General features: G+C 38.3%; 3 protein-coding genes across 5 annotated transcripts; 2 read left to right on the top strand and 1 right to left on the bottom strand.

The window, feature by feature from the left end:
• The first annotated feature begins 9,139 nt into the window (after window positions 1-9,139).
• LOC148583840 (uncharacterized) lies at window positions 9,140-11,925 on the top strand. Its single transcript, XM_088510787.1, has 5 exons — window positions 9,140-9,451; window positions 9,537-10,529; window positions 11,065-11,460; window positions 11,545-11,830; window positions 11,888-11,925. Exons 1-5 carry the CDS (start codon window positions 9,140-9,142, stop codon window positions 11,923-11,925), a joined length of 2,025 nt encoding a protein of 674 aa, XP_088366913.1.
• Window positions 11,926-19,614: 7,689 nt separating this feature from the next.
• Window positions 19,615-20,428, bottom strand: LOC148583839 (protein NRT1/ PTR FAMILY 5.10-like). The gene is made up of 4 exons (XM_088510786.1): window positions 20,358-20,428; window positions 20,054-20,231; window positions 19,867-19,962; window positions 19,615-19,815 (listed from the first exon to the last, which is right to left on the bottom strand). Exons 1-4 carry the CDS (start codon window positions 20,426-20,428, stop codon window positions 19,615-19,617), a joined length of 546 nt encoding a protein of 181 aa, XP_088366912.1.
• Window positions 20,429-20,628: 200 nt separating this feature from the next.
• Window positions 20,629-54,463, top strand: EMB2191 (Cytidine/deoxycytidylate deaminase family protein). Of its 3 annotated transcripts, none has more exons than XR_015909099.1 (8): window positions 20,629-20,969; window positions 21,647-21,724; window positions 24,443-24,480; window positions 25,543-25,609; window positions 48,207-48,366; window positions 48,469-48,565; window positions 50,341-50,522; window positions 53,132-53,223. XR_015909099.1 is itself a non-coding variant. In XM_059603976.2 (8 exons), the coding sequence occupies exons 2-8, from the start codon at window positions 21,659-21,661 to the stop codon at window positions 54,044-54,046; spliced, it is 576 nt and encodes a 191-aa protein (XP_059459959.1). In that variant the 5' UTR covers window positions 20,629-20,969; the 3' UTR covers window positions 54,047-54,463. The 3 variants fall into 3 exon arrangements, 2 of the variants coding, with proteins under 2 accessions (XP_059459959.1, XP_059459957.1); XM_059603976.2 differs by lacking the exon at window positions 50,341-50,522 and adding an exon at window positions 54,003-54,463 and having other exon boundaries at window positions 21,659-21,724; window positions 53,132-53,235; XM_059603974.2 differs by lacking the exon at window positions 50,341-50,522 and adding an exon at window positions 54,003-54,463 and having other exon boundaries at window positions 53,132-53,235.
• The last annotated feature ends 17,626 nt before the right edge of the window (window positions 54,464-72,089 follow it).

Genomic DNA, 72,089 nt, shown 5'->3' with positions numbered 1-72,089 from the left:
AACTCGACATGGGACTTCTCACATCAGCTTCATAATTGGGAGAATCGTATTATCTCTCTTAATTAAATCCTTGATATTTTTAGAGAGCATTCTGGTCTCTCTAGTGTTTCTCCTGTACCATATTCTACTTTTGATTTCTCCTTGTTCTTAATGACTTTTTTGTTTGATATGTCTACACAAGAGGAAGAGAGGTATTTGAACTAGTGACCTCCACTTCATTAGGCGTGGTCCTAGCCGATTGAGCTACCTATTGAGAACCCTTGTTCTTAATAACTTGGAGAGAGGTTCCATCTCACATTTCTCATTTCATTTTTAAGAAGTGTTATACTTATTAATTTTTTTAAAAGTTAGTTCCCAAATTATGTGTCATCATAAATAAGCTAAGTCGAGTTGAGTTGAGCCGTACTCAACTAATCAAGCTCGAGCTAGGCTATTAAATTCTTTAATGTAGGATCCGAGCAGAGTTCAAACTCGAATTTTAAAACAACCTCTAGACATCTATTGTATAAATATATAAGTAACTATATAAGACATTATACAATATAACCTATAACTATAATCTATAGGTAGCAAATTAATAATATATTATTATATATAACTAGATAATGGAAACTATAGTATATGATAATGTGAGCAATTTATAAATATAGTAAACTATGTATCACTAATTAACTATAGTACAAGTATAATATATAATTATACTTGAAGAAAAAAGAAGAAGCTAGTTTGGTTATTCAGTTGGAGATGAAAAATGGCTCATAATAGTCAAATTTGACTATTGGAGATGCTCTACTAATTAGTATGTTAATATTAATATATAACACACACGCATATAATATAAATAACATACATAGAAATATTGAGTAACCTATAGTTAATTATATTTACTAAGTTACTTATTTACTTGGTATATATTAATTAACTAGATAATATGTTAGTTTATGAAGTAACTAGTTAATATGTTAACTAATACACACACATATAAATAGTAAGTAACCTATATACCATATATTACTTAATTACTAATATACATACTTAAATTTATATAACTAGTATTTAGTAATATATATATAAATGAGCTAACGAGTTGGGCAAACGAGCTCGCAAGCTCTTTATCAAGTTTTTTCGAGCGATCGAGTCAGGTATGTATCATTTACTAATCGAGTAAATTTTTACAATAACAAGCGGGTTTGCACAGTATGGAGCTCAAGTTTAGGTTGAGCTAAATCGAGCGAGTTGTTGAACGAACTAGTTTATTTACAGCCCCATCTAGACGCGTTTCTCTCTCTCAAACCATCTCTCTCGCGTCCCTCTCTCTCAGCTCTCCACCGACGTTGGGCTCCTTCACCTCTCTCTTTCTCTCTGACATCTCCACTGGCACTTCAATTATGCCACTACTCCAACTCAGACAGCCGCCACTTCAATTCACTCTGTCTCTCTCCCCAGATGACTCTCTCTTTTGATTCCCATTTTCCCCAAATGCCCCCCTCTCTCTCCCTCTCTCCTTTTCAGAGGTTAAAGACAAACAAAAATCATAATGATTTTAGGTGCTCTGTCTCTTTCCAATTTGTGGTATATGTTTGTTTCGCTTGTGAGTGGTATGAAGTTTAATTCCTGTGCTGAGAATGGTGCATTTTGTGTAATTTGAGGCATTCTTCAACATGTGTTCAACCCAAAAGAGGGATGATTTTTTATAATGTTCTCAGTTTACAGCTTGTTGAACCTGCAAGCTTTCATTTCTACTATGACTTTTACCTTAGGGAAAGCATTAAAATGGCTAACATATATATCGTTATAAACATTCTTAGCATCTGTTTGCATATGACACATAAATGACTAATATCTTTAACAGGAAAAAAAAAAAAGTCATTTTAATGATGCCAAATTTTTTATTTTAATTACAATTAAACAACATTTGGAGGCGATCAATTTCTACACAAGTTTGGAACCCCAAGTGGTCCCAGTAACTGGAGGCTTATGTAAAATATATAACGTATTAGACCATGCATGATGCATGCTTATGCACTGATAATGATTTTGACAGCAAGAAAAACATAAATTTACAGAATTACCAAAGTAATATAAAATGACGATGTTGAATGATGTTGAATCTTTGTATACACGTATTCAAAATGATGATGCTTTAACCCACTAAGATTGCTCTCAAATTGGTTAGATTTTTTATCTTATTGCTTCAAATAATATTGCTTTGACCCACCAAGTGGGATGGTAATACTTCACTTAAAAACTAACTTTTTGGAGAAAATAAATTGTGAAGTGAAGCATTTCTCTTCCTTCTTTAGACTTTTTTTTTTTTTTTTTTGGTCTGCAACTTGAAGGCCATATCTGCTACATTTCCCCATCATTCTCCACCCACGCGCCACCCATCTTCCCTCATCTGCCTCCTTCACTTCCCACGACAGTCTCTACCCCCGTGCGTACACGTTACTTTGCTCCCAGGCGCGTGTATGTTGCACGCGTAGCCACATAAGTTGCACCGTTGTTGACCATGAGTTAGATCAATGACCTACTCTTTATTTTGTCTATGGATCTCCATAGGTGATACCCTCTTTTTGTCTATAGAGACTCCTAGATTCAATTGTAGACCTAGATGCAGTATCCCTTATGCTTCATTGTTGGGTACCTCTCTCTCTCCGAGTATTACAGTGGTGCTCCGCTCAAGCAACTCTGATCTAATCAGTTCTAGTATTATTTCCTCTACTACGGTTTTCAAGCTCTCTTGTTGTTGTAGTTGGTGTTTTTATAGGCAAATTCGCCTTTGGTCTGCTGATTCCACCCGTTGTTCATGGCGGCCTAGTTCTTGGTTGATGAGCCAACTGTCAAATGGGCCAGGCCAACCTTTTAGCCCATTCCCAATAGTCTTCAGGTTGTGGTTGCACTGTGTTAGTTGTTTTTAACGCTCTTATTTTATGTTGTGATTGATAATGTATCTCTCCCCCTCCCCCTTGTACCTTTGTAATTGCTTTAAAAAAAAAAAACATTCTTGAGATTTTAATCAAGGTTCACTTTAGGTTAAACTTGGATTTATTTGTTATGATTCAAGAAAGTGTTAGCCATCCATATTTACAGTGTAGCGCCCTCGACCCCTTAGAACTAGTTATGTTAACTCCATAGTCTCAAAGGCACATATAATTACAAGAAATCCAGAGCAAGGCTTAAATAAGACAAATAGCTCATTAATGAAAATAGAAGCAGAAAGTCTTAACATGTAATAAACATTATTCAATAGCACTAAGGTTTGTTTGCAATAAATGATTTTTCTAAGAACTTGAAACATTTTATGGACTTTAATACCTTGAAGATTTATCTTCCACTTGTTACTATGTAGTCTCGCATACAATTACACCTCTCATTCTAGGGTTGTGCATAATCCTGAAGGACCCGTTCTCAATCCGTGGCCGATGGGTTGAGTCATTTATGAGTCACCTAATTAACTTTGGGCGCAATCAGTCTGCAAAACCTTTAGAAATGGACCACACATAGTAGTTGCACTCCATCACAACACACTAACAAATGTTTTATCTTTTAGGCCAAAACAACCTTAAAACATTTCATTCACTTAAAACACATACTAGATTACTTTCTTCATAAGCTTTTATTCTAGAATTTCATCATAACTTTTATTCTTTCACATATCTCTACTAGCATGTTTAAAGCATAATCTTTCTTACTTTTAGAACAGTTTCCTTATCTCAGAGAAAATATTTTCTCATAACATCTTCATTCGACATTTTTTTTTTTTTTTCTCATTAAATAAGAAGAAAAAACAATCTTAGTAATAGACATCATAACATTATCATTTTCTAGAGATAAAAACATTGAATATCGTAACTTTTAAATAAGCATTAAACATGCAACAACATTTAATAAAACAAGCAAAACACTATGGTGTTTAATTAATCAAAATAAATATTTATTTGAAAGGGGTAAAGTATATCATTTACCTCGATTTAAGTAAAATTGACCAGCAGCTAGACACCTAAACCAATAATTTTCAATAGGTAGTAGTCTCAAGGTTAACTACAACTATCCTAATTAGGAGTGTCTTAGAGTTGTGTCCCTCTACGCTTTATTAATGATATGAAACTACTTACAAAAATAAAAGTGTCAATTTATTTTTTTGAACGAATTATCTCTTCATTGATATAATAATCAAATGGGAAAAATGCTTTGTACAATGCCAAATATACAATTTGGAATCTTTGAAACCCAAATATTATCTATGATAAACACAATAGCCACTTGAGCTATTACAAAACAATATTTATGAAATATCACCGTCCCAATTAGTTTTAGATCTAGAGCAAATTTTGATGAATCATGTCTCTATCCTTTACCAAGTCATTGATTTCCTGGCTTTTTCATTTCCGATCCGCTACTAGTGCTTTACCAAACTCAATCCCCTTTGTTGCTTCTATCATAGTGACAATTTTTCTTTAAGCCTGATAACTCTCCTGTCATCGGTTTATGGTTTGCTTCAAAAAATGAACCATAACGAATACAAAAGACTGACCGGAAACCAATTATGCTATTCTTAAGAATTCGTAGAAATAAAACCTAAGAAAACAACTAAAGCTTCACCTCATAGATCACTGTTGAAAGTAGATCTATAGAGAAAACAATTTTATTTAAAAAATAGCAAAAATACAATAACAACAAAAAAAAGTAACAAAAATCTAACACACCCTCATGCGTTACACCTGCTACCACCAGCCAGCTTAGGACTATTGACACACGCGCCCCAATCGATTTACGGTGGAGGCGAGAAGAAGAGGGGGAAGGAGGAAAGGGGGTGGGAGGCGGGGATGAGGGAGTCGTAACTCCCTCCCACACTCTACTATGTTCTCTCTCTAGGGTTTAGAGCGGGACATTATACACAAGGGCAAGAGTGTCCTAACTTAAGTTGACATTCCGGAACATTTCTCTCTTTTTTTGATCCATTGGGTTTCTTAATTAAGCCTAGAGTACCCCTATGGTTCTTTAGCTATTCTTAATTTACTTTTCTTTTTCTTTTTTTTTTTTAATTTTTTAATTTTTTATTTTTTAAATTCGCTTGGGCTGACCTCGATCGCTCTTTGAGCCTCGTCCATCCTCTTTTGGGATGTCCAATCTTTCTTACCCCAGGTTGAGGTTGCTTTTGTTTTTATTTTTTAATCAAATATACTTTTTTTTAAAAATAAAATTTTGGATTAAATATCTTTTTGCCCTTCTAGTTCAACAACTTTATTTTTGCCCCGATTTAGATTTTATCGTATGAGTTATCTTGGGTTTATATAAACATTAATCTAAATTTTGTCTAAAATTTAACGAAAAGTCATATCGACTCTATTAAAAATTTAAGGGGAAACTTCACTTAGGACCCCCAAACTTCCACCCGTTTTGAAATACCCCCCCTGAACTTCAAAATCTCTCAATTTAGTCCCCTGAACTTTCAATTGCTATCAATTTGGACCCCTCCGTCTAAATCAATCGTTAACCCCAAACGGAAAACGAAACACGTGACCTGCACGTGACTTTTTTCACCTAAACTACCCATTATACCCTCATTTTAACTAAGTTAAATGTCGAGATTACCCTCTTTGAAAAATCCCAAATTAAACCTACAACTGAGATCTCATTCGATATTTCCAACGTGAAGGAAAAGTCATCTTTCGAACCCATCCACCTCCGTGTCGGCGAACCAGTAGACCCTCGAGCTTTTGGTGTCGATTTGGTGTCGATTTAGTCAGAAATCGTGTCAAACTCAGTTCGTTTCCGTTCGTTACTGCTATAATCAAGTACGATTTACGTTTTGTGTATCTTGACTTTTCGTTACTGTTTTTTAGGGTTTGTAGTTGACGTTTATTGTTTTTGATCATTAATTTGTATTTGATATTTGGGGTTTTTGCATGTAACACTTTTAGAATGCATTTTGTTGAGGTTTTAGTGTGGCTATTTTTGTCGATTTGCGATGGGCCATCCGTGGGATTCGTCCTTGTCGTTTTTTTTCGCATTGACTTGTTGTTGGTTGCTGATTCGTCCTTGTCATTTTTTTGGTGTGGAAAGTTATTGGTTTCTGATAATGTTGGGGGAAAGTTGTCATATTGTTTGGTAATATTGTCTTCTGAGACTGAAGTGTGGCCCCCAAATACCATTTTCTTTTTTGTCTGATCTAAAGCGTGGTCCCCTAGTTGGTGCTTATGTTGGACACGTGATTGGCACTACGAATGTAATACATTAAATATAAGCGTGGTCCCCTTCCATTACTTTTGCATGATTTGGTTGCTGAGTTTAGGCAAATGCTATTGTCATTCAATTAAATGTACTATTATAAACTTTAATTAAAATTTATTTAACCTTAAATCTCGACCACTTGTTCAAATTAAATGGTTGGATTTTATACACATTAAAATTATATTGTTGGATTTGAAAATAATTGGTATGGTTAGAGGATGTTGATCCAATTGGAGCCAATGGACGGTTGTCTTGACTACAATGATTGTTGTACCAGAAATTGATAATTTTCCTTGATTTTATCTTATAGAAAGATTATACTGACATTAAGAAACATCTAAATTGGTACAGTCATTTGAACATTCTATGCCGCTTTGAGATAGCTTCTTAGATGTTTACCGTAGAAATCAATAAAGAAATCTTGCTTGCTATAAATTATTCAATGCTTTGGAGTCATTGTTATATGAGAAATGATCAAAAATCATTCTCCATAATTTTTAATTGGCTTATTTTGCATTTATTGGTTTTTTTTTTTTTTTGGGGGGGGGGGGGTTTGTAATCACCATAATTTTCTCTTCAAAGTAGGTGAGATTTAGAAAGCAAATTGGTTAATGTTTTTTCCATTCCTTGTTTTCCTTCCATTTTCTCCACATAACTAAGCAAGAGAAAAGAATATAACTTTCTAGTACTCTTTGTTTGGGATAATGACGTTCCAGTTGTTCCTTACCATAAAAACAAAACCATTGAAAATAACATGTTCGTAAGTTTTCCTTTTATTCTCTAAAATCAGTTTTCAGAAAATACAACCAGACATGCCCTAATCTCCTTCACTACCTTTCTGGTGTTCTCAAACTTTCTTCTACCTCTTAGCATCATCTAGAATGCAGGTTAATAGGGGGATATAAAAACTAATAGGCAAATGCTATTGTCATTCAATTAAATGTACTTGTGTCCCCAACATCCTCATCGCCATCTCCTCTCAGTTTTTTTTTTTTTTTTTCCTTGTCCAACTATAATTGAATGTAGTAAGCGGTTTATATTATGCATGACTTTGTGAAAAAAATGTTTCATGTGATTAAGCAAAAAAGTTTAAGAAATAAGAATAAGTTATTTAATAAGTGACATTATAAAGACCAACCAAACTACCATATTAGATTATGAAAAAGGAGTTGGTTTGGTCATTCTTTTTGAATGGTTCTTTTTGCTTTAGGTTGTGATGTGAGCTAAACAATTGAAAGTTGCTTTACATTTTTTCCTTGTCCAACTATACTTGCATGTACTAAGCGGTTTATATTATGAATGACTTTGTGAAAAAAATGTTTCATGTGATTAAGCAAAAAAGTTTAAGAAATAAGAATAAGTTATTTAATAAGTGACATTATAAAGACCAACCAAACTACCATATTAGATTATGAAAAAGGAGTTGGTTTGGTCATTCTTTTTGAATGGTTCTTTTTGCTTTAGGTTGTGATGTGAGCTAAACAATTGAAAGTTGCTTTACATTTTTTCCTTGTCCAACTATACTTGCATGTACTATCCGGTTTATATTACGAATGACTTTGTGTTGTAAATTCAGTTGTATATTTACAACTTTGTCCTTGTATTAGTGTTTACTGTTGGCACATTTAAACTTGTCAATGTAATGAATGTGGCAGGACACATGATGGGGCCACACACTATGATGTTTGAGGTGCACCATGGGGGTACTTTTAACAGGCAACATAGGGTTCATTATGTTGGGGTCGATGTTAGTAATCACCCAGAGCCATATGATAGTTCTAAATTGAAATTTTTTGACATAGAGGATATATGTAAGACATATGGGTATAGGTCTGGGGACCTTGTGTATTACTGTGTACCAGGATATCCTTTAGAACAAGGGTTGAGACTTATGTCATCTGACCACGATGTAATTGAAATGGTGGCAAACTATGTAGGTCATGATCTTGTTGTGTTGTATACAGTAATGTATGGTGTAGTAGATGTTGTTGTAGAAGGCGATGATGACGAGGATTCGGAGTATGAGAGGACAGTCATGCTTAGGAAGGATGCTTTCTGGGATTCAGTCCTTAGTGATGATACTGACTGTCTTGACTCGGATGAGGATAGTGCTCCTGCTTATAGGAACATTGATGAGGGGGTTGGAAATGATGAAGGTGCAGAGGTTGATGGGGGTGACAATGATGAGGAGGATGATGATCAAGATCATGATGAGGATGATGATGCTGGAGAAAGTGATGCAGGTGGAAGTGATGGACAACATATAGGTGGAGAAGAGATGGAAGAGAGGGAAGAGAGTGATGATAGTGACCAGCTTAGGTCACCACATGATAGTGGTGATGATAGTGCAGTGCCCTCCCGGAGGGATGTAACCAAAAGGGTGCAGTTTGATTCTAGTGATTTAAATAATCCTACATTGATTAAAGGGAATACATTTCACAATGCTTCTGAATTTAGAAAAGCAGTGAAACAGTAGAATATTATAAGAGGGAATGATTTGAGATTCAAGAGAAATGAGCTGAAAAGGATTGTCATAGTTTGCAAAGACCCAAGGTGCAGGTATAGGGTGTATGGGAGGCAGTTGAAAAATGAGATGACATTTCTTTTAGTGTCCATAAGACCCAAACACACTTGCACTAGGAAGTACCAAAATCATATGGTAACTTCAACTTGGATTGCTGAGTGGTGTATGGATTCTTTTAGGGAGCAGCCAAACATGCCCATAGATGTGTTGCATAAAAAGGTGAAAAACAAATGGAATGTGGATGTCCATGTGAGTTCCCTGTATAGGGCAAGGAAAAAAGCAAGAGAAGCAATATATGGGAGATTGGATCAGCAGTACCATCGTTTGTGGGATTATTGCTCCATGGTTAGGAGCACTAATGTGGGCAGTTGTATGATTCTAATGGTTGAGAGACCAATGGCTGAGGTACCTTGCAGATTTCAAAGGCTTTATGTTTCATTGGCAGCCATGAAGAATGGCTTTAAGGAAGGGTGTAGGCCTATTATTGGTGTTGATGCATGTTTTTTAACGGGTATGTATAAGGGGCAGCTAATGGCTGCTGTTGGCAGGGATGCCAACAACAATATGTACCCAATTGCAATGGCTGTGGTAGAGGCTGAGACAAGAGATAGCTGGACATGGTTCTTGGAGGCGCTTGTTACAGATCTTGGTCCAACTCTACATGGATGGACTTTTATTTCAGATCGACAGAAGGTAAATTTAGAATAAGTTATTATTCATATAAATTCAGAGTTTGGTGTAGTGCATGCAACTAATTCTGTTTTCAAATATTGTGCAGAGCCTTGTTCAACGCCTAGAGCATGTATGTCCGCAGTCCGAGCATCGTACATGTGTTAGGCACTTGTACGCGAATTTCAGAAGTGAAGGTCATCGGGGGTTGCTACTGAAAGACCTTCTATGGCAAGCTGCTGCAGCATACACAAAGCCAGAGTTCTACAGAGTGATGGATGAGATAAAGAGAACTAGCAAGGATGCCCATGCATACTTGGAGAAAGTTGACCCCAACACATGGTGTAGGGGTTGGTTCAATACAAATGTGAAGTCTGGCCTCTTACACAATAATACATGTGAGAGCTTCAATTCTTGGATCAAAAAGTTCCGTGACCAGACAATCTTGTCCATGTTGGAAGGAATTAGATGTAAGTTAATGAGAAGGTACGTGAGGAAGAAGGAGATGATCAATTCGATGGAGGAGGCCATAGGGCCAAAGATTAGAAAAAAACTTGAAAAGGAAGAGGATGAAGCCAGTTCTTGTTGCTGTACATATGCTGGACAGGGTATGTTTGAAGTTGAGTGCCTCGGGAGGAGGTTTGTTGTAAATGTGGATGGTAGCACTTGTGGCTGCAGGAAATGGGATGTAACTGGTATCCCATGTTCTCATGCCATTTCACCCATTTTACACCAAGGTGGAGACCCTAATGATTATCTAAGTCCATACTACAGCAAGGAGATGTACTTGAAGAGCTATGACTACATTATCTACCCTGTGCCAAGTGAAGAGCAATGGCCTAGAAGTGACCAACCTAACATTGAGCCACCCAAGTCGAGAGTAACTCCTGGCAGACCAAAAAAACTCAGAAATAGGGGTGTTGAAGAACCAAGAAACCCTAGTGCAATCAGGAAGGGGGGAAATAAGAATCAATGTGGGCACTGTCGAAAGTTTGGTCACAATAAGAGATCATGCGAAGCTAGGCTGCGACATGAGGAAAGAAGGCACCGCACGAGACAATTTTACAGAGAGAATGCATCAATTGACTGGAGTTTGGACATGGTAAGTCACTTATTTAGCTTGCTGTATTTACTCTTTGTTGATTAGTGTTGAATTGACTATATTTGTCAATAATTGTGTTGGGCTTAGTTTGCTGTTTTTTTGTCCATGTTGATTAATGTATTATTGACTATATTTGTCAACAATTGTGTTGGGCTTAGTTTGCTGTATTTACTATTTGTTGATTAGTGTTGAATTGACTATATTTGTCAACAATTGTGTTGGGCTTAGTTTGCTGTATTTACTATTTGTTGATTAGTGTTGAATTGACTATATTTGTCAACAATTGTGTTGGGCTTAGTTTGCTGTTTTTACTCTTTGTTGATTAATGTTGAATTGACTATATTTGTCAATAATTGTGTTGGGCTTAGTTTGCTCTATTTACTATTTGTTGATTGGTGTTGAATTGACTATATTTGTCAACAATTGTGTTGGGCTTAGTTTGCTGTTTTTACTCTTTGTTGATTAGTGTTGAATTGACTATATTTGTCAACAATTGTGTTGGATTTAGTTTACTGTATGCACTATATTGTTGTAGTTGGCTGGATCTTCAACTGCCACCTCAGCAACCACCACCTCAAGATCAAGAGTGAACACACCTTTTAGAGGTGCAAAAAGGGGAAGAGTTAACACACCATCAGCTGGGGCAAAAAGGGGAAGAGTTAACACACCATCAGCTGGGGCAAAAAGGGGAAGAGTTAACATACCATCAGCTGGTGCAAAAAGAGCAAGAGTGAACACACAATCACAGCCTGCACCAGAGACTCCATCAGGGTATGCACCAAACCCTCCATCACATCCTGCATCACAACCTGCACCAGAGCCTGCATCCCAACTTGCACCAGAGCCGGCCAGAGTAGTACCTTCTTCATCCCATCAAGCCAGAACAGCTAACAGGGCAGCAGCAGCAACACATTATGCATACATACCAAATGTGAGCAATTTTTCATTTTTCTTATTTGGTGATTTTTCATATTAACCCCAACTTTATTAGCCTGATGGTATACCTATATTGCAGGCTAAATCAATATTTGGTCATAAGCAGAAGACAACTGTAGGATTGGCTACAAGGACTAGGGAGGGTGGTAGGTTAAGGGAGCATGTTGGGAGTAAGAGACAACCTACCAACCAAAAGCTTATTGTTGATTTGACTGGGGACCCTGCTGGCCCACCCCCAATTCTAGGTGGTGGACCCGTATGCTCTTGGGGTCCTCCCCGAGTTGGTGGTATAACATTTAGAACTGTCCCACCAGATTTTGACATACAGAAGGGTAAGGAGACAACTGCTGACCACCCTCCGCCAGGTTTTGGGGACCATGTTCAAACAATGAATAAAGGGAAAAAGAAGTCCACCACAGTAGTGAAGGGCAAAGGGAAGAAGAAAATGTGGGAACTATGATTTGTTGTTGACAACTTTTTTTGTGTTTGAAACTATGTGATGCATGAAGTTGAAATGTTTGAAACTTTTTTGGGAACATTTAGAAACTGACTATGTGACTTATGGATTCACCATTTTGTAATAGTTATGCTTGACTAGTTGGATGATTGACAATTTCCTTAGTGGAATTGCATCAAAGTTGTATTTATATTCTGTTATGTAAATTGTAATGTGCCAAGTGAAAATGGTATAGATGTATAGTGTTGGGAACATTTGGAAACTATGTGACTTATGGATTCACCATTTTGTAATAGTTATGCTTGACTAGTTGGATGATTGACAATTTCCTTAGTGGAATTGCATCAAATTAGGAGTATATTCCATGATATTTTAATAGCCTATAGAAATGAAAAGACTTGCTATACGTACAATGGAATAACACAAGGAATGCATTGATTAATTAAAGATACAATGGAGAATTAAAGATACAATGTAGTACGTTCATTGTATTGATTAATTAAAAAATCAATACAATGTGTTGGAATTGCATCAAATGTCACTTTTGAATCCATTAATTTGTTGAAAATTGTCATCTGGGTATCTTAATTTGGTTTAGTTTATTGCACAAATGGGTTGATATTTTTTTTATATCATTTTTTTTTGTATGTGATATCACATTATGATTGGTACGAAGAGTTTGCATTTTTTTTTTTTTTTTTCAAGTTTTGTAATTTGATTAAGATCCTATGTCTAAGCTAATATTTACTTCACTGATGAGGGCTTGTTTCTATGTGTTAAATTGAATTAAAGAAGGATTCTTGAAATGTCTCCTTGTGTTATTCCATTGTAATCTCATCCATCTAATTGCATCAAATTCAATAGAGGACTCAATTATGTGAACAAATCCCAAAAACAGCTTGTTAATTTGTACCAACAAAATTCATACAAAGCATTACAAGTTTCATACAAAATTCAAACAAAATTCATACAAAGCTGCCACTCCATATATTCCAAATTCAACAAAATTCATACAAAAAAACATTACAAAATAAAACATAACCACAACTTTCATAGGCTGATAGCAGTTGGATTGGATTAACAAGTGACGACAACAAAAATATGCAAATTCAGTCGTCTTCTTCATCTGGTCAACATCAGCCTTGATGCAAGTCCATTAGAAGAAAATAGATAAAACATCATTACAGCGACAACACACAAACAACATGCAAGTGCAACTTGGAACTTCAGCTGCAAGCCGTTATACTTATTCTTCTGCCTTTCAAGTTTAAGTGCGAAATTAGCAGCATCAACTTCCATTTTCGACTTGATCTGAGCAATTTCAATCTTGCATTTCAAGACTTCCATTGCTCTTTCAGACTTCAAATCCTGCTGCCACTCCATCAACATCGACATCACTCGATCACAGCACACACAAATGTCTGGATCAACCCATTTAAAGAAATTGCAACCACGATTTTTGTCATTCTGTATAATCACACAATTAAGGTCTAAACAATTACTAAAACAGCAAACATGTTATTTTTGTTCAAATAAAATTCATAAACAATAAACTTACCACATAATTTACGCACGCATAAAACCTCTTGCCATTATTTTTAGTTGTGGAAGCTGTTTTGATCACTGTTTTGCTCCCACATTTGCAAATCGGATGGCTCAATCCTGAATCGCTTACCTCACCCTCGGAGTACTCCATCTTTCACCGTCGTAACCGTGGGACTCCTTCACCGTCTTCAGCTCGTCGCTGGCAGAGGAGAACGAGTGTGGGTCGTGGTCGTCAGCTGCTGCAAAACCCAAGCTTTGCCATTGCGATTTCCTCAGAAGGGTTGAAGCCGTGGGTTGCGGTTGCAATTTGCTCAGATTTGCAGTGCCGGTGCGTCGCCCGTTTTCGTTGCTAACAATCAACGAAATTGATTTTGGCCGGCAAATCGAGTGGCCTTTTAAGCTAGTAAGGGTGAGGGAGAATGAGGGTATAATGGGTAGTTCAGGTGAAAAAAGTCACGTGCAGGTCACGTGTTTCGTTTTCCGTTTGGGGTTAACGATTGATTTAGACGGAGGGGTCCAAATTGATAGCAATTGAAAGTTCAGGGGACTAAATTGAGAGATTTTGAAGTTCAGGGGGGGTATTTCAAAACGGGTGGAAGTTTGGGGGTCCTAAGTGAAGTTTCCCCAAAATTTAATAAGCATCCATATATTAATTAAAAATACAAAATAAAAATTTTAAAATTAAAAATATTGTAAAAAAAAAAAAGCGGTGCTCGAAAGTAACCCCATCGTCGCCGTCGTCGGCAAATACGAAATCGTCGTCGCTTTCGAGAAGAAATCCACGGACTCCGGGTATCATCTCTGTTTCTGTTTCTACAAGAATCATTTCATGGTTTTTTGATCTGTTAGCTAGGCCTAGGGTTAGGGTTTTCTCTGTTATCGTGATTGTCATCATTGTGGTACAATCTTTTTTCTCTAGAACCCCAAGAAAAAGGGGCTGTGTTAACTTGATCTTTTTATGTGTTATATTTTCGGCTGATTCTGTTTTGCAGATTGACAATATTGCAAAAGACACCAGCTATTCTAGCCTTTGCCAGAAAGGAGGAAGATGCCTCTTTCCTAGCAAAGAGGGTACAGGTTGAAATTGAAGAGTATGGGCGTCTCTATGATTTTCCGATTCCGATGATTTGCTGCTGAAGAAACCAGGTTGAACCTCAGAAATCTTCAGGTTTCTGATTTTCATCACGTTGATGATGGGCGTCTCTGTTATTATTTTATAATATTTTTAATTTTAAAATTTTTATTTTGCAAATTTTTTTTTACATGTCCACACAAGGGGAGAGAGGAGAATTCGAACGAGTGACCTTCACTTCATTAGGCGTAGTCTCAGTCGATTGAATTACCTCTTAGGGAGCATTTTTAATTAGGGTTAAATACTCCAAACCCCTCATATGTTTCCCAACTTTATTTTTTTCCCATGGAGTTTCATTTTTATCATAGGAGGTCCCTGTAGTTTTGATAAATGACAAAGTTAATCCATCTGTTAGTTGACTGTTAGGACTGACACGTGAACCAATCATATGTTGACACGTGGCACATAATTGGGGGTGGCTTGGCCATTTGGGGGTGGCCATGGGGGTGGCCTGGCCACCCCCATCTAGCCGGATGGGGGTGGCTCGAAACCACCCCGAATGGTGGTTGGGGGTGTTTGGGGGTGGTTTTAGCCACCCCCTTGGCTCCAAGGGGGTGGCCGAGCCACCCCGTTGGTGCCCAAGGGAGTGGCCGAAACCCACCCCCAGTGGGTACAGGGGGTGGTTTCGGCCACCCCCTTGGAGCCCAAGGGGGTGGCCGTGCCCAGGGGGTGGCTCGGCCAACCCTATCCGGCCAGATGGCCATCCCCAATTTTTTTTCCTCTTTTTTTTTTTAAATATTTTTTTTTTAATTTTTAAAAAATTAAATATGTGCCATGTGTCAGCATCTGATTGATCCACGTGTCAGTCATAACGGTCAACTAACGGATGGACTAACTTGGTCATTTATCAAAACCACAGGGACCTCCTGTGATAAAAATGAAACCCCAAGGGAAAAAAATAAAGTTGGAAAACCCTAGGGGGTTTGAAGTATTTAACCCTTTTAATTAATATATGGACACCTTTCGATTTTTTAATGGTGCTAACATGCTTTTTCGTCAAATTTTAGACGAAATTTAGACGGATGTCTCATCTCTATTTTTATGTAAACCTATGATAAAAATTAAACCCTAAGCAAATAAATAAAGTTGTTAAACCAACTACGCAAGGCAAAAAGGTATTTAACCCTAAATTTTTACCCCCAATTTGTTTGTTTGTTTATTTTTTAGGGAAATTTCACTTTAACCTTTTTTTTTTTGATAAGTAAAAATGCATTATCAAAGCGCAGAGGGGCGCAACCCTAGTACACAGGGAGTATACAAGAGAGCGACTAAGAGGGAGAAAAAGAAGAAGAGAACATAAGAAGGAAATCAGGGAAACTAATCACTAAGGGTGCTAGCCAACCAGCAGTCCAAGTGAATAGGGTGTACAAGAAAAAGTGAGTGAGATCCTCAATGTTCCTAGACAAGTCCTCGAAACATCTAGCATTTCTCTCAATCCAGATGCACCACATAAGACAAAGAGGGACCATCTTCCACACAACAGTACTGCGAGCTTTGCCACCTACCCACCAAGAATCATACAGCCCCCTAACACTGCCAGGCATCACCCAGCATAAACCAAACCGAGAGAAAATGGCATTCCATAGGATACGCGCAACCCCACAATGAAGAAAGAGATGGTCAATTGACTCCCCATCCGATTCACACATGCAACTACGGTTTATCACAATAATACCCCTCTTTCGAACATTGTCCAATGTTAGAGTCTTCCCAAGCACGGCCGTCCAAGCAAAAAAAGCCACTTTCGAAGGAGCCTTGGTGCGCCATAAACTCTTCCAAGGGAAAGGGGAGGGATCTTTAGAAGCAAGGATCCTGTAAAAAGATCTAACCTCAAAAGTACCTTTACGAGAGGAGATCCACCACATCCGATCATCCCCTACCCCACGCATCAAGTGCGAATACAAGAGAGTGTAAAAAGAGGCCAAGATCTCCACTTCCCAATCATGAACCCTACGAATGAAGGAAACATTCCACTGCACAGAGCCATTTGTACACTCCCTGTTATCCGCAATAGACGCTTCCTTGTTGGAGGCAATATTGAAAAGTCCAGGAAAAGCATCCTTGAGAGGCATGTCACCACACCAAAAGTCCTCCCAAAACCTGATATTGGACCCAAATCCAGGGACCAATCTAATGTGACGATGAAACAACCTCCACCCCCTACTTATGTACTTCCATAACCCCACCCCATATGAACCACTGGGAACCCTAAAACGCCAACCACCCCAAACCGCACTATACTTTGCCACCAGAATCTGTCTCCACCATGCCTCTTTCTCGTGAGCAAATCTCCACAACCATTTCCCCAACAAAGCTTTATTCATCAAACGCATATTCCGGATCCCTAAACCTCCCTCAAAGATCGGAGAGCATACCTTGTTCCAACTAACCAAATGAAACTTAAACTCATCATTGATCCCACCCCATAAGAAATCCCGTTGAATCTTCTCCATACGCTTCGCCACGGAAGCCGGAATAAGAAACAGGGACAAGAAATAAGTAGGAAGATTAGATAAGGTGCTGTTGATGAGCGTAATCCTCCCCCCCTTAGACAAATACAAGCGTTTCCAAGGAGCCAACCTTCTGGCATACTTCTCCAACAAATCCTCCCAACTGGCCTTGACCTTGAATGGGGCCCCCAAAGGGAGACCCAAGTACTTTAGAGGCAAAGGAGCTGAGCCACAACCGAGAATGCCAGCCAGAGTGCCCGTATCATTCATACTACCAACAGGGACCAAAACAGATTTTGCCAAATTCACCTTTAACCCAGAAACGGCTTCAAAGCAAACGAGTAAAGCGCCAATGTTTCTAACTTGATTAGGATCTGCCTCACAAAAAACCAAAGTATCATCAGCAAAGAGAAGGTGAGAGACAATAACCCTATCCGACTCTCTTCTTCTCACAGAAAAACCAGAGATGAGGCCCCTGTTAATCGATGCATTGATCATTCTACTAAACGCCTCCATGACTAGAACAAACAAGAAAGGAGAAATAGGGTCTCCTTGCCTCACTCCCCTTGAGCTACCAAAGAAACCGGAAGAAGATCCGTTGATCAAAACCGAGAATCGCACAGTCGAAATGCAATGTTCAATCCAGGAACACCATTTCTCTCCAAAACCGCACCTTCTCAGTAAGTAAAGTAGAAACTTCCAATTCATATGATCATAGGCCTTTTCCATATCTAATTTGCACAACAAGCCGGGTTCCCCTGATCTAATTCGGCTATCCAAGCATTCATTGGCAATAAGAACTGAGTCCAAGATTTGTCTACCTTTAACAAAAGCATTCTGGGGTTTAGAGATGACCTTATCCATCACTTTCTTCATTCTGTTAGCTAAGACCTTTGCAACAATCTTATAAGTGCCTCCCACAAGGCTGATCGGGCGAAAATCCTTAATATCAGAAGCTCCATGTATCTTCGGAATAAGAGAGATGAACGTAGCATTAAGGCTCTTTTCAAATTTACCTCGCTCGTGGAACTCCGCAAAAACCGCCATGATATCCTCCTTAATCACATCCCAGCAATCCTGGAAAAAAGCCATAGAAAAGCCATCCGGACCTGGCGCCTTGTCCCTATCCATACCTTTCACCACCTCCCACACTTCCCTTTCCTCGAAAGGAGCTTCCAACCTAGAGGCCTCACCGACGTTCAACATATCAAAATCAAGATCATCCAGCCTCGGTCTCCAGATGAGGCTTTCTGAAAAAAGAGACTCGTAGAAGCTAGAAACATGATTGCTAATGACCCCCTGATCTGAAGAAATACAGCCACCCACATTCAGAGACTCAATAGAATTATGTCTTCTGTTTGCATTAGCAATCTGATGAAAGAATTTCGTACATTTGTCTCCCTCTTTCAACCAACGAATCCTTGATTTTTGCCTCCAACTAATTTCCACATGTAAAAGAAAATTCTCCAACTCCCTGGCTAACAACCTCTTCCTCTCAATTTCTTCAGTAGATAACCCTCTCACTTCCTCCTCCCTCTCAAGAGCCTTTATATCATCCATACGAGCCTTAATACTCCCTCCCACGTTGCCAAATTCCTGATCATTCCATCTCTTAATATCCCCCTTAAGAGCTTGCATCTTTTTTGCCAAAATAAAGCTCGGAGTACTCTGGAAGTGGTAAGACTCCCACCAACTTCTCGCTTTGTCCACAAAACCCTCCGCTTTAAGCCACATATTCTCGAACTTGAAGGGTCTTTTGCCTCCCAAAATGCAGCTACAATCAAGAATAATAGGAGCATGATCCGAGCACACCCGAAGCAACCTTCTTTGACGCATACTTGGGTAATGAGCTTCCCATTCCGGAGATACAAGAAATCGATCTAGCCGTGACCAAGAATGGTTGTTAGACCAAGTAGAAACCCCCTACTAGCGGGAAATCCATGAGACCCTGCTCCGATATGAAATCTGCAAAATTCCTCATCGCGGACCGAGAAAAAGCCCCCCCGGATCTTTCACTAGGAAACAAAGTAGCATTGAAATCCCCATTCACTTTAACCTTTGAACTTCTATTCGATTTGGCAAACCTTTTAAACTTTCAAATATCTTAATTTGGACCATTGAACTTTCAATTGCTCTCAATGTGGATCTCTTCGTCAATTTTAGCCGTTACAAATACTAAAAAAGACCAAAATATCTCTAATTTTCATTTTTTAAAAATAAAAAAACGTTTTGGAATTAAAGGTAAAGTTGAAATTTTATACAAAAGTTAAGGGTATAAACGTTATGTAATGTTTAAAATCTGATAGATGGATTCACATTGAGAGCAATTAAAAGTTCAGGGATTTAAAGCGAGAGATTTGAAAGTTTAAGGGTTTGTCAAATTGGTTGAAAGGCAAAGTTGAAGTGTTTTTCCTCATTTATTTATTTATATTTTAGTTTTTAAGTTTTGTCTCCACACTTAGGGGGGTGTTTGGCAAAAGGTATGGCCCAGCCTAGATACTGTTTAAGTCATTCCCCTGATGTGAAATTATACTATTACCCTTCATTTGTTTCTCAAAAAAATTTTCAGCGCTGCTCCCTCATTTCCTCCATCTCCGTGTCTTCTCCTCCATGTATATAGCTCATCATCATTATTGTTGCTGTGCCGCCCGCAACAACACCAAAGTTCCACCAATTGAAGAATGAGCTTTTGGATCTGCACTCGTCTGGATCTTGCCCATCAAACTGATCCGCCCCAAAAGCCTGAACACAAGGCTTGTGTCCGCCCTGCCCAACAGCAACTATATACAGAGATACAAAGAATAGGATTTCTTAGACCTGATTTGAAGAACCCAGTACGATTTTGGTGTCTAAGTAGTCAGAAGAAGTGCTTAGAGATGGAAGCATAGCCAACAGAGTCAACAAGAATAGCCCCTGTTTTTCAATTCAAAGATAGATTAGCAGAGGAATTTTCAATTTTTCTGTGTAGCAGCAACGTGTGTGTGAGAGAGAGAGAGAGGTGAACCAGGATGTAGATAAGAGAACCAATGACAATAGTGCGGTAGCAGCCCAGAAAAGAATCGGCCACGAATGCACCCAAAAGCGGAAGCAACGACGCCGTTCCTGACCACATGTTCACGTTCTCGGCGGCCGTGGCTGTGGACTGTCCCAGTGGCCCAGTGAGGTACGTTATGAGGTTGCAACTGATCCCATAGTAAGAAAACCTCTCCGCAACTTCCACACCTAATTTACTCGTGCCTGATAGTCAAACTCAAAAAAATTCCCTCCTTTGCTTGTGAGTTAGATTTGGTGCGACTGTTACCTATGACGAAGGATGCGGATCTCCAGCCGCCGGAGGTGTATCGGAGGACCGGACGGCCTTTGTAGTCAACGGCGCCATCGACGGTGCCTAATAGTAGTGGTGTTTCGATGGTGGGAGCAAACAAAAAGCGTGAGATTTAATTTCTGTGAAAAAATGTCAGAGAGAGGGGTAATATGGTAAAAAATATGACAAATGTTGAAAGGAAAACCGGTCAATGGGTCAGACCCAGAACAGTGTCTGGGCCAAGGCTGTTACCAAACGAAGCCCGTCTAGTCTTTTTTTTTTTGAAACCACTTAAATGTCTAGTTGCTCCCCTGCACACGGCCAACCTTGCACAGCGCTGCCACTTCGAACCACTGCAACAGCACGGCGAACAATCTCCTTCACGCAGGGCTAGCACTGCAGAGCGTTGGCGTTCGCACCACAGCACGGCTGAACCTCCACGCACCACCGCGCGCAGCCCTTTAAAGCCGCTCACAACCACGCTGTTCACTCCACGTCCACGCTAACTGCACCGGCACGCTCAGTGTCCTTCATTGACGAGTTTGCTCGTTTCGTCTTGAATTAAAGCCTTTGACCCCACACCAGTTGCCAGTTGGTTTCGAATTTGAACCCCAAGGTATGCAGAAAAGAAAACCCATCTTAGTATTAAACTATTTGGTTATGCTTCAATGTTTTCCGTAATTTTTTGTTCTTGTGCTATCGAGATATATGATGGAGAATTCTAGGTGGGTTTGCTTCAGAATTTTGTGACAAGAATTAGGTTGCTTTTAAAATATTGATGGGTTTTGCTTGTTTTATAATTTTGTGACGAAAGGTACATTACTGTAGTTTATCTTGTATTTGATACTAATCTTTTGCTTGGATCAAATATCTATTTAAAAGATGGAAAGGAAAAAGAAAATGGAAATTGCGAGTTTTGCTGAATTTTCTGAACTGTTTTGCTGATTGTCATATAAATCAACTGCTATGAATAGGAGGTTTTTATTTTTTTATTTTATTTAAAATGAGAAATGCTATATATTGCACCCTCATTACATTTAGCTGATAGTGCAGAGCCCATCGATCCTTTGATTTTTTTTTTGTTCTTTTAATAAGGTCCGATGGACACTACTACACCAGTTCAGTAGGATGGAGGTTGGATAGGGGTGTAGTATATAGCATTACTCTTTTACAATTGGTAGGCCTTTTATCTGATTTCGACTAAAAGACTTGATATACATGATGTTTGACTTTTTTTCCCCATTATTATGACGAAACCTTCTGAATATTCGTTATGGTATTCATTTGTTTTAGGTTTTGGGTTAGATGGCATCTCCTGGGGAAGAGTGCTCTCCTGATACCTTTGCATTTATGGAACTTGCAATCCAACAGGTAATGCCCAGGCCCTCTCATTTATGCTTGGACTTATTGCATCAGTGTTGAGGACTTAGAACTAATTGAATTCAATGAGAGGAATACTTTAATACAACAGGTTGTTAGCTAGCGAGCAAACAAAACCAGCATTAAATACCTGTTTTTGCATGTGTGTGTTTGTTGTTAGCCAAGTGAGAGCATTCACATTTGTCTCAGCAAATTTGGTCTCCATTTTAGATAAAAAGTCACATTTTTCTATTTTAGCTATCCGCATTTTTAAGGTACTGACATCTGCCTCTCTATTTTAACTATCCATTTTCACTATTCCGTCTAAATATTCTTTCTCAAGGAATTATTTATTCTTTATTAAGAGGAGAGAGAATCGTAGAGATTAAAGGATGCTTTATTTTTATATTTGGTGAGTGATGAGCACCATTAGTAGCTCACCAAATGTTTTTTCAAATTGCTGAGCCGCATGCAGCTCTTTTTTTGTTCCCATTTTATCATCCCGGCTAGCCAAATGTTCCGGATAAGAATGATTTGAGCAACTAAAAACCAGTTTAGTTATGTGTGCGTGTGACTGTAAAAGAATCATATTTGAATTTTTTTTCTTGATTATGATCGTATTTGAGGTTTTATTTTCCAACACAAGCAACTAATGTTCTTTTCAAAGGAAGAAAAAAATAAACAAAGAAAAGCAAAGAGTTACAGGGTCATTACCTAGTTCTTATTTAACCTACACAACATGAGAAAAATAATGTAAAAGATGTTTATGTATATTAGCTTCTGATAGAAGTCACATAAAAATTGGATAAGCAATGGATTACAGATAGAGATGGCTAGTTCAAGTGAAGAGTTGCTTGATCAAATAAATTGTCTTTTATATTTCTGTAGTTTTCTTTGAATTCACTCTTCGTATGGAAACTTAATCAAACTTTTAAACATTTATATAAAGTCAAACCTGAAATTTTAATATGTATCTTAAGTCAAAGCTGAAATTTTAACTTGGAGGAACATTTTGGAAATAGGTTCCCAAAAGCCATTTTCCTAATGCTTCTCTCTTTGTATGGATAAAGGTGTCGTATTTGTGCGCAGAATTTTTGTTAGCAACTTTTGTGTTGTATAGGCTTGGATATGCAATTGCAGTTAGGGATGACAATTTGGCCCACCCAACCGAGGTCTTATATTGCAAATATTGAAATACCCTAATACTTTACTAATATTCTGACATATATATATGCGCGCGTGCGCAAGTGTGTGAATAGGTTCTTTAGTTTTCCTGCAATCTTTTAGCTACTCTTTTCATTGTTTGTCACTCTGCCGCACCCCCCTTTTCTACCTCTCTTCTTTCCCCCTTGTGTTCAAATGGATTTGAATCCCTGTGTTCGGTTGATGTTTTTGATTCTTAGGGATTTGGAATTTCTAGTTTACTGAATTGTTTTGGTTGCTTGGAACATGTTATTGTTTCTGTATTTGTTAGTTTGTTTATTTCACTAATATTTTAGCTGGGATTTATTTTGACTGCTAATATATGTGGAAGAGGCAGTGGGGCAGCAGGGTCAGGGAAGGCTTTGAGCTGTGTACACGGGGTGGGTACTTTGTTTCAAAAATATTACTAATATCAGATAAATAGATGAGGATTGTGAAAATAATTATAAACTACTAACGATTTAATAGTTTATTATGAATTCGGTAGTCAAGCTGCTCACAAGCATGTCAAAGCATGCTATCCTATGTTAAGATTGGCATGTTTATAAAATGAGCATAAAAGCATTTGAACTTGGACTAAGCCTGAGCAGAGAGTTCTTGAGCCAAGCCTGAGCTGTTCACAAGCAGCTTGCTTCGTTTACTGTCCTATGTGCTGTTTTATGTACAATGGACTAACCTGATTGTCTTGTGGTTTTATTATGTGTTTCATGATGATTGGATTTGTTGTGTTTTATAGTTCCTTAGTTTTGTGGTTTGCTTAAGAGTTTAGAATGCTCGATCAAATTTGATGCTAGGGGAGTTGGTTCTAGCCGGGGCAAAGGCAAGAGGGCTCTTGCTGTGTCTTAATGTAGCCCTGGGGTTTTGGGCTCCTGTTGTGGGGCTTTGGGTTTTTGTGGGTGTTTTTCTTTGTTTTGTTTTGTTTTTTTTTTTGTTTTTCTGTTCTGGTGTCTTTTTGTATACTTACTGGATGCTTAGGGGTGCCTTTGCTTTTGTTTTTTGTTTTTTAATATTTCTTTGATTACCTATCAAAAAAAAAAAAAGTTGTGTTTTTTTTTTTTGGGGGGGCTTTCATCAAGGTTGGGATGCTGGAAAGTGGAATCAGTTTGTACAAACTCTGAGGGTACAGCTGGATTGGATACTGAGGTTCATATAAAATGAATCACCATTGAAGTCAAGAGAGCTTAAGTTTGGCTCATAACTAACATAAAAAAAATGTTTGCCTCATTTTTAGCTGTGAGCTTTAGTGATAAATGTGAGAACACACTTATAGGGTCAAGTCTGTTGTGTGTCCATTGTAGCTATTATTAGTAGGTGGTTTGTTCTGCAGGTGCTTTTGGTTGCTCCTGCTCTGTTGAGGGATTGGCTATTTAGCTGAAAGCAACTTAGAGCATCATGTTGATTCTATTATTGTGTAGCCTTAGTTTATTCTTGTATTCTGGTATTTTCTTTAGTTGTTTTGTCTAGTGTTTTGCTTTCTGGAATTTTACTTGTTTATCTACTGCTCATTCATGCCTTCTCATGTGGCAGGCAAAGCTTGCTTTGGACAGCCTTGAAGTACCTGTTGGGTAAGCTGTTGTCAGTTTTATTTAATTTTCCTGTCATGTTACATTATGATTTTTCAGAAGAATTTTAGAATTGGGGGTTTAAGACTCCAATTTCCTTGCTTTCTTTTTGTATGAATGGTTTTACAATAAGCATTTTCAGAAATATGTTTGCCTTTTGCTCTATATAGATGTTTGCTAACCTTGTGAACTATACTCCCTAAAATTGCATGCATGCCTGTCACCAATTTACTTCCTAATATTTCAGGCTGCTATGGCTTTATAAGTCTCTTATATAAAAACACTTACTATCACATTTGGTGAGTTGGACTTTGAGTTATGAGTTTTAAGAATGTTTAGTATATGGCTCCAGGTTCCTTTTTATCTGGTGACAACATCCATGAGATTATTTATAGCTGAGCCAAGCCAAGGTTTGACAAATGTTGAGTAAATTGTGCTAGACTGGGGCTATATATGTTGTTAAGAGCATGAGTTGAGTTCAAGATTAACTTCACATCGTGTCCCAGAAAATTAAGCAAATAAATGAATAAATTTCACATATTGCACTTCAGGTGGCTGCTCAAACTTTGCTGTATTTGCATTTTTTTTTGCCTATGACCTTGCTTAAGAGAGAGGCTTATGTTAATCTGATCTTCAGGTCATTTACTCCTTCACATATGAAGGGTTTGGTGGTATGACACTGTAACTGTGTTGTGAAGATGGACATTTTTAAAATTTTTTTTTTTATTTATTTATTTATGTGAGGACTGGATATTGAGAAAAGAACACTTACCTTACAATATCAGCTTTAGGAATCTTTTTGTGTCCTGAAGTTGTTTAAATGGGTCTATGTTAAGTTATTTATTTATTTTTTTGACATGTCCACATAAGAGGGGAAAGGGGGGATTCGAACTAGTGACCTTCGCTTCATAACGCGTGATCCTCAGCCGATTGCGCTACCTCTTGGGGATCTATGTTAAGTTATTAATTATATATTTCAGATAGTTAGTTTTGCTTTTTTGGCTATCTGGTGTTTCATTTTTTAAATACATTATTCCTCATTCAAGCTATTGATATCATGACTAGCTGTGTGATTGTGGAGGATGGGAAAGTTATTGCCTCAGGAAGAAATCAAACTACTGAGACGCGAAATGTGAGATCAAGTCCTTTCTTTTTCCTTTCCTATACTTAGTTTCATCTTTTGGGAGTTCCTTTGATCTCATCTTTTCTGTTTTGTTTCTTTGTATGTTTCTGTAGTATTTTGGTTCAATTTTTTTTTCTTCATCAATTCATCTTGTAGTTTTGAAGCTAATACCTGTTAATTTAGGATAAATTTTTAGTTCATTTTTTAGAAACCTCTGCTCTTTGTGTGGTCAAACAGCCACTAGTTCTTTAATATGTACACCATTTTCATATATAGTTTGAGCGCTTAACCAAAATTATTATATCATTTAAACATGTGAATCAAATCTTGATCAAATTGGTGGTATTATTTGATTATTTTCAAATCTTTTTGCCCACCATCATGCTGAATCAAGTGATCTAGGAAAATGAAAAATAATATTTAGTGTTGCATTCCAAAATGGTGCTGCCTTACATCTTCTCTTTAATTTGTCTATTAGTTTGAAACAGTATATGTATAGTTGTGTCTGACATTATAATTTTTTCTGGTATACTTCTGGTGGATTGTTCACAGTTCAGGGTTATGATTTTTCATATCGATTTACCCATTGTAGAGTTATCAAATTCATCTTGTTTGTATCTGAGAATGGTAAGGGGTTAGATTACCCAAGAGAATACAACACGTGATACTCTGAAAATCCTGTTGTTAACAGAGCAAAAGGTGCTCAATTAACAATTGAACTACAAGAGGGTAAGGTAGATTTTTGTTTTTTGACTAGTAAAGAGGGCACTGGCATGTAGATTTGGATGGTCTCCCATTTCAATCTATTAGTGAGGAGGAAGCAGTTTGTGGAGCGAGCTTTCGAGGAAAGGGAGCTTTTCGAGGTAGTGAAAGGCATGAATGGGGATAAGGCTTCGGGTCCAGATGGTTTTCCTATGGCATTCTTCCAATCTTGTTGGATGTTATAAAATTAGATGTCATGAAATTCTTTCTCGAGTTTCATTAGCAGGGTAAGTTTGAGCAAAGTTTGAATGCTACTTTCATCATTCTTATTCCTAAGAAAGTGGGAGCTGTTGAGGTCAATGACTTTTGTCCTATCAGTCTGATGAGTGGCATCTACAAAATTATTGCGAAGGTCTTGGTGAATAAATTGAAAACTGTTTGGAGAATATCATTTCAAAGACTCAGACTGGTTTTATCATAGGTCGTCTGATTCTAGACTCGGTTCTTGTCGCTAGTGAATGTCTAGATGGCTGTCTCAAATCAAGCGAGTCGGGAGTTTTGTGTAAATTGGACTTAGAAGGCCTATGATAATGTTTGCTTGGACTTTTTGCTTTACATGTTAAGGAGATGTGGCTTTCAGGAGAAATGGCGAAAGTTGATCGCGCACTGCATATCCATGGCTCCATTATGATTAATAGTATGCCAAATGGTTTCTTCAATAGTTCTTGGTTTTTGAGATAGGGCAACCCTCTCTCCCGCCTCCTTTTTTTGATTGTCATGGAAGCTGAGTCGTAAGACGTTAGCTATTGTGAATGAGGGCTTTATCACTGGATTTTCGGTGGGAGCTAGGAATGATCTTGTGTCTGTATCTCCCATTGCCTTTTGCCGAAGATACCTTCATTTTCTGTGGGACCGTTCCAAATTACTTTCGATACTGAGATGTGTTCTCCATTGTTTTGAAGTTGCTTTAGGGTTGAAGATTAACCTGAATAAATACGAGTTGGTTCCTGTGGGTAATATGCCGAATGTGAGTGGGTTGGTTTGTACTTTGGATTATAGGGTCTCGTCTTTGCATGGGAAATATTTGGGCTGCCCGTTGGGTGCTCTGTTCAAGGCTAAATTTTATTTGGGATACTATCATTGAGAAAATGGGGAGAAGATTAGCTGGATGGAAAAACTTTACTTGTCTAATGTCGGTCAAGTATCATCGATTAGGAGCACGCTCTCGAACTTTCACACGTTCCTTTTAACAATGAGTAGTGATACTTAGGCTAATGGTCATTCCATATATTAAAATTTTGACATGTGTACATATGGTTGAGTAAGCTTCAATTAACTTCACCACCTCATTTAAAAAGGGAAAATGAAAAATCAAATCTGTTTGGTTTGCATTTTTATAGAATCAGTCCATGTGGTTTGAATTTTATAGAATAGATCATTATCGTTTGCTTCTGTATAAAAATGGTATTTTTGTTAGCATTTCTAACTGAAGTTAATGCCACATGCCAGTAAACATATCCACACTAATCATATATTGACACGTAACAATCTAACCTAAATTACAAATTTACCTTAAATAAAACTAAAAAAATAAAAACAAAGGAGGGTGGTAGTTGGCCCACCCTTCCTAATCCTGTAAGGGCGACCACCCCCACGATCTAACCTAAATTACTAATCAGCCGTAAATAAAAATCTAAAAAAATAAAAGGCAAAATTAAAATTAAAATTAAAATTAAAAAAAGGAGAGTGGTGGCTGGCCTCCCATCAAAGAGGGGTGGCTGGCCACCCTTATCCTGTAAGGGTGGCCATCTCTTGGCCACACCATAAGAAGGGTGGCCGCCCCTCTCTTGTGAGGGGCAGTTGAGCCTCCTTTGGGGTGGCAAAGGGATGGTGCCCTCATCTGGGGTGGCCAAGGGATTGCCTCCTCTCACAAGAGAGGTGTGAGCTTTAGAGTCCAAGGGATGGCCGCCCCTCATAGGAGAGGTTCGGCCATTCCTTGGCCACGCCTAGTAAGGGGCAGCCACCCCTCATCTAGTGTGGCCAAGAGATGGCCGCCCTAGATGAGGGTTGGCCACCCTTATAGGAGACGGGTGGCCGACAACTCCTTTGTGAGGGGATGCCAGTTGCCACACTTCCTTTATTTTCTTTTTTAATTTTAATTTTATTTTGCTTTTTATTTTTTAGCTTTTTTATTTTATTTTATTTAGAATTCATTTATAATTTAGGTTAGATTGTCATGTGTCAATATATCATTAGTGCTTATGTGTTTAAGGGGCCACGTGTCATTAATTCCTGATAGCAAGGACCATATTTATATAGAAGCAAACCACAATAATCTATTGTATAAAATTCAAATCACGGTGATTGATTTTATAAAGATACAAACTATAGGGACTAATTCTGCATTTTTTTCCGTTTTAAAAATGCCACATCAAAGAAAAAAAAGGGCGAGGAAAAAAATGAAAAGAAAAAAAAAATGAGGTGGTTGGGGGGTGGTTGAACAATCCCCAAAGACCAATTTGGAGGTGGTTCGGTCACCTCAGCCACGTCTTTTTTATTTATTTATTATTTTTTTTAATGATATGACATTTAAATTATGTGGCAAAGTTAATTAGTGGTGACTCAATAGTATGTACATATGTCAAAATTTTAATACTAACGGAAAGAGTATAGAGGGAGTGAGTTAATAATGGAGCATACCTCAAAGAGTGATTTGATAAATTTCAAGTCCTAATGAGCGATTTGATAAAAGGTTAAAGTCCAGGGACCTTTAGAGTATTTTTCCCTTGATATAATTCAAGAAAATATCACTTTATTTTTAGTTGATTTTACTCTCATGTACCAGAAGTTCTTAACTTTTGTCATGCATTCAATGTGTGCGTATGCATTTGTGTTTGAGTTCTTTCTACTTGTCAAATTAAAAATGTGCTTGTGTTCTTTTCTTTTTCTGTTTGGTTGAGGAAGAGCAATTTTTTTTTTTTTTTTTTTTTCATTCACAGTTTTATAAGTTATTTGTTTTTCATATGTCATTTAGATAATCTTGCATTTCTATAATTCCATACTTGAAATTGTAAACTTTGCGGCATGATTTGTCCATGTCTGTATGTATGTAATAAGTGTGCTACACATACCCATATTTCTTCTTTTTTGATTCTACATTGCAATATATATATATACATATGTCGTTTGAGAGGAGAGGAGCAGTAAGAGAATACTGACAGCCTCCCCTATTCCTTCTTCTTCTATTCTTTCTTTCATACAAAGTAACAATCAAAAAAGAAGAAATATGGGTATGTGTAGTATACTTATTACATACATACAACTGTTATTCTACGTTGCAACGAGTAACAGCTTCCCAATGTGAAACCCTAGTTGCCTTCAAGAACTGACTAACAACACTCACTGCATATGAGATGTCTGGCTTTGTAATAGTAAGGCAAGTCCACTTTCTAACTAAACGACGATACCTACCAGGATCTTCAAATAATTCTCCTTCATCTTTTACTAATTTTTGATTAGGATCCATCGGAATGTCAATAAGAAGAGCACCCAGAAGACCTGTCTCTTCTAACAAATCAAGTACATATTTTCTTTGGGATAAATTGATACCTGTTCGGGATTTAGCAACCTCAGTCCCCAAAAAATATCTTAGTTTTTCCAAATCTTTTGTGTGATACTTCTGTTGTAAAAATAGTTTCAATCGAGCAATGCCTCCTAAATCATTACCTGTAATCACGAATGTCATCCACATATACCACAAGAAGAATGTAGCCTGCACTTGTATGCAAGTGAAATACTGAATGATCTGTTTGACATCGCTTAAGACCAAACTCCATAACCACTGCTGAGAATTTCCCAAACCATGCCCGTGGAAATTGCTTGAGACCATACAAAGCCTTTTTTACCTTACATACACAACCCTGATACTCCCCCTGAGCAACAAACCCAGGTGGTTGCTCCATATAAACTTCCTCATGTAAATCCCCATGTAAAAGGCATTTTTGACATCTAATTGAAATAAGGGCCAATCAAGATTAGCAGCCAAAGAAATAAGAATATGTACGGAAGAAATTTTGGCAACTAGAGAAAACGTCTCATCATAATCAATACCATATGTCTGGGTATAGCCTTTAGCAACCAAACGAGCTTTCAACCGTTCAATTGAACCATTAGGATTAAACTTAACCGTGTATACCCATTTGCAACCAACAGTCTTCTTAGCAGGCCGACGTGTATAAACTTGGAGGGGAGCAGAAGAGCGTGGAGGCAACACAACAGACTCAAAGAGATATGGAACAGGCAGCGGAATAGACGTGACATTGGGCTCAAGGGTAGACGATTCGAAAGACGCATCAATAGGAAAATAGGAAAGAGGCTCAACAAATGTGACATCAGCGCTAGTAAAGCAGTAGCGAAGAACAGGACTATAACAACGATATCCCTTCTAAGTTGTGGAATAACAAAGGAAGACACATTTAGTAGAGTGAGGATCAAGTTTATCATAGCCAGGACCCGAGTTATGGACATAGCAAACACACCCAAAAACCTTTAGTAGTAAGGCAAACATGGGTGAAGAAGAGTATAAGAGCGAATGTGGAGAAGCACCATCTAAGACCGAGGAGGGCATCTGATTAATGAGATAACAAGTAGCGAGAACAGCATCACTCCAAAAATGTTTGGGGACATGCATATGAAATAAGAGACAACGCGCAACATCCAATAAATGACGATTCTTGCGTTCAACCACAAGGTGCAGAGGTGGCCGAAAAATGCTTCTGGTCATATGGGACAGAAAACCCACAAATTGGGCAGGAAAGCTTTGGCTTCAACAAAGACCCTTGTCTCGGAGAGGGCTTACGGCGATCCTGGAGTGATTCCGACGAGGTATGTCCAAGTATCTGCAGAGGTTGGAAGACGAGGCTCGATGGATGATGGTCGTATGGGGTGTTCGTTTAGAGCTTCGGCGAGTAACCCACAAACGCCGGCGATGTCGCAGGTCTCGATGACTGCTTCTGATCGCACGACGGGACAGGGGGGGAAGGGGCACCATGCTGTTGGACAGACCTACTCCAAGCTAAGTCTCGAGCTCCTCAAAGTCAGGGAGCTGTTGAAGCGTCTGCAACAAGACTGTGACGTGGGTCTGATGCAGATCGACATGGCGCTCAAGACTATGGAGGGCAGCAGGCTTGGGCTTGGGCCAGTTCTTCACCCAGCGGGTCCGAGGCAGCCTGCTTCGAAAGGGATTAAGGGGTCTGGGCTGAAATTTATAAAGCCCAAAAAATGGTGGAGGGTGAAGAAGACTTCGGTTTTTAAACATAAAGGAACGGTGGGCTCGGGTCTGGGTGTTAATAACCCAGAAGGAGGAAATGAGGCTTGCGCATCAACGAAGAAGGAAAAGTTTACGCTTGGCTTGTGTTCTGACTCAGATAGGCCGGCAACTCCATCGCCGGTGGTCGCAAAGGTCCCATCAGAGGTCAGGGGGGCTAAAGAAGGTTCCAAGGCGGTTGTCGGCACTGGTGGAGAGGTTTCTATAAGTCCGGCGAGAGAGGCACTGCCCACCTGAAAAGAGAAAGCGATGGTGACTTATAGGAGGAGGAAACGTGGGCCGAAGAGGTGGAAAACCGCAATGGGCTCGCTAGAAGCCTCTTCTTCGGCTTTTGGGCAGGCGAAAGGAATATTAGGGTCGTGGCCGGGAATTACCCAGAAGGTGCTGGAGACACCCTTCTCGTCGGAGAACACACAGAATGTGCCGGAGCGCCGTATGGAGAATGGAGATGCCGGTGGGGGTTCGCCGGAGTGCTCTGTGGAGACAGGCGATGCAGGTGAGGTTATGGGCTCTGCTTCAGATCAGTCGCCGGAGACACCCTCCTCACCGGAGAAAACACAGACTGTGCCGGAGCGCCATATGAAGACTGGAGACGCCGGTGGGGGTTCGCCGGAGTGCTCTGTGGAGTCAAGCGATGCAGGTGAGGTTATGGGCTCTGCTTCAGATCAGTCTCCGGTGGCTTTTTCTTCTTGTCGGAATTTTGGCATGACAGGGGCATGTCGGGGGGAGGTTACTAATTTGCTTCAGTCGATTCAAAGAAATTGGAATTGGGAATGGGTCAAATAGGGAGGAGGACAGCATCTCAGCAACAATCGGGTTGGAGGAATTAGGATCAGAAAAATGTTCTCCTAATTGGGTAGTTGAGAGCTGCCTCAATTTTTGCCCAAAAATTGGTGTTTCAGATGAGGGGAAGAAGGAGTTGGCAGCTTTGTTCAATTCTATTGAAGCTTCCAGGAAGCAGAATGACTCTGATTTGGGGGACTTTTTAGGGAGTGCTTTTCTTGTTGACAGGGGCCAGACGATCTCTATGCAAGGTAGGGGTCGTGGGAAGGGTCGAATTGGTGGATCATGAAGCTTAACATCGTAGCATGGAACGTGAGAGGGTTGAATGCCCTCAAAAAAAGGTTGCGTAGTAAGGGCCTTTTGAAGGAGTGGAAAGCAGATATAGTTTGTTTGATTGAGACCAAGATGGAGACTATTTCCCGGGAGGTGGTTCACACTCTTTGGGGTGGTCAACATGTGGGGTGGAAGTAGGGGTGTAAACGAGCCGAGCTTGAGCGAGCTTCCCTTGTTCAGGCTTGGCTCGTTTAAATTTTACTCGAGCTCGAGCTCGAGTCGAGCTTAAGGGCGAGCCAAACAAATCGAGCTCGAGCTAATAATAAGTCGAGCCGAGCCAGCTCGCGAGCTGGCTCTTATATTTAATTTTTTTTTTTTTTTTAACTTCAAGTACTCTTAAACCGCTTAAGAATTTAATTTGCATATGAGCATTTGCTTAGCCTGACTAGTCGAGTATGGAGCTTGAGTCAATACAGCAAGGCATTTGGTTTCAAAGAGAGAGGATATGCATCCTTTTATAGATAAGCAAACTTGAAGATTGATGTTTTCTTAACAATGTGGGACAAGTTAACATGTTGCATTCAAACTGCATTGGGACAACGCCCCCTACAAAAAAATATTTTTTTAACGTTTCTCTCTCAATCCCCCTTACCAGTCACAATGAATCTTCCACCTAAACTCTCATTTCCCACTCTCTCACTCTCACTCACCAGACAGGTAGTGATAGTGTTTGGGTCTGTTTGATTCTTCAATAATTTATGCCTTTCGCAATCTCCCTCAATAATTTCTGCTTGATTCTTCTTCCTTTCGTTTGGATATGCTCTAATTGAATCGAGGTCTTTTTAATATTGCTCTCTCTCTCTTTGATCATGAAGGGTGTAGAATTTTCCATTCTCTAACGCTTAAATATAAATGCAATTTTAAGGTTTTAATAATTATGAGATTTATAATTAATTATGTATTACTTAGTTTATATATATATATATACACACACTCGAGCTTATACGAGCTGTTCACGAGCTTAGCCGAGTCGAGCCGAGCTTGCTTCGTTTAATATTCGAGCTAGGATTTGTGTTCATGAAGTGCTTCATTTAATATTCGAGTCGAGCACGAGCCGAGCTTATGCGAGCCGAGCTCGAGCTTGCTCGCGAGACGCTTCGCTCACTTAACAGCCCTAGGTGGAAGTATAAAGGGTCTAATGGTTTGTCGGGGGGGATGTTAATGATGTGGGATAGGAGGGTGGTGGAGAGTAAGGAGGAGTGTGTGGGGCAGTTCACTTTGGCATGCTCTTTTCAAAATGTGGAGGACAATTGGGTTTGGGCGTTTGGAGGGGTTTATGGTCCAAATGAGGATGTGGAGAGGAGGGTCCTTTGGGAAGAGTTGGCTGGTTTGATGAATGTGTGGGAGGTTCCTTGGTGTCTTGGTGGGGATTTTAATATTGTCCGATTCCCTAGTGAGCGCTCTAGTGCTTCTTATTACTCTGCGGGCATGATGGACTTTTCGGACTTCATTTCGGAGAACAATTTGGTGGACTTTCAAATGATGGGGGGACAATTTACTTGGTCCAATAATCAAGAAAATGAGACTTGGTCTAGAATAGACCGGTTCTTACTCTCCTCGGATTGGGAAGATCATTTCCCAGCAGTGTCACAAAGAAGACTTCAACGCATGTTCTCCAATCATTTCCCTATTTCTCTGGATTGTGGGGTTCATTGCGGAGGTAAAAAGTACTTCAAATTTGAGAACATGTGGCTCAAAGCCGAAGGCTTTGTTGACAAGGTTAGCTCTTGGTGGGGATCTTATTCTTTTGAGGGTCTTCCTAGCTTTGTGTTAGCTAATAAATTGAAATCCCTCAACCACACCATTTTGTTGTAGAGTGTGAGCACATGAGGTTTGATGAATAATGCCTTTATCAGACAAATAAGAGGAAAAAGAACCAGATGTGTATTCTTTGGCATTATCAGAACGCAAAATACGAATTTTCTAAGAAAATTGAGTCTTAATCATATTACAAAAAATTTGGAAGACAAAAAATAACTCTGAGCGATTTTTCATTAAAAATAACCAAGTCACACGGGAAAAATCATCCACAAATGTCACAAAATAATGAAATTTTTTGGACGCAATATTCATAGGACTCCATACATCAAAATGAACTAACTCAAAAGGACGAGAAACACGACTAACTCTTGATGGAAAAGGAACACGATGATGCTTACTAAGCTGACAAGCTTCGCAAGACACAAACAACTCATGACAAAGACTCGCGCGAGATCTAGATAATATACGCCACCAACTTCATGCCCCCATACCAATCATCCTTCGTGTCTTGAGATCTTGAAAAATGCACAAAGTAGGGTAAAAACTAACAGAACAATTAAGAGCTTTGGTAATTTTACTAATGAATAATAAATTAAAAAGAAAACTAGGAACATGTAGAACAGACAACAACTTAATATCTGGACTCAGATGTGTGTGGCCAAAGCCGACTACGGTGGAGAGGAAACCATTAGCTAGGGTGACACTGTGGGGTGTATCAACAAGATGATAATCAGAGAGAGAAGTAGACGAACCAGTCATATGTTCATTGGTGCCAGAGTCAATAATCCATGGGTCGCAAGTGGAGGATAAAAGACAGTGAGATGCAGTACCTGATTGAGCAAGAGTAGCAGTGGAAGTGGAAGTGGCCTGCTTATGGGCCAAGAACTGAGCATACTCATCTTTTGGAATGGACATTTTTTGGATGTCCCCAATCCAACTTTTCATTTCTAATTTACTGATATTGTTGCGTCAACAAGAAGCTAGTGGGAAAGAAGCAGTGTGGCTGTGAGGTTGGGCGTGTGAGTGGTGCGGAGGTGTGCTCTTAGTTGATTAGGTGGGGTTATCATGTAGAAGATGGTCTGTGGAGGAAGAAGATGGTCTGTGGAGGCAAAGGAATTCGAATTGATGGTGAAGGAAGGGGCTTCTGGTGTGAGGATTTTTGAAAGGAGCAAAGGGAAGCAAAGGTCTATCTTCATGCAGAAGGATGAGTTAGATTGGTTGGTACGTATCGTGGACGAATTAGTGGCAGTGGAAGATTCAGAGGTCTTTTGGGATCAATCAGAGTGGGTTATCCTAGGATTATTGCGCAGCGTTGTTCCAACAAGCATGGGCGCTTCCTGACAATAGAGGAATTTGATGGGAGGCGGAGGTTTGGGTCGGTTATTATTCTAGAAGGGTGCTTTCGGCAAGGATGGGTTCGCTTCATATCGGAAGTGTGATTGGCCAACTCGGCTCTTTGCGGTCTCAAGGCTGGAAAGAAGGGGCAGATGGTAAAGGAAAGAGGGAGTTACTCTGAGGTATTGGCGATGTCAGTGAATCCAGCAGAGGAGTGCTTCGGTCCCAGTACAGAGCCTTTGGCTAAGGTGCCTAGATGGTTGAAGGAGTCCTCAACTGGTTTGGAGAAGTCTGGTCCAACTTGGTGAGACCTAGTTCATTGTCGACGAATCAGACCCATACCTTGCCGAGAGCTTTAAGTGGCCGGGAGGAGGGTGGAACGCGATATCTGAAGGAGTTAGGAAAGGAGGGGATAAATGCGACAGTGACCAAGGCTCCGGTGAGTGGTCATCAATCGCCGGTGAAAGAGTTTGCATCGAAAATTGTTACTGAGAAAGTGTGTACGAGAAGGGAGGTCTCTGAGTGTCAGACACATTTTGGTGCAAGTCTTGAGCTACTAAATTGCAGAGAGACGTTAAGGTGGTTGAAAGGGAAAATTGACGTAGGCCTACAGAAGTTGGAATTGGCGTTGAATAGGGTTGAGGCTAGTGGTCTGTAGCAGGTAGAGAGAGGCCCTGTATCAACCCACTCTGGTAGGAAAGTAAGAGAACAGAAGGGGAAGGACGGAGTGGTTGGGAAAGGCCCACGGCCCACGAAAGGGTTTAAGCGAAAGAGGTGGCTATTTTGGAGATGAAGTCTACTGTGGGCCTGGGTATGGGTCAGGATAGCTCAAGCGTTGCTGGGCCAGATGGGTCAAGACCCACTTATTTTTCTTACCTGATAAATTCTAACGGCATGTCGGTGGGGTGGACGACGGGTAAGGATGGCGATCCAGGGGCGTCGATGTCGGTAGGAGGTGCGTTTTTAGGGATGAGATCGTGGGCCGTTTCTGCCGATGGTCAAGAGATCCATGCGGAATTGCCTGGAGAGTCTATCGGTGGTGAGGGCTTGGCTAACGGAGAGACGCGACCGGCAATTGTGCTTCTGTACAGGGTGAAGGTAAGTTTGACCCAGTCGACGCCGGAGAAGCTTTCTATGGCAGTTTCCGGCGCTGACCCAGAGGTGGTAATGCCCAATGAGGTTACCGGTGCTGTTGGATCGCCGAAAGAGCTTGGAGACACACCGATTCCGCAGGGAATTGCAGTTCTAGGCAGTGGGAAGGCAGATTCGCAACAAATGATGCCGGTGATGTCAATTCTGGGGAGCGAGGTCAGAGATCTTGTGCCATGGTCTTTTGGCGGCTTGAATCAGGTTGGTGTACAGGTTGGGGGAGAGGAAGGCAGGTTGGTTGAGTGTTGTGAGGAAGTCCATTGTTTTGAGGAGGGAGATAGCGCTGGTAATAAGAGTAAGGAGGATGAGGGGGCAGGGGTTTGTGGCATTGGGGGGTCCTCTCCTTTGAACTCTTATGTTCCTACTCCAGGGGGCGCGGCGGGTTACTCGGATTGGGTCATTCAGTGTGCTAATGAGATTTATCCGATTGTGGGGATTTCGTATGTGGGTCATAAGATGCAGTTGTTGGCCTTGTTAACTTTCTTAGAAGAGGAATGCCGGAATAAAGTGATGGTAACTACTTCTAGTAGCGGCATCAACAGTAAGAGGGAGATGAGGAATTTGGAGTGTTTGGTGAATTACGATGCTCGAGGTGTGAGCTCTAGTCGTGGCATTAGGAAGGGGAGGGGGAAGGTAGTACTTTTATGAAGCTAAACATTCTTTCTTGGAATGTGAGAGGATTAAACAAGAGGGATAAACGCATGAGGGTTAGTAATTTGCTCAGAGATTGGGCAGTTGATATTGTTTGCTTTCAAGAGACTAAGATTCAGTGTATGTCTCGAAATATTGTTCGCAGTTTATGTGGGCGGAGTCATGTGGATTGGTGCTGCTTGGATTCTAGTGGGGCCTCAGGTGGTATTTTGATTATGTGGGATACTAGGGTGGTGGAGAAGGTTGATGTGTGCGTAGGGGCTTATACTTTGGCTGTGTCCTTCAGGAATGTTGTGGATCTCTCCGTTTGGGCTTTTGCAGGGGTGTACGGCCCGAACCGTGACAGGGATAGAAGGCTCCTTTGGGATGAGTTGGTTGGAGTTCTTAGTTGGTGGAACTTGCCATGGTGTGTTGGGGGAGATTTTAATGTTACTCGGTTCCCTAGTGAAAGATTAGGTGGAGCTCGTCTAGATTCTGCTATGATGGGTTTCTCTGATTTTATTTATGAACAAGGGCTTATGGACCTCCCACATGTTGGGGGTGCTTTTATGTGGTCAGTTTCTCCAGATCCTCCTCTGTGGTCAAGGATTGATCGGTTTCTTGTTTCCCCAGAGTTGGAAGCATGGTTTCCGGGGGTGAGGCAGAAGAGGCTATCTCGCCTTTGCTCGGATCACTTTCCAATCATTCTTGAGTTGGGGGATGTGTCAAAGGGGAAAAGGCCGTTCGAGAATATGTGGCTCAAAGCGGAAGGGTTTGTGGCCCTAGTGCAACAATGGTGGGATTCTTATGACTTTCAAGGTTCGAGTTTTGTTCTTGCTTGCATGCTCAAGGCCTTGAAGCTAAACTTGAAGACATGGAATGAGGAGGTGTTTGGAAACATAGAAAGGAATAAGAGGAATCTTCTTGAGGATCTCCGGGTGTTTGATGTGCACGAAGAAAGTAGGGCCTTGGATGAGGAGGAGTTAAGGAGGAAGACCGAGGTTGTTCGAGAGCTTGAGAAGTGTATTCTTATAGAGGAGATAAGTTGGAGGCAAAAATCTAGGGTGTCGTGGTTGAAGGAAGGTGACAAGTGCACTAAATTCTTTCACTTCATAGCCAACTCTAACAGAAGATATAACTCTATAGGTACCCTTTTGATTGGGAATAGTCCTTCAAATCAGGATGAGATCAGTGAGCACATTGTCGAGTTCTATCAAAAGCTATTTTCTGAGCAATGCAGTTGGAGGCCTATGGTAGATGGTATTTCTTTTGATTCCATTTCAGAGGTTGAGGCCAGCTGGTTAGAGAGAGATTTTGAAGAGGAAGAGGTTAAAAAGGTCGTGTCTAAGATGAATGGCAATAAGGCGTCGGGCCCCGATGGGTTTTCTATGGCCTTCTTCCAAACAAGTTGGGATGTGGTGAGGGAGGATATTATGAAGGTGTTTAGTGCATTTCATGCCGAAGGGATGTTTGAGAAGTGCCTCAATGCTACATTCATTTCGCTTATTCCGAAGATTCCCGGTGCCATCAATTTCAAAAACTTCCGCCCGATTAAACTTGTGGGAGGTATCTATAAAATCACAGCCAAGGTTTTAGCAAATAGATTGAAGGTAGTTTTGGACAAGTTTATTTCCAAGGCACAAAATGCTTTTATCAAAGGTAGGCAGATTCTAGATCCCATATTGATTTCCAATGAATGCCTTGATAGTAGGCTGAGATCTAGGGAGCCAGGGGTTATATGCAAAATGGATCTGGAAAAAGCTTATGATCATGTGAACTGGGGCTTCTTGATGTACTTGCTAAGGAGGTGTGGATTTGGAGGGGTTTGGTGTTCTTGGATACAACATTGTATTTCCTCGGCGCGGTTTTCGATTTTGGTAAACGGTTCTCCTAAAGTTTTTTTTAGCAGTTCTAGAGGATTACGACAAGGGGACCCCCTCTCTCCGTTGTTGTTTGTTTTTGTGATGGAGGCTTTGAGTAGAATGATTTCTGCAGCTATTCATGGGGGGTTGCTAGAAGGCTTCAAAGTCGGTAATACTACTGTCTCACATCTTCTTTTTGCCGATGACACCCTGATTTTTTGCAATTCTATGCCCACTCAGTTACGCTATTTGCGGAGTTTTTTTTTGCTGTTCGAAGCTGCCTCCGGTTTGAAGGTTAATTTGGCTAAGTCGATGTTAATTCCTGTGGGGAATGTGAAGCAAGTGGATTCGTTAGCTAGTATCTTAGGGTGTGGGGTTGCCACTTTGCTAGTGAAGTACCTTGGTCTTCCGTTGGGAGCTTCTTTTAAGGCTAAGCATATTTGGAATGATGTTATAGAGAAGTTAGAACATCGGTTGGCCAGTTGGAAAAGGTTGTATTTGTCGAAGGGGGGAAGGGTCACCCTTATCAAGAGCACTCTTGCTAATTTGCCCACTTATTACTTGTCTTTATTCCCTATACCGGTGAGTGTTGCTAATCGCATTGAGAAGCTACAACACAATTTTTTATGGGGAGGTATAGGTGAAGAGTTCAAGTACCATTTGGTGAGGTGGTCGAAGGTTTGCACTCCGATCAAGGAGGGAGGATTGGGTATCAAAAATTTTTTGGTGTTCAATCGCGCTCTTCTAGGGAAATTGTTGTGGCGTTATGGGTCGGAGAGAGAGGCTTGGTGGAAAGTTGTGGTAGATTCGAAGTTTGGAAGTTTATGGGGAGGGTGGTGTTCTCTTGAGCCTGGAGGAGCGTATGGGGTGGGGTTATGGAAGAATATTTGGAAAGGGTGGGTTACTTTCAAAGGCTTTACGAGATTTGTGGTGGGGAATGGGACTAGGGTTAGCTTTTGGCATGATTGGTGGTGTGGAGATACGGCTCTCAAGACAGCTTTCCCGATTTTATTTAGTATTGCTTGTTCGAAGGATGCCTTAGTTGCAGATAATATGGAGGTGCTAGGTAGATCCATTCAGTGGAATGTGAGTTTTTATCGAGAGGCTCATGATTGGGAGGTGGATGTCTTTGCTTCTTTTTTCTAGGTGTTGCATGCAGCCAGAGTGAGACGAGGGCTTGAAGATAGATTATGGTGGAGCTCCTCAAAAAGAGGCATGTTCAAGGTCTAGTCACTGTTCATCTCCTTGGCGCGTACAGAAGGGAGGAGATTCCCCTGGAAGAGTGTGTGGCGGACACAAGCTCCTCCAAGGGCGACTTTCTTTGCATGGTTGGCGGCTTTGGGCAAAATTCTGACCTTAGATAACCTCAAGAAGCGACATGTGATTGTGGTGAACAGATGTTGTATGTGTAAAAGAAGTGAGATGATAGTGGATCATTTTCTTCTTCACTGCGAGGTAGATTCTGTTTTGTGGAGTGCTTTCTTTGGCCACTTTGGGTTGTCATGGGTGATGCCTAGAAGGGTTGTCGAGTTGCAAGCATGTTGGTGGTCCAAGGGGGGGGGGGGGGGGGGGGGGGAGTGCTGCGGTCTGGAAGATGGTGCCTACTTGTTTCTTTTGGTGTTTATGGAGAGAGAAATAATAGGTGCTTTGAGGATTTGGAGAGGTCCTCTGAGGACTTATTATCCTCTTATATTCATACGTTGTATCTTTGGACTGTAGTGTATATTTATCCGGTGTTGATTAGCTATGATGAGTTCCTTGTACGTTTTTCTCATCCTAGTTAGGTGATCCTTTGTATACTCCCAGTGTACTTTGGGGTTTCTTCGCTTTTAATAAAACTGACATACTTATCAAAAAAAAAAAAAAAAAAAAGAATCCGGAACAAGACTTGAACTAGCAAGTGGTCCAGAAATAGCTGGAGAATCCTCCAAAGAAAAAACCTGATTGGCGAAGATAGATGGTTTGCCGTGTAAATCCCAACAAAAATCCACCGAATGATTACTCCGACCACAATGAGTACATTTGCGAGGCTCACGACTACCAAGTCGACCACCACCGCCTTGAGACCGTGCCCAATAAATATAATTCTTTGCATTCAGCTTCATATGGGTCATAGGAGTGTTAACTAAGGATGTCGGGTTAGGGCCATAACCTCAATCAACAAAGAGGCCAAAAACTCCACCACAGAAATACAGCAAGTAACCTTAACAATCGAAAAACCCACTGCAACAATGCTGGAAAACGAGCAAAAACCTGCTCAAACTGTTAGATGAGCATATTAGGGTTAATATATTATATGGGGTATTTTGGTCTTTGTACTCAATGTTACATTATATATATATATATATATGAAGTATGAGAGGAGAAGGCTACGTGAAACAACAAAGCCTCTTCTTTCTTCTCTTTACATGCAAACCCTAAATCCCTCTAACATGGTATCAGAGCCATAACTATTGACTGCATCTGATTACTCTCTCACCCCGCTTCTTCCTCCCTTCTTTATTAATATATTTTTTTTTACCCAAATCCTAGTTTTATTCTACTGAGCGTGGAATTGTGAGACGTGGGCTTCATGCCCGCGAATAGTGATTGGGGATAGATGGTCGCCGGTGTGGTTTGTGGTGTATTTACAGTCTAGTCTGTGGTTGTTGGTGAAGTATATGGCTGCCGGCAGGTTACAGTGATGATCGGCAGAAACTAGGTCGTCGACTGAGTCTGTGGTGGTTTGCCGGCGTGTTTTGTGGTAGTCGCTTGGGTCTATCGCCGTGGTTTTTGGTATCACCGGTGAGGTCTGTCAGACACCGGCGTGTTTCCATGTATTTCCGGCGAGTTTCCGGCGAGCCTCCGGTAATTCTCCGGCGCAGGTCCCTGTTTGGTTTAGCTTCTGGTTTTGGTCTTTCTAGTGGGATTTCCGGCGTGGTCTGCCTGTCCCCGACGAGTTTCGACGGTCTCCGGCGAATCTCTGGCGAGTTTCTGGTTTTGGTTTTTTTTTTTTTTCATTCCTTGTAAGTGGTTGTAACAGTTACTATTATTTTTTTTTGTATTTCTGTGGAGTCTGGCTTCTTTGTTGTTGAGATTATGGCCTCTAAACTTGAAACTTCCTTCGTTAATGCTCCTATGACTCTTGTGAAGCTCAATGGAAAGAATTATATTTATTGGGCAAGGTCTGTTGAAGTTTTTCTCAAAGGCAAGGGCTTGTTTATTCACTTAACCTCGGGTATGCCTACAGAGTATCCTCCTAGCCTTTGGGAACAAGAAGATAATCAAATTATCTCTTATGTTGAATAGTATTGAGTCTCACATTGGATCTTCATGCATCTACTTGCCTAGTGCCAAGGACATCTGGATCTTGCACCTTCATTTTCCTCATGTGCTTTACAGTCGTCATCCTCAACTCTTCAGTGGCATTGTCGTCTTGGTCATCCTTCCCTTCCTACGTTGAAGCATCAAGTCCCGAGTCTTCGAAACAAGTTGTCCGTGTCTTGTGAAGCTTGTCAGCTTAGTAAGCACCGTCGTGTTTCTTTTCCGTCTAGAGTTGTTAGTCGTGTTTCACATCCTTTTGAGTTAGTTCATTCTGATGTATGGGGTCCAATGAATATTGCATCCAATAAATTTCATTATTTTGTGACCTTTGTGGATGATTTTTCCCGTATGACTTGACTATTTTTAATGAAAAATCGTTCAGAGTTATTTTCTGTTTTTCAGATTTTTCATAATATGATTAAGACTCAATTTACTAAGAAAATTCGTATTTTGTGTTCTGATAATGCCAAAGAATACACATCTAGTTCTTTTGCCTCTTATTTGTCTGATAAAGGCATTAGCCATCAAACATCATGTGCTCACACTCCACAACAAAATGGAGTGGCTGAACGCAAGAATCGTCATTTATTGGATGTTGCACGCTGTCTCTTATTTAATATGCATGTCCCCAAACATTTTTGGAGTGACGCTGTTCTTACTGCTTGTTACCTCATTAATCGAATGCCCTCCTCGGTCTTAGATTGTGCTTCTCCTCATTCTCTCTTATACTGTTCTTCACCCCCATTTGCTTTACCACTTAGGGTTTTTGGGTGTGTTTGTTATGTTCATAATTTGGGTCTTGGTTATGATAAACTTGATCCTCGTTCTACCAAATGTGTCTTTCTTGGTTATTCCACAACTCAGAAAGGTTATCGTTGTTATAGTCCTGTTCTTCGCCGCTACTTTATTAGCGCTGACGTCACCTTTGTTGAGTCTCTTTCCTATTTTCCTGTTGATGCGTCTTTCGGAGCGTCTACCCTTGAGCCTGATGTCGTGTCTGTTCCGCTGCTTGTTCCATATCTCTCTAAGTCTGTCATGTTGCCTCCACCTTCACCTGCTCATCTCTAGGTTTATACACGTCGGCCACGACCATCAGCTCCTGCACCTCCACCATCATCCTCCCCGTCTTCGGATCCGCTGGCACCTGCATTTGATTCCTTGCCCATTGCCCTACGGAAAGGTACACGTTCTTGCACTACTAAACATCCTATCAGTCAGTTTGTATCCACTAGTTCTTTATCTCCTTCCCATTCTTGCTTTATTTCCCATCTTTCAACTGTTTCCACCCCAAAGACAGTGCAGGATGCCTTATCTGACTTCGGTTGGAGGCAAGCTATGGAATTGGAAATGAAGGCCTTACATCAAAATGGAACGTGGGAACTTGTTTCATTACCCCCTGCTAAGAAGACTGTTGGTTGCAAATGGGTATACACGGTTAAGTTTAATCCTGATGGTTCTGTTGAACGGTTGAAAACTTGTTTGGTTGCTAAGGGTTATACACAGACATATGGTATTGATTATGATGAGACGTTTTCTCCAGTTGCCAAAATCTCTTCCGTTCGTATTCTTATTTCTTTGGCTGCTAATCTTAATTGGCCCTTATTTCAGTTGGATGTCAACAATGCCTTTTTACATGGGGATTTACATGAGGAAGTTTATATGGAGCAACCACCTGGGTTTGTTGCTCAGGGGGAGTATCGGAGTTGTGTTTGTAAGTTAAAAAAGGCTTTGTATGGTCTCAAGCAATCTCCACGGGCATGGTTTGGGAAGTTCCCTGAGGCCGTTATGGAGTTTGGTCTTCAGCGTTGTCAGACAGATCATTCAGTATTTCACTTGTATACAAATGCAGGCTACATTCTTCTTGTGGTATATGTGGATGACATTGTGATTACAGGTGATGATTCAGGAGGTATTGCTCGATTGAACTGTTTTTACAGCAAAAGTTTCATACTAAAGATTTGGGAAAACTCAGATATTTCTTGGGGATTGAAGTTGCTAGATCCCGAAAGGGTATCAATTTATCTCAAAGAAAATATGCACTTGATTTGTTAGAAGAGATAGGTCTCTTGGATGCTCGTCCTGTTGACACTCCAATGGATCCTAATCAGAAATTAGTAAAAGATGAAGGAGAATTATTTGAAGATCCTAGTAGGTATCGTCGTTTGGTTGGAAAGTTGAATTATCTCACTATTACTAGGCCAGACATTTCATATGCAGTTGGTGTTATTAGTCAATTCTTGGAGGCTCCTAGAGTTTTACATTGCGAAGCTGTTACTCGTATTATTCGATATTTGAAAGGAGCTCTTAGCCTTGGGATATTGTATAGACCGAATGGACACCTCCGGGTAGAAGGGTTTACTGATGCAGATTGGGCAGGTTCCCTCTCAGATAGGCGATCTACTACAGGGTATTGCACATTCTTGGGTGGTAATCTGGTGACTTGGAAAAGTAAGAAACAGACGGTGGTGGCACGGTTGAGTGCTGGGGCAGAATACAGGGCAATGTCTAATACTGCTAGTGAATTGACGTGGTTACAACATTTCCTACAGGAGATTGGATTCACCGCTCCTACTCCTATCCCGTTATTTTGTGACAATCAAGCTGCTATACATATTGCATCTAACTCTGTTTTTCATGAAAGAACTAAGCATATTGAGATCGATTGTCACTTTGTTCGAGATAAGATACTCAGCAGAGATATATCTACACCATTTGTGAAGTCTGGAGATCAACTAGCTGATATGTTTACAAAGTCCTTGTGTCGAAAGAAGTTAGAATTTATTTGTTCAAAGTTGGGCTTATATGATATTTATGCTCCAGCTTGAGGGGGAGTGTTAGATGAGCATATTAGGGTTAATATATTATATGGGGTATATTGGTCTTTGTACTCAATGTTACATTATATATATATATATATATATATATATATATATATATATATGAAGTATGAGAGGAGAAGGCTAAGTGAAACAACAAAGCCTCTTCTTTCTTCTCTTTACATGCAAACCCTAAATCCCTTTAACACAAACCAACGCCAATCAGTAAAATAATGAGAAAGAGGAGAACCAGTGGAAATACAGTTGAAAAACCAAACAGGAACCTTCGCTAGAGACTCGCCGGAGATAGAACAAACTCGCTGGAGACAGGCAGACCAGGCTGGAAATACTAAAAACAGAAGTTAAACCAGAGAGGAACCTTCGCCGGAGATAGGCAGAGCATGCCGGAACCAAAAATAGAGGCTACAGAAGCAATTGATGACCACAGAGCAAGGTTTCAACAACAACTCAACATTCCACCGAAGTAAAGTTTTCTCCGATGACCACTACAACCACTCCGATGACCACTGCAACTACCACATACAACGCCGACAACCACACCCATACACCTTGACTGAAAAAAAAATATATATATATATATATTTTTATTTAGGGAAAAACTCGCACCCAAACAGCCACGATACTACTGGTTACACCCCAACGGCTGACGATGACAAACTTGACGGCGGCGATGACGACGACATCACACCTCTAATGACGGTGATATCGTCGCCATCTACCCCCATTCATGGTCATGAAGTCCAATTTTCATACTGCCATGATCCGTAGAACAAATAGCAGGAAAAAAAAATGATGAAGAATAGAAGAAGGACTAGGGGAGCTGTCAGTATTCTCTTACTACCCCTCTCCTCTCAAACGACATATATTTAGGTATGGGTATTCTCTTAATTAAGAAATAGAGGTATGGGTATTCATCAATGTTAGGAAAGTGTATTAGGGTTAATATGTGATATGGGTATTTTGGTCTTTGTATTCTAAGTTGCAATATATATATATATGTCAGTATTCTCTTACTACCCCTTTCCTCTCAAATGACATGTATTTAGGTATTGGTATTCTCTTAATTAAGAAATATAGATATGGGTATTCATCAATGTTAGGAAAGTGTATTAGGGTTAATATGTTATATGTATATAAGTTGCAATATATATATATTGCAACTTAGAATACAAAGACCAAAATACCCATATAACATATTAACCCTAATACACTTTCCTAACATTAATGAATACCCATACTTATATTTCTTAATACCTTTTTTAACCTGGTTTGGGGGATTTTTTTAGAAGGGGGAAGACAACTGCCTGGTTGTGGGGGCCGCGGGGGGGATGGCGGTGGGGGGGTGGTGGTGTTGATCCTTCTTAAGACCTTGCGTAACAGCCCATTTCTATTGACCTATTGACACTCCTCCTTATGCTATCCATAATCTTAATTGACTCCCTCTATTAGGTTTTCCATCCATTTGGCTAGTAGAAAGACATTTTATGGGTTCTATTTCCTTGTCAGATATTCTTTCCCGTTGTAAAAAAATAAATAACCATTACATATTCAAACAATAATAAATAAATAAAGCACAACTGAATTTTAGCCAAAATGTTGATCCAAAACTTCCTGAGATGAAGATCCTTTCCACACAAATTGAAGGACACAAGCCTCTCCACAAAGGGCTTGGAGCTTTCGATCTAGTGCAGGTCCCACTTGGCCTTCTTGGCTATGCAAGGGACGCTCTTGAGCATGTGGAAGAGGCAATGCTCCTTTCCCGAGTAGTAGGTTTCAAGCAACATGTAGTATATCTCGGAATGGATGTTCTTGATGGCAATCTAGAAGTTGTAGAAGGCATGGGCCTCTACAATACGAGGTTCTCCAAAATTGTGCTGTCTGGAACAGCAAAAAAGGCACAGAGGGGTCATGAAGTGATTCTCGTTGTGGGTTAGGGTTTCCCAGCTACAGAGATTGTGGGAGGTCAACCTTCTCGACGGCCGAGAAGCACAACAATTAAACCTTGTAAATTCTGTTGTGCTTATTGGCAGGAAAGGATATCTGGCATGGCATTGGGACCTACAAAACTGATTTTCAGTAGTCAAATAAATGGAAAGCATAATGGAGGTGATCTTTTAGGAATAATGGGTAGTATAAGGGGTATTAGTTGCTTATTTGGAAGCTGAGGGGGTGTCGATAGAAATAGGCCTCACTTCAAGGGGTATTTGATACAATATACTAAATTTTATTTATTTGATGCCAATCCAAGTGTAGCTCAAATAGCACCTCTTCCCGAACAAGAATGGGATAAATGGCGAGGCTGTGAGTAGAAGACCCATGGATAACTTACCAATTACGTTTTTTTTTTTCACCAAGTATTTTACTGATATTATTGCTTGTGACTTTTCAAACAATAATTCTAGAATAAGTATGTTTGTCACCATATGTTATTACCTTGATCTCTTACTGATATAATAACCCTAATTTATGTACAAGTTGAGGGCCTTCTGCCTTTTAATGTTTTTTCAGCTGCGACTTCTACTTCGAACTAATTTTGCAGGGTTTTATGATTTTAAAGTAAAATTTTACTTGTTATTTGTGTTCAGGCAACGAGGCATGCGGAAATGGAAGCTATTGATGTTCTTCTTGAGGGCTGGCAAAGAAATGGACTTTCAAAGTTAGAAGTTGCTAAAAAAATTTCAAAGTGCTACCTTTATGTTACTTGTGAACCATGCATAATGTGTGCAGCTGCTTTATCAATTCTTGGTATGCTCTTATAATCTCTCTGCTCTATCAAAGCTAATTTATTTGATTTTTTAAGTTGCGTTCTGATACGCATTAACTTGTTTTCTCTTGTTCTCTCTATAGGTATAAAGGAAGTATTTTATGGCTGTGCAAACGATAAGTTTGGAGGTTGTGGATCAATATTGTCTTTGAACTTAGGTCGCTCTGAGCCATGTGAAAGGTTCATTGCTGAACTCAAGTCTTTGGTGATTGGTTCAATTTATTGTTTTATTACTTGGAAACTTGCTTTTTATTTTTCGGCTAAACTGTACTTTTGGACCCTAAAATTTTAAATAGTTTGAATTTTTCCCTATTTTTGTAATTTCAATTTAGTCCTTTCATTCATCAGATAGAGGGTCTAAATAGAGGGGTTGGTTTGCACGGCCACCCTCAACATGGTTGGCCACCAACCCCTCCTGTTTGGGGGTGGCTGCGTTACCACCCCTGGGTTGGAGTTGGCCACACAACCCACCCCTTGGTTGGGGGCGGCTGTGTGAATCCCCTTGCTTGGGGGTAGCTACACAATCTACCCTCTCTATTGGAGGTGGCTGTGCGAGATGGGGACCGCCACCCTGTCCACCTCCACAAGGGGTTTGCGTAGTCACCCCCAGCCAAGGGGTGGCTTGTGCGTTCACCTACAATCCAAGAGTGGCTTGTGTGGCCTCTCCAAATAGAGGGGTTGGCTTGCGCAGCCACCCCCACTGTTGAGGTGGCTGCGTGAGCCAACCCCTGTGTTTTGGGGTGGCTGCATTACCACCCTTGGGTTGGAGTTGGTCATACGAAACCCTTCCGTTGGGAGTGGCTATGTGAGTCACCCCTTTTCACTGGCGGCTTGAGCTCCCCATCTTTTTTTTTGGGCTTTATTTTATTTTTTTAATAAAATAATTTTTTTTTTTAACATTTTAATTTTTTAAAGTAATGAGTTAGCTCTTACACTTGTGAATTTAATAACCTGTTTTCTCAAAATATTCCTATAAGAAAGGTGTGAAAAGTTTCTAAGAAGTGTTTTATATTTTGAATTGTTTGTTAATGGTTTTGAGAAAGTGTGTTATGGCTTTTCAAAACATTATTTCCATTTCTTTCATTCCCCGCTGAAAATATCAATATCTTGTACACAACTTGTCATTGACTTCTGAAAACATTATTGCATACCTTGTATAGGTTTCTATTATTCCAACTTTTGTTGACTTTAGAGAACATTAATACGTGCCTTATATAGGTCTACATAATCAATCCGAACTAACCAGCTGCTGTGAATGACAGGGAAAGACCAAAACACCTATGATTGGAAAATATTAAAAAAATGAAAATCTGACTGAAATATTTAAGCTCCTCTAGCGTGTTCCAGTTGGGATTCTTAACAAAATGCTGTGTTTGCTTTCAAATCAGCTGTTCCTCTTCTCTTGTTGTATTTTCCCCACCTCCACAGCATATTATTTGCATCAATATGTATGACCTATTAGAAAGGCAAGCATTCACAACAGTATAACAGATGATTGTGGAATGGTCTTAGAAATGAGAGCTATGAAGGAGGTGGCATAGATAATTATTGAAAAGCTTTGATGTGGTAGATCAGGTCATCAGGGAAGTAGCTTCTCAATTTTCTTGAGATGAGCCTTTAGTTGTTTAGAGATGAATTAGAATAAAAAGTTATGGGGCAGTCTGGCTTATTAAGAAATTGTAGTTTTCTGTAATTTCTCTTTCCAAGGATTCAGATGAACCTGCTGGTCCCTCACTGTGTGGTTTAGGGGAAGTCTAGCTTCTTTCAGTGATGAATTGGTAGCTTTCAGTTCTTGTTTTCTTATCAATGGATATATACCTTAAATCCTTCAGAAGTCTTGGATCAGGCTGCCTTTTATCTTAAGAAAATCCCAACATACTTCATGTCTAGCCCGAACCCTCACATCATTATAACAAGCTTAACTGGAGTTAACTAATGATTGTTGACTCGTGAAGGAAAGATACCCAATGATGCTGGCATGATTGGCAAGCTGCACACTAAATCAGATAAATGCCGCAAAGAAGGAAGATGTAGACTTCAATGATGGATGGCCAAAATTGACAATTCCACTGATGCGGGTTATGCCATTGTGCAGAGCAATAGCACCCATTGAATAACGGCTGAGTACTCAGCTCTGGTAAGATTAGCTGGCACTAACATTGTAGCCTTGAGTCATGGTGGTGTTTGGTAAATGAGTTGGCCTTGACATTGTAGTTGATGTAGATTGATGTGAAAAAAAAGTAAGAATGTTTTATATAAAAAAGTAAAAAAGTGATATGGAAAAGTGAAAAAGTTTTGTTTTGTAGTGATTTTTTTTATTTGAATAATAATAAAAAGTGAATGATGTGATATAAAAAGTAAAAAAGTTAAAATGTTTTGATGTTAATTTTTTTAGGAAATGGTGATGAACAGTATCTAAGCCAACTCCAACCCCTTTACCAAACAAGGCCATATGAGTACATAACCTGGTTGCCATAACTCGCATGCAAATCATAACTAATATCAATAGTCTGGCGATCACCTTCACAAGAGGTACAGAGTCATGACCTTTACCACGATCTCGGCTGGCCTCATATATCCCTTATTCAGTTCAAATCCTCCCCCAACCAATCCACCAAAAAGAGAACTACTCGTGCAAAACTACCACTTGAAATCCTTTCATGGATATATAGTCATTTCACCTAGCAAGGAAGCGCGTCCAATACATATCTTACGTTTTCTGTTCAAATTAACAATCAGACTGGTGGAGGGGCATTGAAACAAATATATTCGAATTAGGGAGAGAATTACAGCGATTTAAAGATTGAAGAGGAAATTCCAGTTATTGTAGTTGGGGAAAGAGAGTTGTGGGGGTAGGTTTGGGGTGAAGAAGTGTAATTCACCCTCGCTTTTATCTATTGTTCAGAAACCTACTTATTCGGACTAGTTTAACCTATTTCATATCTCTACTTATTAAAACTTCTCTTATTCTTCCTCTTCATCTTCTGTCATTTAAAATCAAGTTTCTAGAGTTAGAAACCCATTTGGGAGCTCGATTTCAATAAGTGTGATTTTAAAAACTGCATTTTTTAAATTTTCATTTTTTAAAATCGCACAAGCGTTTGGTAAAACATGTTAAAATCACACAGAATTTTTTCACGATTTTAAAATTTGCGTTTTTAAAATTGCAATCCCAAACACTCCAAAATTGCGATTTAGTTTAAAAACGCATATTATTTCTTTAAAAATGCACTCCCAAACGGGCTCTTAATTTCATTATGAGCTTGTCGTCTTCTTTGAATTGTTAGAAAGGGAATTTTAGAAGGCATAAAACAGTATTAATTCGGAATGCTATCCTTTTGTCCTAATGTGGTGTATTTGGTTTGGGTGGAATTGCCGCACATTTGAAGGAGTGGATTTTGATGTCATAACATTAGGGTCCCGTATCCTCGTTCCTGATCTGATTGATGGTGTCTTTCACATGTTTCTTTGTCACCTTTATTGGGTTTTCTAAATCTTTCATTTTTTTCTTAGATATCATGCTTATTCAGGGACTTCTCTTGTATGTTGATCATGTTACTTCTCAGAGAGAGAGAGAGTTTCTTAGATATCATGCTTATTCAGGGACTTCTCTTGTATGTTGACCATGTTACTTCTCACAGAGAGAGAGAGAGAGAGAGAGAGAGAGAGAGAGTCTGCACCACTAGAACACCGCAAACAGGGTATGTTAAGAGAGAGAGGCAACTCCACTAGAACACCGCAAACAGGATATGTTGACCATGTTACTTCTCCACGAGAGAGAGAGAGAGAGAGAGAGAGAGAGATTCTGCACCATTGATGTTATGTATCCTTGGAAGGAAAAGCAAGGGTCTGCACCACTAGAACACTGCAAACAGGGTATGTTAAGAGAGAGAGAGAGAGAGAGAGAGGGAGTCTGCACCACTAGAACACCGCAAACAGGGTATGTTAAGAGAGAGGCAACTCCCACTAGAACACCGCAAACAGGATATGTTGACCATGTTACTTCTCCACGAGAGAGAGAGAGAGAGAGAGAGAGAGAGAGATTCTGCACCATTGATGTTATGTATCCTTGGAAGGAAAAGCAAGGCAACTCCCACTAGAACACCACAAACAGGATATGACTTTATTGATTGGGGTAAATGAGTCTGGGAGGACATGAGCCACAACTCAATCCGGTTAAATGAATACTGATTGAACTACGAGGCATTTTTTAGAAGCTGGAATCGTCAAGGATTTGTTGTAGATGTTCTGTAGTAAATGATAAAAGTCTGATCGACCCTATTTATTACATAAAAGAGGGTGCTGAATATTTCTGGGGAAACAACATTGATTTGTTGGAAATGGATTTAAGTTTTCATTTAGTCTTTAATGATGGAAATACGTCCCATTTCATCTATTATCCTTTGTTCTTTTCTCAGAAGTATATATCCTTACTAAGTAATTTGCTTGTTTTTATCTACAACTCTTTGTCACCGACCAACAGTTGCAACCACTTTCTTTAGGGGTTCTATGCTTTCAGAGTGTTTATCTCAAACAAAGAAATCTACAATTTTCTGCTTGACTCATGTAGAAACCCGAGAATGTTATGATTGGATATTAGACTTGGAGTCTGATCCCCAATGTAGGAAGCTAAAGAGTGTTTTGGATAACTTAAATTATTTATTTTTGGATGCATATTCTGTGACTAATTAATACATGATGCAATTCATATGAATGGGCTGTCTATAACTTCATTTTTATTGGTAGCGGTGCTGTTCCACAAGGCAAAGGTTTCAAATGTAATGGAGGAATAATGGCATCAGAAGCAGTCTCTCTTCTGCGAACCTTCTATGAACAAGGGAACCCAAATGGTATTTAACTTCATCCTATTTAGACTCTGTTTGACTGCATTTGGGGAAGTGATAATTCTTGTTTTGAAAGCATTTGATTACACACACAAAAGAAATAAGTCACATTTGAAAATCTGTTTGATAATTACTTATTGACTCACACATCCTTCCCAAGACTATAAATTATTACTCATACAAAATTTCTTTGCTAACCATGACATTTGAAACCAGTAACACATTCGATCTTTCTAAATTTGAAAGCTGTTCAACTAAAAATCTTAAGCTATTAGCAAGTAAGCCAATAATGTTTGTTAAAGAAACAAACAGTAAGCATGCCTGTGCACCAAATGTCAGCCCTGCACAGTACAGCAAAAGAAATCACCAAATTAAAGGGCTTCTCAAGATTAAACCAAGGCTCTAATACCATGTTAGATACCTTCCAATTTAAAAGCTCAAGTTATAAGAAGTCGATCAATTGTGTATATCAAGCAAACAGACATATTACACTAATGACCCCGGCATAAATGTATGCTTTTCATGTCATAGAATTACTGCATAGTACTATGTCCAAAAGTAGATAATGAACCATAAGCCCAACCGGAAACGAAAGAACGGTTCAATTCTATAACCCAATCCTGACTAGAGTTATATGTAATAATTATTGCTGGAAGATGTCAATGAATAAGCTGATATTGCAGTATCAACATGAATCTTAAGTGATGGTTGGATGTCTAGTAGTCAGTATAACTTAATCAAGTTATACATATAATGATTTTGTTTTGTTTCAGCTCCAAAGCCTCACAGACCTCTAGCTCACCAGGCAACGCGCTGAATATGCACAAATGCAGGTCGGTTCTTACCAGCTAATTATATTGGATTGGTGAGCTTGAGTGCACACCCATAATTTCTGACAGAAAGTATTTTGAGTTCTACATGTGTATCTTCAAACATTCTTTGAGGTTTTCTTCCAGGACATTATGCTAAGTGCTGTTGTAGATTGTAGTACCCTTTTAAATTGAGTAATATTATTAAGTAAATTGCTATACAACTGATTGGGATAACATGGTAGTGAAAATTAGCCCTTATTATTATTTTTTTTTTACAACTGCTGATCTAATGGATAATCTGATCCGTTGATTATCACTGCAACATCATCAAGTTGTATGCTAGTCGTATAACAATTTACTAAATATCTTTACTCTTTAGAGTTATTTTGGACTTCGGCAATTCTACGAGGTGTTGATATTAATTAATGTACTCCAAAGACTGTACTCCAAACACGTGCCCTTGGTTTTAAGTCTTTACGGACTTATCAAGAGTATAAATATTAGGATTTCTATGATGTATAATTTTAAGTTCTTGGATGTGTGAAAATGCGGAAATGTTTTTAACTCAAAGTGCTCTCTATTCTCTAATCGTGAATATTCAGTCGTCATGAGTGATATTAAACTTTATTGAAGAGACATCCTTACTTGCCCCAACTATGCTGACGTGTAGGGTATCATCTGACCATGACTAATATTGACTATGTTGACACCATGGTAATGGAAACACATTCTTGCTTGATTTGTGACAATGCTTACGTCACGGGTCTTGTGACTATGTTGATGTCAAGTGTGGCACAACCACGACAATGTTGGCGTTGTGGAGGGTGCACAAGCCTGAATATACTAACGTCAATGGTGAGTATAATCATGAATATTGTGCAAAATACCACAATTATGGTAAATAAAACAAGACAATCATACACAATGATACCAAGATTCACGTGGTTCTCTCAGTGTGCAGTACGTCCACAGGTAAAGGCGATTACGAAGAAATTTACCATCAAAGATAGAGGACAAAAATGTGGAGAAAACCACTTAGAAGTTAGAACCCAAAGTCCTAATACACTTAAAATCGCATTATCACACAATAGAGATTATTTCACAAAAACAGTAAAGACAATAATACAAACTACTCTTTTGTTGGAAATAAGTGGCGACTGGTCTCTCTCTTTTTTTTTTTTTCTTTAATTGTTGCATGCATGACTCCCTCAGTTTATTTATTTATTTATTTTTTTCTCTTGCTTCGATTCAACAAAGCCAGGAAGAATACTTGTGCTTCTTTTCCTCTATTCTTTTACGCGGCTAAAAGACTATATAAGTAGCAAGGTGAGCAGTGCTTCTTCTACTATGTATCAAAAGGACCGAAACAAGCTTTTTTATAAAGCCTACAAATCAGTGCTAAGGCTTTCGCCTAATTCAAGTTGGTTATGAACACTAAAATCCAATAGAAGAATAAAAGACAGCGGGGCCACTTGATTTGATGGGTGATAAGTCACACTAAGTCAACAAATCTCCACCTTAACTTAAAATTCATCAAGTCTAACAATATGAATCTTCTTTTGATGTATTTGCCAAAGCCCTTAAGGGCAATAACAATCCACAAATACCACTCTAGTTCAAGCATGTCTTGAACTAGAGCATAGGACCTGGTTTAGACATAACATCATGCTTTCTATCAGTTTCATTGGCCGCAAAGCTTTTTCAGCTAACTCTTTTATCTTGTAGACCCATTTGCACCCTTTAGTCATTTTTCCCTTAGGCAATTTTACTGACTTCCATGTTTTGCTTTTCTGTGGTAACTCCACATCTTTTGACATAACTATTATGAATAGACGATAGATCTCCACTACTAGCTACTAAAGCAAAAGAAACCATATTCTCAAATTTATACATTTTCGATGCTTTTAATCACGTTTCTCTCTCTCTTGCAAAAAAATTAGGCTCTTTTTGGGGTTATGAGTCTTTTGAAACATGTTCATCATCACATACACCCATTGATGAATGTTGGTCATCAAGCTCCACTTCCACAATTGGTTTCCTACACACATAGTACTTGCAAAAATCTAATTTACATGACTTCTCATACCTTTTAACATATTCCTCTTGTGAAGCTCAAATATATTGTGCATGCCTAAATGGCAAAGCTGCATATGCAACAAAACTATATTATCGCTATCTAGTTCTAGCTGAAATGGACATTGTAACTCCACCTGCAACTGTATTCCTGAGTAACTTATACAAATTGTCAATTTTCTTACCCTTCATTACAACCAAAGCACCTTTAGTTATTTTTAGGGAAAAATATAAAAAAGCCCCCCAAACTACCAGCCGTTTTCAATTTAGCCCTCTAATGTTTCAAAAGTGATAAAGTAGCCCCCCAAACTACCAAACTATTGCATTTTGGCCACTCAGTTAGTCAAAATCGTCAGTTTGGACGAAAACTGCAAAACGACGTCATTTTGTTATGGGTAAGTTACTACAATGCCCTCTTATGAAAAAATTTTTTTTTGGGAAAAATATAAAAAAGCCTCCAAAACTACCAGCCATTTTCATTTTAGTCTCCTAATGTTCAGAAAGTGATAAAGTAGCCCCCCAACAAAACAACGTCGTTTTGAATTTCCATCCAAACTGACGGTTTTGACTAACTGAGTGGCCAAAATGTAATAGTTTGGTAGTTTGTGGGGCTGCTTTATCACTTTTGAAACATTAGGGGGCTAAATCGAAAACGGCTGGTAGTTTAGGAGGCTTTTTTATATTTTTCCCTTATTTTTATTATTCAATCTTTGGTTGAATAACCATAACCCAAAGAATCCAACATGCCTAAGGATATCATATTTGTCTTAAGCTCTAGAATGTATCTAACATTAGTAAGTATCTTTACAAACCCATCAAACATCTTGACTTTTATGGTACCTATTCCACTGCCTATTTAGACTCATATGATATGAACAAGCAGAATCCAAAATCCAAGAATCAATAAGGGAATATGTACCTCAGGAAACTGAAAGAAGATTTGCACTAACCTCATTGTCGTCGGACTCATCATTGGCCATACTGATTGAATCTGTGAAACTTTTATGATTCTTTTTATCTTCAAAGTCTTGTTTCAACACTTGGCAAAATCTTTTATAATGCAATTTATTGTGACAATAATAACATTCCACATCTTTTGCATCTGACCGAGGTTCTTCACCCTGTGCCGATCATGACTTAGACCAAGATTGCTTACCTTTGTCATTCTTCCACTTACGGCTTATCTCTTCCGCGCTTTGGCTCAAACTTAGATACAAGCCTATCAACCTGATCATTGATAGGTTTTCTTCGTGTTTCATGTGACAAGGGAGATTCGGTCACCTCTTCAAATGCTAGAGTTTCTTTTCTATACAACAATGTCATAACCAGTTGATAATACGAAGAGGGAAACAATGCCGCCAAAAGTAACGCCTTATCTTCTTCTTTAATCTTCAATCCAAAGTTCAACAACTGTTGAAATTATTGAGGTGCTCTAGCAAATATGTATTTCCCTCCATCTCTAAACCATATGGTTATTTATTCACGTACAACTTATCTTCAAAGTCTTTGCCATATATATACTTTTTAATTTATGTCGAATTGACTATGTTTTTTCTTCATCAATCACGTTGTGAATGACTTCATTTGAAAAATTAAAACGGATTACGCTAGTAGCCTTCGCATCCATCTCTTCCCATTCATCATCGTCCATCTTTTTGGGTTTCGTCGCCTTTCCCAATAACACCTTGTAGACTCCTTGCTGAATTAGAAGGCTACTAGCGCAATCCGTTTTATTTTTTCAAATGAAGTCATTCACAATGTGATTGATGAAGAAAAAACATAGTCAGTTTGACATAAATTAAAAATTAATCCTTCATCATTCTCTACCAAAAAGAGAAATTGTTCTTCCCATTGAACTTCTCCACTTCATATTTGGTGCTCGCCAGATTTACTATAATTGCCAACATGAATATCGAACCTTAGCTCTAACACCACTTGTTGTGCAAACAACCGCAACTATGGTAAATAAGATAAGACAATCACACATAATAACACTAAGATTTACATGGTTTCCTCAATGTGAGGTATGTTCATAGGTAAAGACAATTACGAAGAAACTCACTATCAAAGATAGAAAACAAAAATGTACAAAGAAAATCTCTCAAAACCCAAAGCCTTAATACACCCAAACCTTACTATCACACAATAGAGATTATTCTCCAAAGTAAGAAAACAAAATAGAAGAGACAATAATAGAAAATTCTCTTTTATTGGGTATAAGTGGCGGTTGGTCCATTTTTTTTTTTTTTTTTTAATTTAACTTTGCATGCATGGGTACTTCAACTTTCTCTCTTGTTTTGTGGTGTTTCTTTTCTTATTTTCTTTTACAATGCTAAAAAGATAGAAATGTCAGGGTTTTAGGCTTAAAAATCCTAGATGGGTCCCTTTCCCAACAATTTCCACTAATTTAGTAGCTCTCCTAGTTTGAATTCCATAGGCAAATTTGTTTTGCCAATGGTTTTTGCCATTGGTGCAGTATGGGATGCATTCCTCCGATTCTGGTAGTAATTAGGAGAAAATCCACTTTACCCCTCGAAGTTTCAGGCGTTTTTCAATTTGAACCCAAAAGTTTAAAATTGGCAATGTACCCCCTCAATGTTTCAAAAAATTTCAATTTAAACATTCCGTTAATAATTTCCGTTAAATTGGACGAATTTTTTTTTTAAAAAGCCTGAGGGTAATAATGTAATTTTAGAGATTTCCGTCCAATTTGACGGAAATTAGTAACAGAAGCTTTAAATTGAAATTTTCTGAAACATTAGGAGGGTACATTGCCAATTTTTAAACTTTGGGGTTCAAATTGAAAAACTCCTGAAACTTCAGGGGGTGAAGTGGATTTTTCCCTAGTAATTAAGTATTGGTTTTCAAAATTCAGTGATTGGTGAAAGTATTCCAATTAGACGTTCCTTAACTAGTTTGTGGAAGGAATATAGTTGTCTTGCACTTTTTCCTCTTTTGGGTGGGGCTAATTTATTTTGTGCTATTTTTCTTCATGGTAGTTGACTTGAAGTTTGGTGTTGCTTTGACTGAGGCTTTGATTAAGGTAGTGAGTTTCAAATGTTGAAGATATTGATTTATTTATTGAACCATTCAATGCGTAAACTATGGGATGTGTTGATTTGTTTGTTGGTTTATGATACGAATATTGTAAATGTGGGGCCTTTAACCATGTGCCTGATTACTTGCCTCGATTTCTTGTGTTCTTGGAAAAAAATTGTTGTGCCAAATATTATCTAATTTAATAGATAATAATTGGTACGTTTTAACTCGCTAGTACACAAGATCAAAATAATAGTATAGGGTGCAAGTACAAGATCATTCCCACAGGAATTGTTGATTTTGCTTAGAATTTATTTTCTAAATTAAAACATCAACTTTGTCATGATATTGATATTATGAAAAAGAAATAAAGATAAATGAAAAAGTAAGGCTTCGACATCTACCACTAATCATGCTCAATAATATAAAAATATGCCAATGTTCCAATCATATTATGAATACTTAATGTTTGCCAACATATGGGCATGAGTGTCTACTCCTTAAGCTATTGATCTCCTTAAGCTATTGATCTCCTTAAGCAACGAATTAGGCATGAGTGTCTACTTTAATTCTTTTCTTTCTTAAAGGATCTAGCATGGGTGTTTACTAAATTGTTCTTTAAGAAAGCATAAATCTGTAAAAATTGACAAACACATGGAAACTAGGGTGTATACTCCAGGTTTTTCATGTTGATTAACCCAAGAACCTGTGAGGAGATTCTTTTGTTACTCTATTAAACCTAGGACTCAATCATCCAAATTGACTTAAATAACTAATCCATACCACATGCATATGTTGATCAGACACATTCGTATGAGTAATTCAATAAAACATGAATTAATCAAGTTAAGCATCACGATATGATTATCACAAAGGTGCCAATATTGAAATATTAGAGAAACATAATTAGGGCTTCAATCTAGTCCTACTAAAGTATTTAGTTAAACATAATTAAAATAAAGGGAAAAAAAGAATCGAAAACCGTTTCTAGAAGTAGCCTCCAAATTCTCCTCTCCAAGCAAGCATATAAAAATTTGTCTATTGAATGGTGTCTTGAGTTGTGAGGCTTAGAGGTCTATTTATAGGGCTTAGGAGAGTCCTAGAAGCCCTAGTAACCTAGGAAATTCGGAGGTCTAGGTCCAATTACAACTAGGACTTGGAAATCCAAGTTTGAGAAGGAAAATGAGTCTTGCCGCATGTCTTAATATTCTCCAGCGCCCGAGTGCGCTCAATCGCACACCTGCGATCGATCCTGGTGATGGACGCTGGAGTGCAGATGTGTTCGAGCCTAGGTGTAGTGCGCTCGAGCGCACTGCCTTTGGGTGCTTCCTCTTGATCCAAAACTCCTAGCTTTTTCCCAATTTTTTCCTTTAAACCTGAGACTTCCAAAAATGCTTCATTTTTTTTTTTTTTCAAAAAACCTATAAAACACAGAAAACATAAAAAGGAAATAAAATAGCACAAAATAACAAAACTAAAAAAATTAACAAATGTAAATTAAGGGGCACTTATTACACCTCCAACTTACATATTGCTAGTCGCTTAGCAATACTAAACTAAAATCAAAATGAAAAACAAAAATAAAAAGATAAATCCATCTTTCGTGGGATGTACGATTACATTTAGCGTATGTAACAAGCCTTTTAAACCCCTAGGGACTTCCTAGAGGACGAGTGAAGTTTCGTGAGGGTTTTCCAGGAATGTTACCTACACCATTATGCAAACTTCATGCTATCCAAAATTGAAATGTCACTCAAAACCATGATTTTCATTCATTGGCAAGCTTAAAAAAATAAACTTCCATCTTCTCAATGAATTGAAATTTTAAAGTTGAATTACTTACAAAAGACATGCTATCACAAGTTCGAAACAGTGTAAAGTGAACTAGCACATAAATATGAAGCTTCCAATTATTTCCAATATACAATATCTCAATATCTCAAAGTTCACTGAAATTCCCATCAGAATGAGTAACTATGGCATTTTTTTTTTCTTCTTTTTCTTTTTGGTCAGGTTGTGCAATGTTTAGTTCTCTTAAGCTTTCTAATTGACTCATGTAGCGAGTGTTAAGTCAATGACTCCCAAACCATGTGGTTTTAGGGCATTAGGTGTGGAGACACCCCTAAGGACTTACTAACTCGAGTCAAAAAGGCTACAAAACCAAACTAACCATGACTTTAACTAAATCAAAAGTTCTCACATTTTGCCGTAAATACTCATTGCTTAATGAGGCAAGAGGTCCAGTTACTTAGTGAAAAGCTTATCAATGATCATATTATTATTATTATTATTATTTTCTTTCAACATTATGCCAAAGTATCCAACCAAAAAGTCATCTAGTTTCACCTAAGACATCAAAACATACACATCAGACTCTTATGTCATACCCCACAAATTATGTGCTAATGTGCTTGTGTAGATTAGATCAAACATGTGAATTCTCAAATCCCTAAAGTAAGAAACAAAACTTAAGAACTCTATCATCAGATCATGTGTTCAAAATTTTAAGCTCACCAATGAAATCAAATCACAATATTTTCAAATCAACCAATAACTTAAGACAATCATGAACATGCATTTTTTTTTTTTTTTTTTTAAACTGAGACAAAGTGTGTGTAAGTGTCTCTCATACCCCTAAACTTAAATTACACATTGCTCCCAATGTGTGTATAGCATGAAAAGATCTCACCTGGGAGATGGAGAAAACTGTTTGGACTGGCATGGCTCATAGTACACCCCCAAACTTGAATGCAAGTACACTTGTTTCTAAAAAACAAAATACTAAAATAACAATGGAATACAAAAACAAAAACAAAATAAAAATAAAATAAAAACAAACAAAGAAATAAAAAGGATATGCTGTAGGATGCCTTCTATGAGTGCTAAGTTTAATGTCTTCAGCTAGACTGTTGTCCCATTTTTAAACTTGAAGCACCAGTCTTTTCTTCTCTTGCACCAAAGAGAATGAATTCTTCCTATTATGACAAATACTACCTAAAGTAATAGATAATAATTGGTACGTTTTAACTCGCAAGTGCACAAGATTAAAATAATAGTAGAGGGTGCAAGTACGAGATCATTCCCACAGGAATTGTTGATTTTTCTTAGAATTTATTTTCAAAATTAAAACATCAACTTTATCACGAAATTCATTTTATGAAAAAGAAATAAAGATAAATGAAAAGGTAGGGCTTCGACATCCACCACTAATCATGCTCAATAATATAACAATATGCCAATGTTCCAATCATATTATGAATACTTAATGTTTGCCAACCAAGGGCATGGGTGTCTACTCCTTAAGCTATTGATTTATCTAAGAAACGAATTAGGCATGAGTGTCTACTCTAATTCTTTTCTTTCTTAAATAATTTAGCATGAGTGTCTACTAAGTTGTTCTTTAAGAAAGCATAAATCTGTAGAAATCAACAAACACATGGAACCTAGGGCATGGGTGTCTATTCCCGGTTTTCCATGTTGATTAACCCAAGAACCTGTGAGGAGATTATTTTGTTACTCTATTAAGCCCAAGACTCGATCATCCAAATTGACTTAAATAACTAATCCATACCACATGCATATGTTGATCAGACACATTCATATGAGGAATTCGATAAAACAAGAATTAATCAAGTTAAGCATCACAATATGATTATCACAAAGGCGCCAATATTGAAATATTAGAGAAACATAATCAGGGCTTAAATCTAGCCCTGCTAAAGTATTTAGTTACACATAATTAAAAGAAAGAACCGTAAACCACTCCTAAAAGTAGCTTCCAAATTCTTCTCTCCAAGCAAGCAAATAAAAATTTGTCGATTGAATGGTGTCTTGAGTTGTGAGGTTTAGAGGTCTATTTATAGAGCTTAAGAGAGTCCTAGAAGCCCTAGTAATCCTAGGAAATTTGGAGGTCTAGGTCCTATTACAACTAGGACTTGGAAATCCAAGTTTGGGAAGGAAAAGGAGTCTTGCCGTGTGTCTGAATATTCTCTAGCACCCGAGTGCGCTCGATCTAGGGGTTGTACGCTAGATCGCACACCTGTGATCGATCCTGGTGATGGACCCTCGAGCACAGATGTGCTCGAGCTTAGGTGTAGTGCGCTCGAGCGCACTGCCTCTGGGTGCTTCCTCTTGATCCAAAACTTCTAGCTTTTTCCCAATTTTTTCCTTTAAGCCTAAGACTTCCTGAAATGCTTCTTTTTTTTTCTTCCAAAAACCTATAAAACACAGAAAACACAAAAAAGAAATAAAATATCACAAAATAACAATACTAAGAAATTAACAAATTTAAATTAAGGTGCTAAAATATGAATTATCAAGGTCAAAGTTTTCTTCTAAGCCGATGAATTTCTTTGCATTTAGTCATGTTTATTAAAATAATGTGTTTAAAATACATGTGAAAATTGTAATAGAGTAATAGAGAAAAATACACATATCCTATTCAAACTACCTAATTGTCAATGTTTTCTCTAAACTACCAAAAACTGTCATTATCCTTAATTAAAAAGAGGTAGATTTCGTGTTCTAGGTGTGATGGAGGAGAAAAAAACATAAGAAAAATTGAAGCTTGGGCGAATAGAAAATCGGAGAAGATGATGTCATAGGGGTGAAATAGCGGTTGCGGTTAGCGGTTTACCGCTTTGGGATAACCACTTTTTTCTAACCGCTTTTTTGGCCATTTTCTTAGGCTTTTTTTTTTGACCGATTTTGGACTGGTTTTGGACCGGTTTGGGCTAGTTTTGGACCAGTTTTGGGCTCACTTTAAACATTTTTTTTGCTCATTTTAGACGTTTTTTTTTTCCCCTTTTCATGGCCATTTTAGCATTAAAAATTGCTATATACCAAAATCTTGTTGGCCACCTTTTACAAATCTGCACATCATATAATATACAAATAAAATTACAACAAAATCATCACTTTACTTGTAGTCTTATACATAAACTTAAACAAGTTCATAAACTCACAAGCAACCAAAAAAACCAACATGGTTAAACTTGAAGCTTGAGGCCCATTTCAATCAACCAAAAAAAGTTCATAAACTCATGACTTATTGTTATATATATATATATAAAGCGGTTGGCGGGTAGCGGATTTCCAAAACCCACTAACCGCTAACCGCTAACCGCAACCGCCTAGGCGGTTAGCGGTTTTTACTAACCGCTTTTAAAGCGGTTAGGCGGTTAACGGTTATAGCTGTTGCGGTTAGGTGGTTTTAAATTTCACCCCTAGATGATAATCAATGTTCTCGTTTAAACATGGGATTGGCAGATAACACCATTAGAAGCTTCATTGGTAGTCAGTTTGAACATGAGGTATCAAAGTCCTCAAAACACCTTGTTTAAGGGTCTCATACGAACAAAAAAAGAGAATAATAATAATAATAATAATAATAATATAGGAAAATAGAGTTATTAAGATTTAGGCACTAGACTAGCAAGACCTATAAGGACTTAGGGGGATAGTGTAGATTATGAAGGATTGATTAGGGTTTTATAATTAATAAACTTGACTAACAATATGGCAAAATTTGCAGTCGAAGGAACTGAGGGTTACAAGATGGTTCTTGTCGAGGAATCCAACGTTCAAGGTAACTAAACTCATATGTAAGCATCATATGGTGATTTTTGTGCATATTCATATTTTGAATAGAAAATGATTGCAAGACATGTGGTAATAAATATAAGGCTTGAAGTTCATATGGAACTGGGAATTTAATAAAGCACATTCAAGTTTCCACGGGGGCGGGAAACACTCGTGATGTTGGGCAAATGCTCTTAGTTGGAAAAGTAGGATCTCTGTTAGTAAGTGACTTTAAATTTGATCCCAAAATATATAGAGAATTGTTGGTTGCTTCGATTATTAAGCATGATTTACCTTTTTCATATGTTGAATATGATGGTGTAAGACAAACACATCAGTACTTGCGTGGTGATGTACCATTTATATCTAGAAATATTGTTAAGGCTGATTTGGTTAAGATGCATCTGAGGGAGAAAGAAAGGATTAAATCTATGTTGTATGTTTGTCCTGGGAGGATTTGTTTAACATTTGATATGTGAACTTCTTTGACAACTGATGGGTATATGTGCCTTACTGCACATTTTATTAACAAAGATTGGGTATTAACTAAAATGGTGTTAAACTTTTCGTTTATGCCCCCACCACATAATGGTATATCTTTGAAAGAAAAGATATATGATTTGCTACAAGAGTGGAGAATTGAGAACAAGATTTTCACTATAACATTAAACAATGCTTCTGCCAATGATCGTTGTGTTGAGTTATTAAAGCAAACACTGGACATTAAGAAAGCCCTTCTTTGTGAAGGTGAGTTCTTTCATCTGCGTTGTTGTGCTCATATTCTTAATTTGATAGTGCAAGATGGATTGAAAGAAATCGATGATGCTATCGAAAAGGTTCGAGATAACGCGAAGTATGTTAAGGGATCACAAGTGTGAAAACAAAAATTTTTTCAAGCTGTAAATCAAATGTCATTGGACAGTCATAAGGGGTTAAAACAAGATGTGCCAACCAGATGAAATTCTACCTATCTTATGCTTAAGAGTGCTATTCACTATCAGAGTGCTTTTAATTATTTGGAGATGACTGATTCAAACTATAAGCTACAATGTCCTACTACACTTTAGTGGGAAAAGGTGGGTAATATCATTAGTTTCTTAGCTTGCTTTTACGAAGTGACATTTGTTTTTTCTGGTACTAAGTATCCCACTGCCGACTTATACTTTCCTATAGTTGCCATGATTTTTGTATCCTTGAAGGAAGACCTTGTGAGTGAAGATGAGTATAAGAGATTAATGGCAACTCAAATGATCTCTAAATTTGAGAAATATTGGTTAGAATTTAGTGAAGTGTTGGCCATAGCAGTTATCTTAGATCCTCGTTACAAGCTTCACCTTGTAAATTATTACTATACGAAGATCTATGGAGTTATGGATTCTATTCAGTTTGAGAATGTTAGTAAGAAAATAAAGAACCTTTTTATGGAGTATAGTGCTTCTTCTAATACGTCAAGTTCAAGCTCCATAACTGTTCAGCGGTCCCAAGTACCTCGAGCAAAACTATCTTGGCAAAAGGTGAATAATATCATTAATTAATTACTTATCTTGTTAGTAACTTAGTGTGTATATATATATATATATATACTCTTAATTATTTATGTTTATATTCTCTCTGTTTCATGTAGGACTATTTAGCATTTGCTGGAGATGATATTAATTTCCAAAAAAATTAATTGGACAATTATTTGGAGGAAACTAGGTCTGTGGATTTGGATGATACATTTGATATCCTTTCATTTTGGAAACGAAGTTAATTTCGCTATCTTGAAGTAGCTGCTATGGCTCGTGATATTTTGAGTATTCCTGTTTCTACTGTTGCTTCGAAATCCACTTTTAGTACTGGTGGATGTGTGATTGATCAATATAAGAGCTCACTCAAGCCTGATATTGTTGAGGCATTAGTTTGCACTAGAGATTGGTTATATGGAGATCAAGGTAATATTAGTTATTTGCATATTTAATTTATTGGTTTACTTGTATTATTTTTTTATTACACTATAATAAAATAACACTAATTCTTCTTATTTTTTGATATAGAACTCACACAAATGAAGTTGGACTTGGATGGCAAAGAAGATGAGGTTTTGACAACTGATGTTAATTCAATTTCCTGTGACATTCCAAATTCATTTGGAGCACAATCTATTAATATTTCTTAAAATGAGCATATTTGTAGTGTTTCATAATTCATATCTTTGTACTTTGATTACATGGGATGGATCATGGTTCATGCCTTCATGGATCCTTCAAGACTTCAAGTGAAGTGGCATAATGGCCATTAGTCCATGGGAACCTAATTTGTAATGAATTATGAATCTAGTGATGATGTAGTTTTGAGTTTTGAGTTTTGTTTCTTTTTTTCTTTATTATTTTGTTTTTGTTAGCTTTTCTTTATTATCTTTTTCTTTATTGCTATGATGGAAATGTCATGGGAAAATGAAATTATGGAAATGAAGAATTAGACAATTTTGTTACGATAATCTAGGAATATCCAAAAAAAAAATAATAAAAAAGAGAAAGAAAGAAGAAGAAAAAAGAATAGCACTTGAAAGGCACTTTGAAGGAACCATATATATATAACCCCACGAAAAGATTCTACAGCCTTTTTCTATATTTTTCTTTATTACTTGGAAATTGGAAATTTGGAATTATGGAAATGGACTGATCTATCTAACAAGACTAATGTGTAATGTATAGAGTTGAAAAATGAAAATTGCTAATTTTGTGAATGTTTTTATTAACAATTTCATTGGTTGGTAATTTGGTATTCATGTATTATAATTACATTTTAAAAAAAAAAAATGTTAGAGTATAGGGTTTTTAATGGGTCGTGTCTACCCGATATGACCCAGTTATTTTTAACGGGTAAAACGGATCGTGTCGGGTTACCCGGCTATTTCTGTGTCATAATCGTGTTAAACTTGATTACCCATTTAGCTAAATGGGTCGTGTTCGTCTATAGGCTAATCGTGTAATGGATACCCGCGGGTCGTAATCGAGTCGTGTTAGATACCTATTTTGCTAGCCCTAATCTAGATACACCTTAAAAAAAAAAGTTTTCCAGGAGCAAATTGGATATGACCCAACACGTTTCAAATATGGAAAACCCGTAAACAACATTTTTTTTCTTCCCTTTTGTAACCTTCAATGGGCTTCCTATTAAATAATTAAGAACGTTTTCGGAAATATCCTTTGGGCCATATGGCACCTTCACTTCCCTAAGCATTGGGTGGTCGGTGAGTAAATTTACACAGCAAGAAAAATAAACAAAATAAGCTTCTCAGAAGTCAACAATAATTTTAAGAACATGTTGTATTTGGTTTTTTTTTTTCGTTAATGGGACACATAAAAGATAAGCAGAACATATTTTTTCTTTATAAGTTGTTTTTAATAAAATGTAATGAGAATGATTCTTGGAAATATGTTGTCACAAAATGTTTCAATTTTTTTTTTGTCCTTTTGTATTTAATGACTTTTGAGAATAGAACGATATTGATCACCATTAAATGAATCTAATTGGAACCATCTAAAGCAGGAAGTTTCATAACATCATGCAAGTGTTAGCCACTTTAACCAGAAAAGGAAATAATATAGAATGATTCAATGACTTTTAACTTCTTTGATTTTACTATTAGTAATTTTTTTTTTTTTTGGGCGGGGGGGGGGGGGGGGGGGGGTGCGGTTTAGGGGACTTTGATTTTAATTAAAGAAATTTGCTATTGGGGGGAATTTGAATTTATTTAAAAGAAATTTGCTTTTCCCCTTGGGGCCAATTACTTATCAAAGAAGAGAAAAAAAGAAGGAATTTGCTTTCATGATAAGAGGGTAGTGGTGAGGATTTATATGGATCTATCTAGAGAGGAGCTGCTTTGGTATCTCAAGTCGTCTGAAGGCAAACAAGATTTTAGATTCGGAGTTGGTGAATTCTTTTATTTCATATGGTTGCTTGACATTGAAATTGATTGAAATAATATGGTGACTTTGCTTTTAAATTAAGAAATTTGCATTAGTTGATAATAGAGGTAGTTGTGAGGAATTATATGGAAATGAGCTACTTTGGACTCTCAAGTTCTTTTAGTGCTAACAAGCTTTTAGAGTTTGGAGTGGTGGATTCTTTTATGTCATACTCCTTATTTTTTTGATGACATTCACATTGATTCTAAATTATAAGGTGATTTTTTATTTGAAATTAAGAAGTTTGCTATAGTTGAAGATAAGAGGGTAAGGGTGAGAAAATAAGTTTTTGTTAGGAGAGGAGTTGTTATGGTCTCATGAGTTTTATTAGTGCAAACAAGGTTTCAGAGTTAGAGTTGGTGGATTCTTTTGTTAGACTCTTTATTGGTTACTTACCATTCACATTGGCAACAATGCGGTGTATGCATACTTTCCATTAGTGAGGTCTTGGTGTAACTCTAGTAAGATTCAAATTCAAAATTGAGATTGACAATAAGGTATAAATTCAAAGTGGGGCTCAATGAACTCATAAATGTGTAATGATATGAAATTACTTATAAAAAAAAAAAAAAAAATGTGTAATGGATTCTGAATTCAAATAATTTTTTAAAAGTCTGGAATTGATCCAAATCAGGATATTTATGAGATATACATGTACTTGAATTTTTCTAATAAAGAGGCCAAGTTTAGCCTAGATGGCACTACCCCCCCTCCCCCCTAGAAGGACGGAGTTGAAGTCAATGGTTCATTACTTATTGGGTGTGGTGTAGGTTACTAGTAAAAAAAAAGTTATATAACTATGTAATTTTTCTTTTTTGGTAAGTCAATGATTTACATGGTAGGTTTTGAACTTACATCCATCCTCTACTCCATTGAAAAGGGAGGTAGTTTCATTTTGTGATGACCCGCTTAATAAAACATAATTTAAAAATTTTTCATTTAAAAACTAATAACCCATAACAAAGCGAATTGTCATAATGGCATGACGATACCATAATATGCCATGAACCCATGCATTAACCTAATTGACAATATAATATGTCACACATAGCTACATGCATCATCAATGATTCATCAGAGTTCATATCTTTGCAGTGAAATATAAATAACATTAGACATACATAACATATCTGAGCTGACAAATACATCTATGTAAGTAAAGTTTTACATACAAAAGAATGGCTATATAAAAGTGTCACATGCGACATGAGCCATATACAAAATACCGAAAGCTTGAGCATTAACATGAATGCTCTACAAAAGAGAAGACTAACAACTAGTCCAACAAAATAGACACTCGACGCGACTAGGCCACAAACGTCGTAGCCCAAATACATGGCTACGAGATCCTCATCTACTGTCTCTGTACTTGCATCCACAACATCGTCTGCACCACGTGAATCACCACCACCCATGATATAGGTTGCTTTATGAGCCCTCCATCTCCATGAAATAGAGACCTCAGTAGTATAGGACTTACTAAGCTTTTCAAAAGAATCATCATTTGAAAACATACTAAATCAGTTGTGTGAGTATACGTAAGCCCGATCTTCCGCTCTCGGAATATGTGCACACTAACCTATCTATCTTTATGCATGCTTGCATATTATATAGCTGTGTTACATCTATAGATGTGCATTCACTATTATGGGTGAACACAAGTTCATAAGCATAGCTCAACAACAAAACATATAAACAAATCATTCAGTCATTTGAAATCATACTGTTTAGTTGTGAATAAACAAGCTCATCTAAATTATTCATATGCAATCATTTGCAACGGTATGCATTATGCACAGTTGCATCTCTTGCACATAGGCATACTGATACACCTAGTATAAAAATTGTCTTATGCAACCATTTGCAATGGTATGCATTATGCGTAGTTGCATCTCCTGCACATAGGCATATTGATACACCTAGTATAAAAATCATCACATGCAATCATTTGCAATGATATGCATTATGCACATTTGCATCTCCTGCACATAGGCATACTAATACGCCTAGTATAAAAATATAAACAAATCTTCATCATCATAAAACCATATGCTATGCATGCTCTTGCTTGTGCATCTTGTACCATATACATTGTGAGGCCAGCCTTGCGATAGTGAGATCATATTTCAATCACTACCGAGAGCCGTCACCCCGTTTCTGTTATGCATGTGAGGCCAGCCCTGTGGTAGTGAGACCACATCTCAATCACTACCAGGGACCGTCACCCCATTTCCGTTATCCATGTGAGGCCAACCCTGCAGTAGTTAGAGCATATCTCAATCACTACCGAGAGCTGTCACCCTGTTTCCATTATGCATGTGAAGCTAGTAGTTTTACTCCTTGTCTCATTTTGAAAATTGGAACTCATAACTACATATGTTCCCAGTATATTTTTAAAGAAAACAGAAAGCAAATAAAATATATTATCATCAATAAAATTTGTGATAGTCTTTATCTTATACTAAGGCCATGTATATTGTTGCCCCTGTACACTAGGGTTGCGTGGTCTTTGCGACATGGGATGAGATACTGTGGCTATAGCCCGTCCCCTGGCCAGCCGATTAACTCTGGGTGCACTTAGCATGACAAAAACACTATGATGGAACCGCCTTCTGCAGAGCCTCTTTTAGTAGTTGTGCTTCCATCCTTAGCATCGGTACAGAGCTTCTCTCTTGTTTCTCTTGGGGCCAAAAAATACACTCATTCCTACATGTGCCCTCATTTTATAACACTATTTTCTCATTTCTTGTACTTCTCTAGGTACATCTTAGGGCAACATGTAGGTGGGTTTATTATCATTTTCTCAAAATTCTCTTTATAAACATCAATATTTTCACAATGTTTTTTTTTCTCAAACTTGTCATGCATGCAGCATAATTCCATAATATAAACAAAATAATCATTTGTAGTTTGAAACAAAATTGCATAAATAGCATGACATGAAAATTTTTCTTCAAGGAATAGTAAATTCACTTACCTCTTGACTGCAGTAAAAATTTCCTCTGGCTGCTAACTAGTCTCCTGAAGGAAATACAGACACGTTACTACCTTCATACACGTCATAGTAAAGCATTCTATTACTACTATGAGTTGGCTTGCTAATCAATTGAGAATGAACTTACTTAGGTATTTAGGTATGTTTTCCCATAAAATTTTCAGAACTTATTTTATTTAGTAGTACTCCTTTATATATATATACTTTAAGTTCTTCCATGTATATTTATATATAAGTACACTTTAAACTCTACCATCCATATATAAATATACACGTCGGATAGTATATATATTTGTATGTGTACAAATATATGTATATATGAAAAATCTGCAACTTTATATATGTTGATATATTTTAAAGTACTATATATATATATATATATTCTTCTTTATTTTATTATTTTTATTA

The sequence above is a fragment of the Corylus avellana genome, chromosome 9, assembly GCF_965113065.1.
Source record: "Corylus avellana chromosome 9, dhCorAvel1.hap1.2, whole genome shotgun sequence".
NCBI classification, from domain to species: Eukaryota; Viridiplantae; Streptophyta; class Magnoliopsida; order Fagales; family Betulaceae; genus Corylus; species Corylus avellana.
Note: the sequence above shows the minus strand (reverse complement) of the source record. Positions and strands in the feature narration are given on the sequence as shown.

Coding starts and splice junctions, on each gene's coding strand:
- LOC148583840 (XM_088510787.1), top strand. CDS start 9,140: ATGGTTGAGAGACCAATGGCTGAGGTACCTTGCAGATTTCAAAGGCTT. Junction 10,530..11,064: donor TTGACTGGAGTTTGGACATG/GTAAGTCACTTA, acceptor ATATTGTTGTAG/TTGGCTGGATCTTCAACTGC. Junction 11,831..11,887: donor TGCTGACCACCCTCCGCCAG/GTTTTGGGGACC, acceptor CCACCACAGTAG/TGAAGGGCAAAGGGAAGAAG.
- LOC148583839 (XM_088510786.1), bottom strand. CDS start 20,428: ATGGCGCCGTTGACTACAAAGGCCGTCCGGTCCTCCGATACACCTCCG. Junction 20,232..20,357: donor GCTGGAGATCCGCATCCTTC/GTCATAGGTAAC, acceptor CTATGGGATCAG/TTGCAACCTCATAACGTACC. Junction 19,963..20,053: donor GTTCTCTTATCTACATCCTG/GTTCACCTCTCT, acceptor ATTGAAAAACAG/GGGCTATTCTTGTTGACTCT.
- EMB2191 (XM_059603976.2), top strand. CDS start 21,659: ATGGCATCTCCTGGGGAAGAGTGCTCTCCTGATACCTTTGCATTTATG. Junction 48,367..48,468: donor AGCTGCTTTATCAATTCTTG/GTATGCTCTTAT, acceptor TTCTCTCTATAG/GTATAAAGGAAGTATTTTAT. Junction 48,566..53,131: donor CGCTCTGAGCCATGTGAAAG/GTTCATTGCTGA, acceptor TTTTATTGGTAG/CGGTGCTGTTCCACAAGGCA.